Here is a 71,303-nt window from a genome sequence, read left to right on the forward strand (position 1 = left end):
CAATTCACGTGCCACGCTAAATAAATAAATTGTTGTGCTAGGAGTTGAGATAAAATATGCCTGATTTACGAACCCATGCTAAAATTAAACATGGCAACCCTTTCCAAGGATAATAAAATAAAAACATGCCAAGCGACATACCATGCCAAGCATGAAATCGTTATTTCGCACACAACCACACTACAAACCTAAGTGGGCCCAAGCCACTCAAACGCACGGGGCTTGCTTGAGTGGGTTGTGGTATGGATGGTAATTAATCAACATGAGGCCCATTGATGGGCCGAGAAATGGAAGGTCTCGGGTTGCTTGGGAGCCTCGAGACTCAGGCCCATTTCTTAGGCCCAAACATGTGGGTGAGAACAAGAGAGAAAAAAATAGCCCAATAGCCCAAGCAAAATAGCCTATTGACACAACCAAAAAAGCCTAATGTTTAACAAAAATAACCCACTTGCTTAAGGAGCCACCTTGGCCCATACAAAACCCCAAAATAAGCCACAAAAAACCTCAGCCCTTTGCTGAAAAATAGAAGCTATGTAGAGAAAGTCTGCAGGATCATTGAACAAAGCTGCTGGGAGGTTCCAACACATGGGAGGAGCAAGTTCCAAGCAAGAAACATTCAAGGAACCAAAGAATATTAGCCTGCGAGCTGCCAGAAGCACCCTTCGAACCAGCATATATATCCTAACTCATTTTCTCATCAGACTTAGCCATGAAAAAAAGGGAAGAAATCGATAAAAGAGATGGCTGGGAATGGAAGTCTCCCATAGAGACAGCTACGGGAAAAGGAGGCCTTGAGCTCCAAACTCTGATCTGGTGCAAATAGGCAGAAGGGATTTCATCAAGAGGGGAAAAGTCAAGGAAGGAGATGAGAAAGGAAGGGAAAAGCTTGGCCAAGATGGGTAGAAGCCATTAGGATTTCTTGGGAAGTGATGGTTTCCAACGGCTATAAAATGAAGTCTCTTCCACCCAACAAAACTCAACTCAAACCCACGCCTAGAGAGCAAGCTTTCTCTCTAACTTGCAAAAATCCAGCAATCTCGTGCACTGTTCACCCTCTTCTCCATTCTTCTCTTCTGGTAGACAGAGTATCTGTCAAGCTGGCAGAAGAGCACTGTTCTTCATTTCTCTTTTCCTAATCAAATCTCCTACAAATCCCTCCTTTCTCACCTTAACACTTCCCTTTTTTCCCCTAAGAAAGCCTAAATTTCCCCTAAGTGCTAAACCCATGTTGATTTTGCTTCCATGCCATATGCCACTCACGCTGAGCTTAAAAGTTTATCTGTAAGCATGAAGAAATTATCTATAAGCTGTCATTATTTTGGTTGGTGAAGGTAGCCAAAATACTTCCTAAGGCTCTGCTGCCCTTTCGAAGTGTTTTCGGGGCTTAATTTTCGAATTCAGACAAGGGGGATAATTCCATCAGTCTGCCCTTTACGGCAGCCCAGCCCATTTACAGATGCCGGAAGAAAAAGCCCTTACATAAATTGGCGACTCTGCTAAGGATTAAGCCATTATCTTCATCAATGCCTCCAAAGAAGAAGACCAGAAGCAACAACATGACCTCCTAAGATGGGCCAAGCCATGCTGACTCAGAATCAAGGCAACATGCCTCATCTAGAGAAGAAGAACGTGCAAGTGAGGGAATTTTCACCCTCACAGACCTTGTTGCAGCCATCCGTGCAATGGGAGAAACTCAAAGGGAGATAGCAAAAACAATCAAGGAGCTGAAAAACTCTGCTGCTAAGCCAAGCGAAGAAAACGAGAGACACCCACAAGAGGAATCTGCTGCTGGTGGAAAGGGGTCTGAACAAAAGGGACCATCTTTTGTCACCCAAGATGAAGTAGTTGCCATACTGGAAAAAGAACTGAGTCGAAGTCAGGAGGATTGGAAGTACCTTCCTTAGCCACCGTACCCATCAAGCTTGCTTCAATAGCCGTATCCTAAAGGCTACGAGGCACCAACCTTTGTCCTCTTTGACAGAAGGAAGGGGAGCCCGAAGGAGCACGTCAATCGCTTCATTGATGCCTTGGGACCGCATGCCGATGATTATAATCTCCGACTTAGAGAATTTTCAAAAAGCCTTACCGATCGTGCTTACACATGGTATACGACGTTGGCACCGGGCTCTATTCACTCTTGGGAAAACTTGGCAAGCAGGTTTTGTAAGAAGTATTTCCAGCATGAAGAACGAGTCACCACTACTTAACTTAACAACACTCGTCAAAAACATGGTGAGGATCCCGTGGACTTTGTGTACAGGTTCCGGGACCTGGCATTGGACTGCTACGATGAGAAAGATGAGAAGGCGCTTGTCGAAATTTGCATTAGCAATATTGTGGCAGATTATAGGGTTTATTTGGAGAATATTGGCATCAGTCAAGTTTCAAGGCTACTGGAAGTAGTAAGGAGGACGAGCATGTCTGTCAAGCCAATGGGACAAAGGACTTGGAAGAACGAGAAGAAGGAGACGCACCAAACATTGGCCATAAACAACAAGCCATCCAACAATTACAACTCGCACAAACGGAAGGATAGGGAGACATATCCGCCACTACCATGCAAAGATGAGGAATTTCATGTTATCCTTGACACGATGATTGCTGATGGTGCAATCAGGCCTGTTAGACCCCACAAAATTCCTACCCAAGAAGAAAAGAATGATCCTAGGTACTGCCGTTATCATCAATTTGTGGGGCATCCAACTACTGCGTGTCAGAGTCTAAGGAGGATTTTACATGCCAAAATACATGAGGGAGTCCTTGAGCTTCCCTCAAGGAGGCAAACAATTGATGAAGACCCATTGCCAAAATGAAGGGGAAAAGAGGTAGCTGATGTCGTTACATGTTCTGATGATGTGCTCGAGGATGATGAATTGTGCCACCTATGGAGGAATGACCCAAAGCCACCAGAAGCTATGTGGGAACGTTGGGGAAACATGGAGAAGGCATATTGGTGTAAATATTCGAAGCCTTCAAGTTACAACGCTCCATGGCCACTCGCTGGTGGGTGGGGTGACGACTTGGGCAACGAAGTGTTCGTGTTAGACATGCCGGAAGAACGCTACTCGGGGCCTTCATCGGGGCAGTAGGAAACAACAACCGTGACGTTTCATAACCTTACAGAGGCTGAAACAGGTGTGATGGAACTATATTTAAGTTTGAAGCAGGGGCCCACAGCTTCGCAGGTCCTCCAGAGAAACCTGAAGTTCAAGTCACTCTTTGACCAACTCGGCTTTGGGCCTCAAGACAGAGAAGTAGCTGCTGTAGCTTTCATGAACATCTCTGCAGAGTCGAATCCCCATTGCTTCACCGCTCAACTACAAAGGTCATTTTTGGGAAATGACAATGCTATCGTCTTCACGGACGAAGACATGGAAGTGCCACATTCGGATCATAGAAGGCCACTTTACTTGGAAGGACAAATCAACGATGTGTTTATAAGAAGAGCTTTGGTGGACACGGGTTCCTCTGTCAATATACTACCTCTATTTATGCTTACGGCAACTGGTATCCATTATCCAAAATCGTGCAATCTCAAACAAGCATCAGCGGTTTCAGGAATAAGAGTGAAGTCACAGTCGGGCATATGCAAGTAAATTTGAAGGTTGGGCCAATTCGGTCGCTTACCAAATTCTATGTCGTAGACGTGGATGTGGCATACCATGCTTTGCTTGGAAGGCCATGGCTCAACAAGCATAAGCTCGTGGTCTTTACTTATCATCAATGCGTGAAGGGAAGGATTGGGCTGAGACCATTACGCATACCTAGGAATCAAGCACCATTCAATAAAAATGAAGTTCGCTACTCCGAGGCAGAATTTTACACCGAATGCACAGGTGCTGGAAGTAACCCATCCAAGGATTTCGGGACCTATCTTCCTTCATGGACTGAAATTCGTGATCTAAGCAATGAGGAGCTCATCACCATTGTCGATCGGGAAAGAAAGAAGCACTCGGAGGTCAATAATCATGCTTACGATCATCCCCAATGCTCGAAAGTGACACTGCCAAATGGACTCACAGTGTATCGCTTATGACGGGATTGGGGGCTTAACCGTGTTCTACGGGAAAGCCCCGAGTATGGAGGAGAATCAATGCCAACGAACAACCATGAGGATCCAGATGACAAGGCACCCACGCCTTGTGTTTTCCAAGAACGAATGACGGCATCTAGACACATGCAAGATGGATCAACAGCGGTAGCTGAGCAGCTGGAAACAATTGATTTGAGTGGAGATCCATCTGCCTCAAGGCCCATCTCCATCAGCATTCATTTAACAAGTAAAGAGAAGGAGGCCTTGGTATCTTTGCTAAAGGAATTCCGAGATGTGTTCACTTGGAGCTATGAGGAACTGCCCGGCTTAAATCTAAGCTTAGTAAGTCATACTTTGAATATCGAGCTTGGTATAAAACCTGTTGTGCAGCCAAGGAGGAATTTTTCATCTTGAAATTTAAAAGCAAATCAAGGTGGAAATTGAAAAGTTGTTAGCTGTTGGATTCATCAAGCCGATCAAGCATCCAACTTGGCTAGCAAATATTGTTCCCATGAAAAAGAAGACTGGTGTAATTAGAATATGCACAGACTACCGAGACCTCAACCGAGCTTGCCCAAAGGATGAATTTCGCTGCCCAACATAGATATCTTGATCGATTCAACCTCGGGTCAAGGCTTGCTGTCATTCATGGATGGGTTTAGTGGTTACAATCAGATCAAGATGTCACCCAAAGATGCCGAAAAGACAGCCTTTCGAACGCCATATGGGAATTTTTATTACACGGTCATGCCATTTGGTCTCAAGAATGCTGGCGCCACCTACCAAAGGGCCATAACGGTAGTATTTCATGACATGATGGGAAAAGAAGTGGAAGACTATGTGGACGATCTCGTAGTGAAGTCCAAAACTAGAGAAATCCATCAAGAAGTTTTGAGAAGGGTGTTGGAAAGGTGCCGGCTATACGAGCTAAAGATGACCCAAAGAAGTGCGCATTTGGAGTTTCATCCGGTAAATTCTTGGGGTTTCAAGCACACCAGCGTGGCATAGATGTGGATCCCGAAAAGACTAGAGCCTTAAATTCTCTTGCGCCACCTAGAAACCCAGAGGAATTGAAAAGTTTCATCGGAAGATTATCGTATATTCGACGGTTCATCTTAGGTCTCGCTGCCACTATGAGTGTTTTTACTCCCTTACTCAAGAAGGGCAAGCCGTACGAATGGAGTAAGGAATGTCAAGAAGCCTATGGGCAAGTGCAACAAATAATCACCAAGCTGCCCACTATGAGAGCACCCATTCCGGGGCTTCCTCTCAAGCTTTATTTGGCTGCAACAAATACAGCTGTTGGAGCTTTACTTGCTCAAGATGACCACGGTGGAGAAGAAAGTCCTATTTATTATGTGAGTAGGCAGCTAAGGGGAGCTGAAACGAGATACCCAAGAACCGAACTCTTGTGTCTTGCCCTTGTTTATACTGCACAACGCTTGCGACATTACTTCCTTGCTCACAAGTTGCAGCTCATAGTAAGGTCTGACCCCGTAAGATACTTGCTCACAAGGCCGGTGTTATCTGGACGTCTTGCATGTTAGTTGCTACAGCTGTCTGAATTTGATATCACATGCATCACTCCGAAAGCCATCAAAGGACAAGCCGTGATCGACATGCTGGCTCTATTTCCTGAAGTTGAAGAATCAATGCTTTCTAAGGAAGTTCTGGGGGAGGTGCCGGAAATAGTTGCTGTTGTTACAGAAGAGGAACCATGGACCCTCTACTTTGATGGGTCTTATACATCGAAAGGTGGAGGAGCAGGTGTAGTGCTTGTCCCGAGGGGCAGGCCGCGGCCCTCTCATTCAAGCTAAATTTTCCATGCACAAATAATACGGCGGAATACGAGGCCTTCATCATGGGGATGTCTACAACAAGGGAGATGGGTGTAGAAAGAATTAAAATTATAGGGGACTCAAACTTGGTGCTGAGTCAATTGCAAGGGAATTTTGCTATGAAGGAGTCAACATTGGCGCCATATCGCACAGCCGCTGAAAGGCTTGTTCAGTCTTTCAAACAAGTTGTCTTGGAACATATTCCTGGGGTTACTAATAGATATGATGATGCGTTGGATACTTTGGGATCGAAGCTTTCATTTGTTGAAGAACAACCCAACATTGCCGTAATCAAGAAGGACATGCCGGTGATCGAAGCAATGGCCCAAGAGGAGCAGCTGGAATAGGACGACTGGAGGAAACCTGTGAAAGAAAAAATAAACAAGGGAAGCGACATCAAAGAATTGAAGGATTATGCGATCATCTTCGGGGAGCTGTACAGACGCCTTCCAGGAGGTATTTTGACCCGCTACATAGGGACAACAGAAGCACGAGTGAAGCTCCAAGAAGTACATGAGGTCACTTGCAATTTGGAGCCAATAATCAGCTTGTATCGACGTTTGCAACGCAAGGGTTATTACTGGCCAGAGATGAAGAAACAAGCAGCCGAAATGCAAGCCAATTGTCCCAAGTGTGCAACGATACCCTCCACCGAGGAATCATTCACCATCTCGTTTGCGGAGGACTGGAGGGCTCTGTACTTGGCATCCTTCATCAATGGAGTTTTGCCAACCAATCCCAAACATGCTCGCAAGCTCAAAAAGACAATGAAAAGGTATTTCATAGATGGGTGGACTCTTTACCGCAAAGGGTTCAATTGTGAGCCATTAAAATGCTTGGGAGAGTCAGAAGCACAGCAGGTCATGCAAGAAATTCATGCTGGAGAATGTGGTGAGCACTAAGGGATGAAGAGGCTTTACCGACAGCTGCTGAGTGTTGGGTATTATTGGCCTACTATGACGAACGATGCGTACAACTTTGTGAAAAAGTGCCACACATGCCAAGTCCACGCCAATTTAAGTCACAAGCCTCCCACCCTGCTGCAAGATATGCGCACTCCTTGGCCTTTTCACACTTGGGGGCTTGACTTCATCGGGACTATCCATCCACCATCCGAAGGCTATATATGGATCCTCACAGCCACTGAATATTTCACAAAGTGGGTTGAGGCGGTTCCTCTTCGGAAGGCCACGAGGGCTGCTATTGCAAACTTCATTCGTGAATATATTGTATGCAGATTTGGAATCTCGTATAAGATTGTCACCAACAATGGCACCCCGTTTGTCAATAAGCAAGTAGGCTCGACGCTTAGTGGCTATGGTATCAAGCATCGCCACTCCACGCCTTATTACCCACAAGGAAATGGTCAAGCAGAGGCCATAAACAAAACCTTATTGAGGATCCTAAGCAAAATGGTCTATGAGTATGAAGGAGGTTGGAGTGTTCACCTGCCGGATGCCTTATGGGCTTACTGCACCTCTCCAAAAAGTGCCACAGGTTTCTCGCCTTATTTGCTTGTGTATGGGTCTAATGCCATTTCACCAGTAGAGATTACCATCCCCACTGCCAGAGTATCAGCCGTTAACGACCTCGAATGGGAGACAAAGTCATGCTCGGATTGGCGCCTTCTGGACCTCGAAGCTTTGGATGAAAAAAGAGCGGAAGCCGAGAGGAGGATAGCGTTGTACCATAAAAATGTTGCCCAAGCCTATAACAAGACAGTCAAGCCTTGATCCTTCAAGCAAGGAGACCTCGTGCTAAAAGTCGTGGAGCATGTAAGAAGACAAGTGTCGGGACCTTCCAAGTTTGCCCCGCAATGGGAAGGCCCATTCACAGTCAAGGAGGTTTACAGCAGCGGCTATTATCGCTTGGTCTCTGTCAAAGAAGGCATGCTGACGGATCCCATCAATGGGAAGTGGCTCAAGCCCTATTACTGCTAAGTTAATTTTATGCCTTATACTTTTATTATCGTATTTTCCCTATGTTTTAAAATGAACTCCTTCTCTCTTATTTTCATATTTTGAAAAAGAAACTTTTGTATGATGCATCATCATGGTAGCAAGGGCTTTGCAATGAGAATGAAGGAATATTTTGAAAAATATATATATTGTGTCTCTAAAGTTTTACTGTTTGCATATTTCAAATATCCTTTACAAAAAAAAAAAAAGAAGAAGCAAAAACGTGCCGCTTAGCAGTAAGGCATGCCAAGCAAAGTCACTTGGATGGGGTCCCAAACCATCAACAAGCATCATGCTTAAGAAAAAAAGAATAGTATAAGGCATGAAAAGTCAATCTATTATAAAAAACACTCAATTTCGAGGTGCTCGAATAACATGATGCGCACAACACCTGGGAGTTTTATAAAGCCTGGGTAAAAATCATTCACATACTAGCTTGGCCTTTTAGGCAAGGCTAGAAGCTATTTTTCAAGCCTAAAGTCTAAATAAACCATGCAAAAGAAACTTCAGAAAAATTCTGGTCCTGTCAAAATTTTGGCAGCATATACCTTGTTTTTAAGGGTATCCAACCTGTCAGAAAATCTCAAGCAGTTCACAAGGACAAGATTTGCCAACTAAGCAGTACATATATATATATATATATAAGACATGCGAATTACAATATGCCTCAAGCATTCAGAAATTAATATAAGCTTCACTGGTTTAATACCAAATTACAAAGTCATGATGACGTAGCAGCTAGAATGTCGAAAAAAAAAAAACTACAGGCAAAGCAAGATAAAACTACACATGCTAAAAGTTCATGTGTCCAGTAGTCTCAAAAAAAAAAAAAAAAAAAACAGAACCATGGGCCAAGCTAATTGGTTACCAAGCCAAGGAGGGATGACTTGAAAAAAAAAAAAAAAGTATGTGTCAAGACTAGCTGATGCCGGAAGGAGTAGCATGATAAAAATAAAAACAAATAAGGAATGAGCTAAATACCTTGAGGCTACGGAGAACGCCCGAAGAGGACAGAGGAGGCCCTGGGAGATGCTCTGGTTGCTACTCCTGCCACGCATTCAGCATTGTCAGCAGAAATGCCTTTAGCAAGAAGGAGGGCATGTAATTCCCGACGTTTGTCCTCTAATTCTCGCTGTTTAATATTCAAGGAGTTGGTGGCAGCTCTTATCTCATCAGGACCGTGTGATAATGTCATACTACGAATGGCCCGTGCTCCGAAGACAGCGCGTGCTAGGTCCTTCACAAGGTTGAAAAGGAAGTCCACATGAAAGCCTAGGGTTATGGCCTCACATATCGCGTCCCGCCAACAAAATAGTTTGTGATCAGTGATATCAAGAAGCTGCATGGTGTTTATCCTGTGAAACACTAAGCCAAGGGCTCGAAAGGCAGTACACCTTGAGAAAGAAGTGGTGATGTCGGTAGCTTCCATGAAATTGCCGTAGTTATCCATGAATTTCTCAAGACCGCAACTGTCTCTGGATACACAAGTGCGCCTTGGAATGCCACATAACCGTTGAATTTGTGGCAAAGCGAAAGAAGCTCGTCGACGGACCGAAGAATTATGACACCCCCATCGAAAAAGGCTTTGAATGCCATGAAGGAATTTTCCCAATCCTGCCAAGACATGCTTTTCCCGGATGAATGCCTGCCGGAGGTACCTGCGATAAAGGCATCACCATCCTTATGGCTATTGTCAATGATCTCAGTAGGAGGAAGCACTGCCGGAAGTGGTGGAGAGGCGTCGACAGCCATATCGGATGTGCCCAAGATAAGAGGAGTCAGAGGTGGCACTGCCGGAAGTGGTGGAGAGGCGTCGACAGCCATATCGGATGTGCCCAAGATAAGAGGAGTCGGAGGTGGCATTGCTGGAAGTGGTGGAGAGGTGTCGGCAGCCGCGTCAGATGTGCCTAGGACAGGAGGAGCAGGAGGCCGCGCTGCTGGAAGACCCAAGATGGCGTCAGCAACAGTAGCAGGAAAGTCAAGGCCGGCCTCCGATGAGTAACCTGTAGTGGGCACAACCTGCGGGAGAAGAACGAGGTATGAATTGCAAGTCACAACAGGCAGCATGCAATGTAAATATATCAAGTAGAACAAGCAAGAAGGTCATTCGATACCAATGTAATGTCAACACGCTGCCCATGGTCACTAGCAAACTCAGGAGGCATGTCTGAGGCACCTGGCTCCTCCAAGGGAATGTCGAAATCCAAACATGTGTCTTCATCATGGCTATAGTATTGGCCTTCATCAGGGTCCTCATCCATGCCACTTGTGCCATGAGTGCTCTCTTGCCTGTGGGTGCTAATCTCAGCCTCTGCAGCACCACTTTCGTCACTGCTATCATCATCATCATCGATTGTTACAATTACCTCAGGTCCAGAGCCTTCACCCTTGTCTTTGCGGGTACTAGCAAATCTTGTTCGAAGTATGCGCGTACTTCGGCGCTTTGGAACCATATGGGTTACTTTGCCTTTGCTCTTGGTTTTGGATGAACCTGTAAATCAAAAGAAGGGGGAGAGATGGCGAAACAAGCTGAAAACGAAGTAAAAATAAATAAATAAATAAATAAAGACAAAAGCCAAAACTTACTGTGGGGAGACGAAGCTTCCGGCACCTTGTCAATCCCCTTGCTGCTGCCAAAACCCACGGGTTGCTGCTGTGGTAAAGGTTCTGAGAGAGTATCCCTTTTGGGGCTGGGGGGACCACTTGCTGCCACCTTGGGGATAAATTTTTTAGGTCCCTTTACAGCTTGTCTTTTCTCATCAACGTTGTGGCCCTCCTCCCGCTTTCGTTTTCCATGTGCAACATTTTTCCCGACACTATGAGAGCCTGATTTCTCTAACTTCCGCTTTAGCTTCAAAAAATCACCAACAATCTCTCCGCTTTTGGAAGTGAAAGGCAGATTCCGCTTCTCACTTAAGGCGATGACCTTCTCTTCTGACACTAAGCGAGCATGACGAACTATGGTGGGAAGCAATCGATCGCAATGGGCAGCATGGAATCGATTAAATGTAGCAAAGCAGCGATTCCAGTAGTTTTGGTAGGCTTTCGAGAGACCGCCAACACGCCCTTTGTTAGCCAAAGCAAGGGCAAAAGGCCTGCCATCTCCCGACACTTGGTCCTCAGTCCAAAAGACTTTATGCAGTGAAGAGGGCTCTCCGTGGATAGGACTGAAAGGCACACCCTGATTGAACCCAAGCTGTCATCTGATTCGGTAAGGCGAATAATGCACGAAAATTTTCAAGTGGTCATCACCCAGTGTAGGCAAAGAAAGGCACGCAGCGCTTAGCAACGCTTCCCTTCGCAATTGACGGCCTTGTGCTGTCATTATTGGGGCCCCAACTAGATCACCAAAATCAGCATAGAAGGGTATACATTTAAATCCCTCCGTTAAAGCACAGTAAGGGCGAAAGATAAATCTCTCAACATCGTCCAGCAGCTCTAGGAAATTCTGGCCCTTCCTTTGCATCAGTCGTGACCATCTGCAAATCAAAGGGAGACTCTCTGGTACGTAGGAACTCGCATTAGAACCAGCGAGTGTCTTAGCCTTCGAGTAGGGAACTGGGGATACCTCTATCCCTCGGAAGCGCTCCCATAAAAAGACTTGCAGGAAGCTGGAATTCAGGAAAGTTTCCACAGCCATGGTTCCTGCCGCTCCTTTCTCAAGATTTTGAACCTGGTCAAGCAAGCGGTATAGGTGCCCCAAGAACATAGGGGCTAGAGGAAGCATGCTGCCATGTGCTATCACCAATGCCAAAGAAAATACCCGCTCGTGCAGACAGTCTTGAGAAAAATCACAGAAAGTGAATCTTCCAAGCCATAATGATATAAACGCTGCAAGGCGACATGGTTCATTCCTACTAACATCCCCGAAAAATTGTATCCAGTTGCTAAACCGCAAAGAAGTGCTAGGAGAAGTCGGGGCGCTCTTTCGTAAAGCCTCAAGCTTTAGTTTATCTTCTGGAGTCAACGCAATGTGAAAGAGGTCTTGGCTGCCGCAAAGTGGGAGGTGGAAGATGTTAGCTACATCCTCAAGTGTGGGAGCAAACTCTCCCCACGAACAGGTAAAGGTGTGCGTCTTGGTACTCCATAGCCTAACCACATGCCGGAGCATCTTGGCTTCAATATGAATGTTGCAAGCTTTAGAAATAAAAATCGCATCCAACACTCGTGCCCGACTTAGAATGTCACAAGTGGAAGGGTCTCTCAATTCACGGTCAACCCACTCTGACCAACCCTTGCTGGTGCCACACGGATATTGAAAGAATAAAGGGACTACCGGAAATAGGCCCCTCTCTATGCAGCATCTCGATATGGATGCGGGATCAACCACTGGAGTTGTTTCCGACGCTGGCTCCTCTTCAATGATTATATCTTCATCAGTGCTCTTAAGCAAAGGCGGCGGCCTCCCTATTTTCAATCTGTCATCTGTGGAGTAGAGATGATCCCTAAGGATGGATGACGGATTAATCGATGTCATGGTATCATGGTACCTCTTGGCGAAATGATAAATACCTGCACATAGAAATGTGGAAAGAAGCAAAATAGAATTAGCACACGTAAGATACGTGTCAAGCACGGCTAGTTGAACTCATCCAAGCAAACATGCAATTTAAAATTCAAGCTCATGACAAATAAAAGTCTCACTCTGTGGTCAACAAGCATGACAAGCAAGTCCCTTCTCAAAATAAAAAAAAAATTTCAACCAGGCAGTACAAACATGCACTCTGTCAGTTTCTATTCTGCACAAGCAACAGACACAAAATCCATGATTGATTAGGCATGTGTTCTCAAGGAAAGAAAGCCTAGGCCAAGCACCAATCTACACCTATTCTAAAGTACCCAAAGTTGGCAGAGTCATTTACCAAAAGGCTAAGACAGAAGCACCAAAAATCCAAGTTAGAAGACTGAAGGATTTGAAGGTTCCAGCAGTAGAAGCGTCAAGGGTTTCTAGCACTTACACCACCTATGCCTGAGACGTATATACCTGTACAGAAATAAACAAAAAGAGAAAGCACATCATGCCAAGATTAGCCTTTTCACATACAAAGAGGGAGCCCATGCAAGATAAAAGTGAAGAAAATGGAAAAAGGGAGAGGGAAAACAAGAGAAAATGCATACCTCGTTGAATCTCCCAAGGGATGGCCTTGAATGTAACAAGAAGAGAAAAAAAATCGAGGATTTGAGGAAGAAATCTGCACCAAAGCAAACCCTTCCAGCAGCAGCGAACGGGCTTCTTTTGAACGAAGACGGGGTCGAGTCTGACCGGGGGCTTCCTTCCCAGCGGCTGGAGTTTTGTAATTTCTGTCTGATTGCACTCTCTCACTTGGTTCGAATTCGTGGAGGAGCAAAGGAGAACGAAGGGAGGAGAGCTGAAAAGAAGTTTTGGTCTGGTGCGTGAAAGAGAAAGAAATTGGAAGAAGTTAGTGTCTGGTGCAAGAAAAGAGAAAAAGAAAGGAAGAGAAAGAAGAAAATAATAATAATAAAAAGGGAAGAAGAAGGCGGTTGGTGTTGGGAAACTGCAAATAACTGCTGGGACTAATCATGACACGCCGTCATTTTGCACCCGGGAAGAAGAGAAGTTTCTTGCAAATACAAATCTGATTTTTTGGGTTGGGTTTAATTACTCAACCCATTCCAGCACCTGCTCATGGCCCATATAATTAAGGGGGCTAATGTTGAGACCCAAAAAATTCACGGTTGGGCCCGAATAAATTATTGGCTCAAAGCGACGCTCTATTAAGAAAAGACGTAAAGAGAAGTGCACAAAAATCCACCACATGCGAGTTACAGTTCACGTGCCACACTAAAATTAAACATTGCAACCCTTCCCAAGGATGATAAAATGAAAACATGCCAAGCGACATGTCGTGCCAAGCATGAAATCATTATTTCGCACACAACCACACTACAAACCTAAGTGGGCCTAAGCCACTCAAACGCACGGGGCTTGCTTGAGTGGGTTGTGGTATGGATGGTAATGAATCAACATGAAGCCCATTGATGGGCCGAGAAATGGAAGGTCTCGGGTTGTTTGGGAGCCTCGAGACTCAGGTCCATTTCTTAGGCCCAAACATCTGGGTGAGCACAAGAGAGAAAAAAATAGCCCAATAGCCCAAGCAAAATAGCCTATTGACACAACCAAAAAAGCCTAATGTTTAACAAAAATAACCCACTTGCTTAAAGAGTCACCTTGGCCCATACAAAACCCCAAAATAAGCCACAAAAAACCTCAGCCCTTTGCTGCAAAATAGAAGCCACGTAGAGAAAGTTTGCAGGATCATTGAATAAAGCTGCTGGGAAGTTCCAGCACATGGGGGGAGCAAGTTCCAAGCAAGAAACATTCAAGGAACCAAACAATATTAGCCTACGAGCTGCTAGAAGCACCCTTTGAACCAGCATATATATCCTAACTCCTTTGCTCATCAGACTTAGCCATGGCAAAAAGGGAAGAAAGCGATAAAAGAGATGGCTGGGAATGGAAGTCTCCCATAGAGACAGCTGCGGGAAAAGGAGGCCTTGAGCTCCAAACTCTGATCTGGTGCAAATAGGCAGAAGGGATTTCATCAAGAAGGGAAAAGTCAAGGAAGAAGATGAGAAAGGAAGGGAAAAGCTTGGCCAAGATGGGTAGAAGCCATTAGGATTTCTTGGGAAGTGATGGTTTCCAGCGGCTATAAAATGAAGTCTCTTCCACCCAACAAAACTCAACTCAAACCCACGCCTAGAGAGCAAGCTTTCTCTCTAACTTGCAAAAACCCAGCAATCTCGTGCACTGTTCACCCTCTTCTCCATTCTTCTCTTCTGACAGACAGAGTATCTGTCAAGCTGCCGAAAGAGCACTGTTCTTCATTTCTCTCTTCCTAGTCAAATCTCCTACAAATGCCTCATTTCTCACCTTAACACTTGTTTTTTCCCCCTAAGAAAGCCTAAATTTCCCCTCAGTGCTAAACCGATGTTAAATTTCCCCTAAGAAAGCCTGAATTTCCATGCCACATGCCACTCACGCTGAGCTTAAAAGTTTATCTGTAAGCATGAAGAAATTACTTCCTAAGGCTCTGTTGACAGGACCCGACCCAATTTCCGCTTTGGAATCCGAGCCGAATCCTGTGCGTGTCCGACACCTGGCGAATGCCGGGCACGAATGACCTTTTTACCCTTTTCTTAAACAAATTTCTTAAAATTTACTTTCGACTTCTGCCGAAAATCCGGCAGAGTCTACCCTGTATTTTGACCAACACAAAGTCTTCCACCTGTCAAACAGTCTCAAAAATCCTACCAGTTCCTTATGTTCAACAAGATCTCAGAGCATTTCTATACAAATTTACAGGATTTACAAAAGAGTTACAACGAACTCCTACACTTTGGTGGTGGGTCGGAAGCTAGGATGATGGCCCGAGTGGTTTCCTTTGTTCTTCTACGGCCTGGGGGGCGCAAAACATTAAAAGTGTGAGTGGACCAAAATAGAGTTCTCAAACAGTGTATGAACATAATAACCCCCACTGTAAAAACAATGATAATCATAAACCTGAATATGTAAACTGCACTGAATTAGGGTAAATTCAAGCATTCACATAAATATATACATGTATATATATATCCAGATGTAGGATATGCTCAACCAAGGAAATATTGAGTAAAATCAATGAAATCAATATTTGCATAAAAGCACTGAAATTTCTTTAAAACTACCACCTAGGTGTACCCCTGTAAAACTGTCAAATCCTCTGTAAATCTGTCAATTCCCCTGGCAGGTCTCGGTGACACATAGTGTATCCGAGCCGCAAACTGGCAGGATTCAGGAGACCGTAGTCAGCCTGATCCGCAATCCTGGCACTCACGGTCCGGGCGTCCCCAAAACTCGTGAGGCAAATGTCAATTGCACTGACGTAACTGAAAGTAAACTGGATGTCTGTAGACATCATCATATCCGAAGGCAACATAAACCGAAGGCAATCTGGATGTCCGTAGACATCGTCTTATTTGACGGCAACCTGTTTCTGTAACCGGGTACCCACAGTGGTTTAAGGAAATATTAACTGCTGAGAAAATATCAAATATAAATATCATAATATTTCTGAAAGATCTGATGAATAACTGAATCTTTATTCAATCTATAACTGTGCTGCCCTTTCTATCTGATAGAAAACTCGAACTCTGCTTTCTATAATTCATGGTGGTCTAAAATAATTATCTTGGATAAAATCTGACATCCTCTGTATTCTGATAAAATCTGAGCTAGATATTTCTGAATCATAAATCTCAAAGTCTGTTGTCCAAATAACTTTAGCAAAATCAGCTAAGCAATGTATAGAAGGAATCTTTAAATTCATAGGAATAAATCACACTGAATAAAACTGATTCAGAAAATCATTTAAAAAAAGAAAGGTCCACTCACTGCTGGTCCGAGCTAGCTGGACCTCTTGAAGGTCCCTCCTGTGGTTCAGTTTGGCCTCTGATGCCTGTTTAACTATGAATATTCAATTACTAAACTGCTCAATAAAAACATTAAATTAAATACCCTGACCCCCGGCTCCTAGAAATGCGTTCTCTCATTGTAAAGTCAACTCTATGCCCACTGTAGCATTTCAGATAATTAGAATGGCCTTAAAAGACCGGAAACCTTACCAAGCGATAAACTGTTAGACCGGCCGATCCGGAACCCCGTGGGGTCCACGATCTCCGATGGCCGATCTGGGATTCTCTAGAGGTTCCTCACTGTGTAAAACCCATGTCCTGCGAGTTTGGTCCGAAATGGACGGTCGGATTGGCCAAAATCGCGCTATCGCTTAAAACCCTAACCCTAGCCCTAGGGTTCGCGATTCCGGAGTATCCGGGACTCCGATTCGAAATCCGTTGAATCCTACACGATCCTGAAACAATGTAGGACAACATATCCGAAATGGGGTGCGATCCAACGGCTAGACGACACTGCACCCGGAAATCGCATATTATGGAAAAATCCGTTCGGGGCTCAAACGGACTCCGAATTGAGTTCCGCGAAATCCTACGCGCTCGTGATGGCACGAGGGTCTCAAAACTGGCCAGAGCCGTGCCACCACCCTGGCCCACGCGCCGCCACACGCGCGGACCGATCGGGTGTCCAAAGCGATCGGGTGTGCAGGAAAAATCTTGGAACCGAGACTCCAAACTCCTACCCTAGGTAAAACACCCCATTTGGAGTCACTTTTGTTCTTGGACAACCCCCAAAAAGTGGCCGGAAAGGGCCGATTCCGGCGGCCGAAGTTCGGCCAATTTCAAATCGAAAATTAAGCAACCTAAAGGTGAAATCGATCTAAACCCAGCCAACCATCAGTTAGAGCACGAAAAATAGCTAGAAATCGATACCTCACACGACTGATTTGGTGTCCGGATGAGGGAGAAACTGAGGTTGGAAAATCGGCCAAAACTGCTGCGTTTTCCAGCAGTTTCCAGCGGCTCCAGCAGGGGCGGCGGACGGGCTGAGGTTGCTGGCGGGAGCTGGCCGGTGCTGCTGGGTCCGTTCCGGAGGGTCGGGGTGGCTTGGAAGGTGGCTGCCCTTCTGGTTTTTCTGAACTCTCGGGAGGGAGAGAGAGAGGGAGAGAGAGAGAGAGAGAGAGAGAGAGAATGAGAGAGTGAGAGAAGAAAACAGATTTAAAAAAATGATCTCCCAAAATTTCCATTTTGCCCTCGTGAGTATTTTGACCGTAACTTCTTCATTACAACTCCGGTTCGGGTCTACTCCATGTCTACGAACTCGTTTCGCCGTGCTCTACGCAACGGCATAAGCGGAATTGCCAAATTCTTTTCCGATCAAAAAGTCAAATTTTCCCCTTTTAAAATATGCGAGGGCAAAATCGTCTTTTGGCTCTCAAATTTTAGATATTTTGGCTTGGGTTCTTACATCTGTTGCCCTTTCAAAGTGTTTTCGGGGCTTTATTTTCGAATTCAGACAAGGGGGATAATTCCATCAGTCTGCCCTTTACGGCAGCCCAGCCCATTTACAGCTGCCGGGAGAAAAAGCCCCCTACACTTGCTATACAGAAGCCTCGCCAAAAAAATCAAGTCATCCGCAAAGAATAGGTGCGAAATTAAATGACCAAACCGCAATGCCCTAACAGCGTTCCACTCATTCTTTAACACCCTAACAGCAATGATGTGACTAAGCTTTTCCATACATAAAACAAAAAGGTAAGGGGAAAGAGGGTTACCTTGTCTAACACCTCTTTGAGGTTTGAAACTCTCAGTAAGCTCCCCATTCTAGATAATTTTGTAAGAGACATTCTTGACACAGCTCATAATAAGTTGAAGAGAAGTTTCCCCAATACCAATTTCTGCAAGAGTTTGCTCAATAAAAGACCATTTCAATCTGTCATAAGCCTTAGAGAGGTCAATTTTCCAAGCTATATATTCGGTTTTACCTCTTGCTTTATGGAATCTATGCAAAACCTCTTGAGCAATGAAAATATTATCTGAAATTTGTCGTCCATGAACAAAGCTAACCCGATTGGGGCTAACAAGCTTACACATAAGAGGTCTGAGCCTTCCAACAATGATCTTAGAAACAACTTTGTATAAAGTGTTACATAGACTAATTGGACGAAACTGCAGCATGCTCTGAGGATTAGTGATTTTAGGAACTAGAGTAACAAGAGTACTGTTCAGAAACTCTTGAACGGAACCAGTAGAAAAACACTTAAACACCAAAACTTCAATATCTTTCTTAGAAAGAGACCAACAATTATGGGGGAAAAAAAAAACCAGAATAGCCATCGGGACCAGGAGCCTTGTAGGGACCAATAGCAAAGAGAGCATCCTGCACCTCCTTTCAGTCACCTCTTTATTGATAGTAGCCAAATCAGCCTCAGGAGTATGAAGAAAAAGAGAAGGCAAAGGACTATGAATGATATCAACAGCATCATCCAAAAAAAGCCCATGAAAATACTCAACAGCAAGCGCTTTCAAACCTTCTTTACTAGAGATCCAATCCCCATTATTATCTTTAAGCCTTTCAATCCTATTCCTTCTTCTTCTTCTGACAAGAGTAGTAATGTGAAAGAACTTGGTATTTCTATCCCCACCCTGCAGCCAAGAAACTCTAGATTTTTGTTTCCAAAACACATTCTCTTGATCCAATAAATCCTCAAACTCCTGTTGTAGATGCTTCTCTAGATTGCTAAAAAAAATGGGAGAAACCCTTACAAAGAGGCCTTTGAATACCTTGAAGCCTAGCAAGAATTCTCTTTTTCTTTTGAAAAATTTTACCAAAGATTTGAGTATTCGACTCCCGAAGCAGGGGAATCAACATGTCCAATTTATTAGAAACTGAACCTTCCAAATTCTTCCACTTAACTTTAATGAACTCAGGAAATAAACAATGTTTAAGTCACATTGCCTCAAATCTAAAAGGTTTAAGCTCAGCTGAAGGACTCTTATCAGAAATAAGACTAATCAAAAGAGGACTATGATCAGAACATCTTCTAGGCAGATGCCTCACGAAAGCTTCAGGAAATAAAACCCTCCACTCCTTTTTACAAATAACCCTATCCAATCTCTTCATCACAAAATCATCACCAACTTTCTTATTAACCCAAGTAAACTTGGGTCCCAAAAATCCCCAATCAATGAGCCCATGCTGATCAAACTAGTCCTTGAAACCTCTACTTTTACTAGATAATTTTCCAAATTTTTCATCCTCAAACAAGATATCATTAAAATCCCCACAGACAACCCAAGGAAAGATTCCAGGAAGCAGCAATAATAGATCAGTTTTGTCAGAGATAAGATCTCCTAGCTGGGCAAGGGTACCCATACATAGCAGTAAATATCAAAGAAATACCTCAGAAGTCTCAACACAAACAGAAACAGCTTGATCCATGTAATTAATGACGCTCAAGTTGAATTTAGCATCATCCCACAACAACTAAGTACCACCATAGAAGCCTACAACATCAGAAATTTCAGCTTTAGGGAAGCCAAGTTGAGAAATGACTTTCCGAGCTTTACTGGAGCTAATTCTAGGCTCCAAAATAACCAACATATCCAACTTATGTCTATACTTAAGATCTTGCATAGCAAGCAAGGATCTCTTATTACCTGCCCCTCTAATATTCCAACAACCAATCATTATGATGGAAGGCAAAGAGAAACGGTCAAAAAAGACCTAATCAGAATTGGCAGACAAAGGCCCCATACACTTGAGACCTTGAGCCTTGCCATCCTTTGCACAACAAGCAGACACACCAATGATTAAAGCTTCACAAACTTTAGAATCTAACTGCACACTCTCAGAATCCTTCAAATCTTGAATTTCCATATCCTGATCAACAACTCTGTAAACCACATAAATAATATTTCGAGCTTGAGGCTTAGAAATGGAATAATAATCATTTCTACGAGCATTAACCTCCCCAATTTCCAAACCACCATTATCAAAGCTAGTCACAGGCCTCCTAAGATTACCCAAAGCTTGGTCCAACTCAGACATAGAAGTTATAGTGGAATCATGAGGCAAATTCTTAGAACTAGGCCTCAAGACAATAGCAAGCCTAGAAGAAGATTTATTTGAAATATCAGACAAAACTTTTCTCAGCCTACCGACCTTTTTCTTGCCCTTATTAGGAGGAATTAGATCATTCCAACCATCATCATCTTTACTTTGAATAGCCTTCCCATTAATTGACAGAAGATTCTCCAAAGTCCCAAAAACATGTTCTTGCTCACTATCAAAACAATCGTTCTCCAAGATATTAAATCTAGAACCAAATGCATCATAAATCCCAGCCTCAGAATTAAACTTTTGAACAACTTCCTTTTTATCTTTCTGAGGCAAAGCATTGCTGGAATGAAAAACTTTCTCCTGTCTCTTGTGGACGACCTCAGGGCTAACACCCTTTCCTTTATCTTCACTAGCAGTAGTCCCATTTTTAAAATTCTTCTTCCAAGCTTTTCTAGTCGAAACAACATTCCATATACCAAAACCTGCCTTATCCCCAGTAGGGTCAATTGGGCCTTTTTGATTATCATCAAGCCTCATCTTACGTAACTTCTCCACTTGATGAGAACGCATCTCTTCTTGAATATCCCCAGTCATATCCATATCAGTCTCATTGTTCTTATGGATAGGGTTAGCAAAAGGACAATACTCTTTATTGTGCCCAACTCTGCAGCAATTAAAACAAATCACAGGGAGATTTTCGTATTCCACTCTAACAGGCCTACCTTCAACAACTAGGTTAGGGATGAGAGGCTTATTCAAATCAATTTCAACACAGACCCTTGCAAACTTACCTATCATTTGACCTACAGTATGAACATCCACCTTATATGATGAGCCAATCAAATCCCCAATACACTTAATAGTCTCAGAATTGAAAAATTCAACTCCCATACCAGATAATCTCACCCAAACAGTAATGCGGGAGACATGCTCCTCAGCTGCACAAAAATTAGGTCTCCATTTTTGGACAGCAACATACTGTCATGCACTACCCAAGGACCCCCAGTTAACATATACAACAAGTCCTCCTCAAGAACAAAACAAACAATGAAGAACCCATTGTTTAAATCAACCAATTGCATTGGTCCCTTAAGTCTCCAACGCTGCTTCAACCGTGCAAGGACAAAATTATAGGTATGAGTCTTCCCTACAAACTGGATAATCACAGAATTTTTCCACGGTCTATAGATCTTATTTTTAAGATGTTCAGAAAAACGAATCGAAGGACCACAAGGAGAATCCTTAACTTCATAATCACCAGATTCAATAAAGAACCCATCCTTCTCCATTCCTTCGGTATATTCAAAACAAGAAGAGCTTAGTAACTTATCTTTGAAATTGACCTCTGGCATGGGAGGGATTTGATCGGACTAATCCATGCCACCATCATCGCTTCCAGGAGGCGCAAAATCCTCTGAACGGAATTGTTTGGATGAACCATCCTTCATGACAACAGGACTCTCCGTAGGCCGGTGAGCCGAAAACTTGAAACCAGGAGACGCAGATGCCTTCGAGCCGATTGGATCTGAAAGAGTTGGGCAAGAGAACGCAGAAGGAAAGGGAGCCTGTGGAGCGCGTTCGAACACACTCATAGTGACGACCTCATTTTATCTTTTCGGCACCTTTCCTTTTCCTTATAAAAGTTTATTTTCAAAACGAACCCAACACTTTCTTCTTTCTGCAACCTTTCTTCGCTGTAAAAAATATAAATATGAGAAGCAAGAAGAGAGGAGGCTGAATTCAAGGGATCTTCTGCTAAGGCAATGGATGATTTTCTTGAAACCATTCTATCAACAAGACAAGAACATAAATCTATTATTGGTTAGGCCATCTCCAATCCATGAGGCTAAACCCAAAATATCCCAAAGTATAGCCTAAAATGTCTCCCAACCTAAGAAAATGAAAGGGCCAAAATTTGGAAAAAGTCAAACTTGGGCCCAAATAGCAGTACAAGTATTGCCTGGACCTAAAACTATTCGGTGGAGCCCACCTGCATCTGAAGCAGCCACCATGTGCAAAGAGTCTGATGTGGGCCCCAACTCATGCTGTGCTGCTGATGGTTGGGTTCGTTGTGATCAATTTTGAAGTTTTGAAGCTTAATTTAGGATCTAAGTTTTGACCCGTTTTTGGCTTGATTTTCTGGCAAGCTCCGGCCATTTTTTGGCCATGGCCCAAGACCAAAAGTTGCTCCCTTAATTGTCACAAACATGTAGGTATAGGTATTGTCAGGTGTTTCGAGAATTTTTCGGTCGCTGAAATTTTCTCAAGACACCCACACACAATCGGCTCATGGGCCATGGTGTGGTGGCCCATTTCGCTTTTAAAACGTTCCCCATGTCATCCTAAGCACGAGGTATGCTCGGATTCGAATTTGGTTATCGTTTGACAGTCGAACGGATTTACGCATATTAGGCGATATCTGGGTTCGACATGTTTGAACTGTTGGATCAGCTTCATTTCCAAATATGTTATTCTCTGTACCTCTAGGATCGTGTAGGAACTCACAGATTGAGAATCGGAGTTCCAGATATGCCGAATCAATGATTCAAAAATTATGTTAAACGTTGACCATTTGATCGTGTGATCGAGAGCGATCTGATCGCTCGATTGAGACCAAACTTGCAGAATGGGTTTTGCAGGCTTTGTTGAACTCATAAGAACTTTTAGATCGGAAATCGGAGGTCGTGGGCCCCGCAAGCACAGTTGACCAAGTTTAGGAAGTTTGACCAATCAGTTGATAGAGAGTCTTCCAAGGTTATTTCACCTTTCGAAACACGTAGTTGGACCTTAGAAACTCTCTGTTCATCGTACGCACACTTGAGTCCCGAGAAAACTAGGAGTTTATTCTTAAAGTTCTCATTCGTAGTATTTTATTTAATCTAGTCCTCATATTCTTTAATTGGTACTCTGGCTTAGCGTACCCAGCAAGCAAGACCTTCTTAGGGTCACGCAGCGTCGGACTTTCTGTGAGTGGACTTTTTTTGAAGAAGCATTATTTTCAATGATTAAATTACCATGCATTTAAAATGGATTATGTTGACTATCGAGTTTATATATATATCGTTTAATTATGGAATTTGCGGTTGTTGATGCTCAAAATGGCCCGGCCAATATTGAGTCCAACTTAGTGATTAGGTATGCGGGGTCTTTAGGAGGGAAGAGAGCTGAGGCCCTTGGTAAAATATAGGTTGATGGGAAACCTGCAGAAGACAAAGTGGGAGAAGCAGTCGTTAAGCTTCGGACACCAGTGTGGTGCCGGCCGAAGGCTCTCCGATGCCTAAGTCAGTTACAAGTAGTAATTCTGGCACAGTAACAGTAAAAGTGGGAGAATAGTTCTTGCTTTTACCTGGGTACTGTTCCCTATTTATAGGGAGGTGAAAGTAGGAGGTTTGCACAAAGTTTCGATGTGGGACTTTGTGCAAGTCGTCGTGGTGGCGACACGTGTCCTGGAGATTAGGTTTGGCAGCTGGGGGCTTCGGTAGGTGTCTGGCACCTCGGAAGTGTGTCTTCCTTCGGCACAGGAGAAGGCGTGGCTGCCTTGGTGCTAGTCACTTTGGTGCTGGGTATGCTCGGTTCATTATGGTGTAAACAGTAGTCCCCCAAGTTCGCGGTCGAGAAGTAACTTCTGGGTTGGGAACTTGTGAGTTTTTGTAATTGTAACCGAGCATTCCAGCTTCGTTGGGAGTCGTAGGGCACTCCCTAGTCCCCCAAGTTGGCAAGCTAGGAGTTGCGTGAACATATGGTAGCTGGGTACCTGGGTACTTGGGCATGTTGCAGATGAGATGTGAGCTGGGTCCGTAGGGGAGCCAGGCCTTCAAAGGAGCCGGGTCGAGTGAAATTTTTGGACTCCCCACAATTTGTCCATGGCCCTTGCCGTTCGGCAAGGGTCTAGCCAAATATTTCCCTCGTTTTTTTTTTTTGGTGTGCTCGGGAGCTAGGCCATCGAGGGAGCCGGGCCATTTGAAAATTTTCGACTCTCCAAAATGTCTCCATGGCCCTTGCCGTTCTGCAAGGGTCTAGCTTTTTTTTTTTTTTTTTTTTTTTTTTTTTTGTTTGAATGGCCGGGAGCTAGGCCTTTTTGGGAGCCGGGTCGTTTTTGAAAATTTTGCTCTCCAAAATTTCGACATGGCCCTTGCCGTTCGGCAAAGGTCTAGCTATTTTTTGGTTGCTCGGGAGCTAGGCCTTTTTGGATTGGGTCTTCGGCAAGGGGCTGGGGTTGGGTTCAAAGTGGGCTTCGGCATGTGAGAAAGGCTAGGGTTTTGAGAAGGTTGGACCCGAGATGGGCCTTGGCCAAAAGATAAAAGGATAGGACCTTGATATAGCCTGCCGTTCGGCAGGGTGGATAGAGATTTTTTTTTTTTTTTTTTGTTTTTTGGGGCTGTTCACATAAATTCGGTAGGCAAGGAGATTGTGACCGGAGAAGAGAGCCTGCGCCGTCGTCCGTAGCCGAGCATATTGCGGGCCATTCGGGAAGCAAATTTGTGGACTCAGGTCTGCGCTGGCCTCGGCCAAGTCTGGTTCCGGAGGAGATCAAGGGTAAGAGAAGATCGAAGTGTGGGCTGGTCCTTCGGCAGGGCGGCGCAACAACTGGTTCGGTGAGCCTTCGGTGTAGCAGCTGCTGTCGGAGTGGTGCTTCGGCAAGGCGACACAGCTGGAGTAGCTTGGTTGTGCTTGCCGATCGGCAGGTCTTGGCCACGGCTGGCCTTGTTGTTGATCGAAGCTTCGTCAAAGCATCGGGGTTGTCCTTCGGCAGGTTCTGTCCGAGGAGGTGCTGGCTGCGCGGCAGCTGGGTTGTCGTGGTGTCCAGCAAAGGGAGAGCTGCCCAACGTTCTTGCCGTTCGGCAAGAGACGTGGCGACGGCTGGGGTGTCCTGCGGCAGGCGGTGTTGCTGGGCAGATTCTGCAGGCCGTGGCTGGGGTTGTTTCGGCAGGCGTCGTAGCTGGAGCACGGGGCTAGGGCCTTCGGCAGGTGCTGCGCAGGGTCGTTGAGGTATTTGCTGAATCCTTCCGATCGGCAAGGGTGGTGTGGAGAGTATTTTGACCGAAAAGGTGAGTCCCCCATTTGTTGTTTCCCGGGCCTTGCCGTTCGGCAAGCCCATTTATATTATGTGGTGGAATTGGCTTGGGTGTCTTGATCAAATTTGGGCCGAGCCTTGTAGTAGGTTTGGGCTTATGGAGTAGGCTAGCAAACTTGAAATTTTGGGACTCCATTTTGTGTTTGCACGGGCCTTGCCGTTCGGCAAGGCCCCTATGTTTCCCTCAATTTTTTTGTTTTTGGTTGTTTGTGTATTTTGGAAATTGAATTTCAAATTGTGTGTAGGTACAAGGGATTTAGGAGGGAATATGAAAAGGTGCTAGGGTTTGCTCGTGAATCGAGGCGTGGTACCCTTAGTTGGCTATAAAAAGGAACTTGGGGTGGGGAAGGCACCACACTTGAGTTGAGTTGAGAAAATTTGTGAGAAATTGAAGAAGAGGAGAGGCGATTTCCGGCGATTAGTTTGTGGTGGTGCTTGTGGCTGAGGTGATTTCCGGTGAACCATTCGTGGTGCTACGAACAAGGTTAGACCTTATTTCGCTAGAACCTTTGAATTGAAATGTCTTGTTTTGCATGAACATGTTGAAGGTTAGGAAGAACACATTGAACATGAGCATGAATATGATGAACATGTTGAACATATGTATGAACATGTAGAATTCTTGCCTGGCATGAAGATTTGGCAAATTTTTGTTGTTGTGGTTCGATCCTCTCTGCATGTGCATTTAGTTCCTTTTTATTGTTTTTCCATATTTGTAGATGTCTGAAAGTTCTGATAGGGAAAGTCTTGACCCCCCTGCCTTTGGTGGGGATGATACTGAGAGTGAAGAGCCCAGCCAGTATATATGTTCTGAAGAGGAGAGTTCAGAGACAGAGGGTCTGGTAGAAGGCACTATAGAAAGTAGGATGATAGGGCGTGGGGCTGAGGGGGGTGAGCCATCAGTAGACTCTGGGTCGGCTGCATATAGGGAGATGCAGAGGAATTACGTAGAGTTAGAGGCTATAGCTAACCGGGTTCTAGCCTTGCCTCAAACGCAAGAAGTGGGTTCGAGCAACCAGGCATCACCATCAGGGTCTGTGGGTATAGCCGTGGCTTCGGTGTCAGAGGGATTAGACATCCGGGTTGGTGTCCCGTTGCCGAGGCGGAATACACTTACAGAAGCGAAATTGGCCCAGCTACGAACAGATTTTTGTGTGCCAACCTATGTGGGCTTGAGGTTACCCACTGAGGCCGATGTAGTCAGATATCCCTCGGATGGCTCCGTGATGATTTTTACAGATATGTATCGGCACGGCTTCAGACTACCGTTTCATCCGTGGGTTCAGATGATGTTGGCCAAGTTGGGGTATGCACCGGGGCAGTATAATCCCAACTTTTGGATTCTTCTTCATGGGGTGTATATTGCCTGGTGGTTGGCTGGGTTAGGGGAGCCAACGTTTGAGCAATTCATGTACCTGTACTCCATTTCGAAGCAGCAGGGGAATTTTGGCTGGGTACAGGCGAATTGCCGAAAGGCGAAGGAGAGAGGCTATTTTATTGGACACAAGCCCACAACGCAAAAGTCCTGGAGGAACAGGTGGTGTATGGCCTACGGGGACTGGGAGAGTCCTCCAGGGAAGAGCGTTGTCCAGCACATTCCTACCCACTTCCAGTCTATAGGTCCTTGGCCCCATCCCTTAAGATTGTCCAATGCCTGATTGTGTTGTCTTGGCTCCTATTTTTGGTTCTGTATTTTGTTTGTGCCAGTGTAAATGGCTAAGTAGTTTCTAACTCTCGGTGCAGGTTCAGTGAAGTGGGGCCCTATCTCCAAGGAGCAAGAAGACGAGGTTGAGTGGGTGAGGGCGCAGCTATCAGAGACTGAGCGTGAGTGCGGGAACCTAGTCACGTAGAAGAATTAGTTTGAGTCCGGACTGCTGCAAGGAAGTAAGTACCTGGGTCATCTTTTTGTTGTGTGCTGAGCCTTTGTGAGTTTGAGTAATAGAATTGCTTTGTTTGTTTTGACAGTGGCTGGCATCATAAGGGGGAGCACGAAGGTGGCCGTAGACATTGATGAGGCCGAGATGCAGAAGCGACTGAGGGAGTCTCGGGCCAAGAAAGCTGAGAAGAGTGCTGGAAAACGACCCAGGGATGATGATGAGGGTCGGGTTGCGGACGTGCTGGGGAAAAGGAAAGCCTTGGAGGAGGCTCATCAGCATGTGATGGGGTCAGGGACGAGACTTCCGCCCTTTGATCTGCAGGCACCGCCGAAGCTACCCTTCGGCATGGAGGACGTGTTCGCTGAAGGGGTAGAGAAGGTAGACTTCGGCAGGCTACGCCAGCAGAAGAAGGAGGTCAACCTGGCTATGCACCGGCAGGAGGTGCCTTTAGTGAACGTCTTCCTGGAAGGCGTGAAAAGCGACCCTGAGGCTCTGGCGAGGACTCCAGCCGCTTCCTTCATTGACCGGGCCCAAAAGACGATCCTCACCTCTGCCTATGTAAGTGTTTAGGCCCTTTCTGAATGTATTTGTGTTGGTTTATTTTTGTATGGATTGACTAACATGGTTTTTGTTTTGCAGGCCTTTGGCGAGATGTACGTCAGCATGGCCAAGGCTGACAAGGAGATCCAGAGGCTGAAGAGGCGGGATGAGCTAGCCAAGAGCAAGATGGCGGAGGCGCAGGAGGTCATCCGAGAGAAGAACGCCTTGCTGGTTCAAAAGGCGGCCTTGGCCAAGGAGGTGGAGGAGCTGAAGAGATCGAAGGCCGAGGAGGTGGCTGCTGCCCGAGTCGAGGCGATTGAGTCCTTCCGATCCTCAGAGGAGCTGAAGAGCTATATCATGGATCGACTGGTTGATGAGCAGCTTCGCTGGGAAGATAGGTTGGTTAGGTTCAACCCCTCGGTGGAGATTAACTTTGACACCAGTGGCGAGCCCCCTGCACAGACCCCTCCTGCGGATGCTAGCGCCCCGACACCAGAGGCTGAGCCGGCCACTGAGGATGCCCCGTCGACCGAGTCTTGAAGGCGTTGCCTTCGTTATGTGTTATAGTGATTTTGTACTTTAGTGATTGTGTTGGAACACTTTATTTTGTTTATGTATGAACACTTGTCCTTGCCTGGAGCAAGGGTGTTTTTATTTATGATATGAGACTTGGTTTGATATCAAGTGTGCTAGTAAAGTAATTGCCATGTGAATGCATGAAAATGAGCCGGAGTCGGGCGTTTTATTTAAATAGGTGCCGAAAGGCAGAAGGTACAAGTGGTCTAGGGTCTAGATACCTTACTTCTACCTTACAGTAAATAATCAAGACCAAAGTATTGTCCTAGGGTCTAGATATGTTTACTTGTAATAGTACTTGAGGTGGTCAGCATTCCACGGGTGAGGCAACGTCTTGCCTGTGGAATCACGAAGCTGATAAGTGCCGGGGCGGCAGATTTTGATAATCTCATAAGGACCTTCCCATGTAGGGCCGAGGGTACCTTCGTTGGGATTTTTGGTAGCCAAGGAAACTTTGCGCATGACCCAGTCCCCCATTTTGAAAGCACGGGGCTTGACTCGGGAGTCGTAATATTTGGCGATCCGTTGTTTGTATGCGACATTACGCATGCTCGATTGGTCCCGGAGCTCGTCAATGAAGTCGAGGTTGAGGGCCAACTGCTCGTCATTGGCCGTGGCATCGTAAGTGGAGGTTCGGTATGTGGGCTGGCCAATCTCTACCGGGGCCACGGCCTCGGTTCCAAATGATAGGGAGAACGGCGTTTCACCCGTGGATGTGCGGAAGGTGGTGCGGTAGGACCAGAGTACTTCTGGGAGTAGTTCTGGCCAGCAGCCCTTGGCTTTGTCAAGTTTTGTCTTGAGGGTCTTCTTGATAATTTTGTTCACGGCTTCGACCTGGCCATTGGGCTGAGGATGGGCTGGGGAGGCGAAACACAGACGAATCTTGAGGTTGGAACAAAATTGTTTGAATTTGGCGTTGTCAAATTGCCGGCCATTGTCGGTGACGATGGAGTTGGGGATGCCGAAGCGACAAACAATGTTTTGCCATACAAAGGATTCGATGCGAGCTGCAGTGATGGTGGCCAAGGCCTCCGCCTCAGCCCACTTGGTGAAGTAGTCGACGGCAACAACTGCATATTTGACTTGGCCCTTGCCCTCTGGCATAGGTCCAATGAGATCCAGTCCCCATTGGGCAAATGGCCAAGGGCTGACAATGGCAGTTAACAGTTCAGCCGGGAGTTGTGGAATGTTGGCAAATCGCTGACACTTGTCGCATTTCTGGGTGAATTCCTGGGCGTCAGTGTGGAGCGATGGCCAGAAGTATCCTTGGCGGATTGCCTTATGGGCCCGCGAGCGGGCGCCCGAGTGGTTACCGCATATGCCTTCATGGATTTCTCGGAGGACATAGTGACCCTCCTCTGGAGTCAGGCATCGGAGGTAAGGAAGGCTGAAACCCCGCTTGTATAAGGAGCCGTTAATGATCAGGTAACGGGCAGAGCGATGGCGAACGCGTCGTGCTTCTGCCGGATTAGCCGGTAGTGTTTGGTTCTGTAAGAACTGGAGGATGGGGTCCATCCATGTAGGGCTGTGATCAATAGTGCAGATGAGTGGGGCTTGTGTGCTGGGCTGGGCTAAAAACTCGATGTGGATGTGGCGACCCATTCTTTGCTCCAAGGCTGATGCCAACCTGGCTAGTGCATCGGCATGGCTATTCTCGGAGCGCGGCACTTGCTTGATAGAGTGGGCGTGGAAGGTCGCCAGCAAGTGCCGAGCGTGCTGGAGGTAGGCCGTCATAGAGGCATCCTTAGCCGTGAAGTCCTGGTTGACCTGGTGGACCACGAGTTGTGAATCGCTGAATATCAGAATTTGTCTGGCGTCCATCTCTTTGGCTAAACGAAGACCAGCTAAGAGTGCTTCATATTCGGCCTCATTGTTGGAGGCTTGGAATTTGAAGCGAAGGGCGTACTCGAGGGCAACCTTGTCTGGGGAGATGAGAACGAGGCCGGCCCCACAGCCCTGGGCATTAGAAGAGCCGTCTACGAATAAGGTCCACAGGGGCTGGGTTAGGTCGAGATTGCCTTCGGTGGGGGTTTGGTCCTGGCTGGGAGGGGGATTGGGTTCGGTTATGAGTTGGGTAGCTGCGGAAGCTTGGGGATCCGTGAATTCGGATAGGAAGTCAGCAACGGCCTGGCCCCTCATAGCCGGGCGGGGTTTGTAATGAATATCAAACTCGCCCAGTTCAATGGCCCATTTGACCAGCCTCCCAGAAGTTTCTGGGTTCTGCAACACCTGTCGGAGTGGTTGGTTGGTTAAGACATGGATGGTGTGAGCTTGGAAATATGGTCGGAGGCGTCTTGCCGAGACGACCAGGGCGAACGCCAATTTTTCGATGTCTGGGTACCGAACTTCGGCATCTTGCAATGCTTTACTAACATAATGCACTGGGTGTTCCGCGTTATCCTTTGATCGGATGAGCACATAGCTAACAGCCGAAGCTGAGATGGAGAGATAAATCACAAGGATGTCTCCGTGCTCAGGGGTTGACAATAAAGGGGCCCGGCCCATATACTCCTTGAGCTCGCTGAAAGCTGTGTCGCATTCAGCGGTCCAGGTGATGTTTCTTTTGGTGCCTTTAAGGGCCTTGAAGAATGGGGCGCAGCGGTCAGTGGCTTTGGAGATAAATCTAGTCAGGGCTGCGACACGCCCTGTAAGGCTTTGGATATCTTTGACCGTCTTAGGTACCGTCATGTCTAAGATGGCCTGGATCTTTTCTGGATTGGCCTCAATACCCCTCTGGCTGATTATGAAGCCCAGGAATTTGCCGGAAGCCACCCCGAATGCACATTTGGTGGGGTTAAGCCTCATTTTGTACTGCTTCAGGATGGTGAACATGGCAGAGAGGTTGGGGATGTGTTGGTCAGCCGTGCGACTCTTGACAAGCATGTCATCGACATAGACCTCCATGGTATTGCCAATCAGGGGGGCAAAGAGCTGATTCACCAGACGCTGATAAGTAGCCCCGGCGTTTTTGAGGCCGAAGGGCATCACCTTATAGCAGTAGAGGCCGCGGCCCGTAATGAAAGAGGTGTGGGCCTGATCTTCGGGGTGCATGAAGATCTGGTTGTAACCTGAATAAGCATCTATGAAGCTAAGGAGGGCGTGGCCGGCTGTGGCGTCGACTAGCTGGTCAATGCGGGGTAGCGGGAAGCTGTCCTTTGGGCAAGCCCGATTAAGGTTGGTGTAGTCGACACACATGCGCCAGCCCTTTCTTGGCTTGCGGACCATCACGACATTAGCCAGCCATGTAGGATAGTTAACCTCCCTGATGAATCCGATGCTACTCAATCGTTCCACCTCCGCCCTCATGGCCTCATAGCGCTCGGGATCATAAGCGCGGCGCTTCTGTCTGACTGGTCTGACGGCAGGATTGACGCTAAGCCTATGGGATATGATGTCTGGTGATATGCCAGGCATGTCATTGTAGGACCATGCGAAGACTTCGGAGTTGAGGCGGAGGAAGGCGACCAGGTCAGAGCGAAGCTCTGGCGAGATGGAGGTGCCGATCCGGTCAGTCCTGTGGGTCTTTGTCAAGCGTCCCTGCTCGGTGCTGAAGACCTGGTGCGCATAGGTGGAGCGGACATAATGTTTGATGGAGTTGTTGGAGGTGCCAGCCAGGGTAGGACCTCCGCTGATGGTGGAGATCATGTTGATTTGTCGTTGGTGAGGGTTAGGCGGGGCTGGTATGTTGCGTACATAGTTGTCCAGCTTTCCCTCGCGGATGAGCCCTTCAATTATGTTGCGCAAGGCAACACAAGATTCGGTGTCATGGCCGCTGAATTGATGAAAGCGGCAGAAGACACCCGTGTTTGGCATGGGCTTGCTGGATGGTCTCTGGGGGGGTGGCTTGGGGATGATAGGAGCTTCACGCACCAGGACATTTTCATAGGTGGTGTTGAGGGTGGTAAATACCTCGAACCTGGGCCTGGGTGTGAATGGAAGTGGGGCCCGATCAGCAGGCCTAGGAGGGTTGCCTCCGCTAGAGTGGTGGTGGTTGCCATGTCTGCCACGTTTGTTATTACCGAAGGGATGCTGGTAGCTATCCTTCCGCTTATGTTGTTGGTTGTCCTGAGTACTCGGGGCAGGGGTAGAATGCTGAGGTGGGGCTGGGGCGGGTGCTGAAGCAGGTGGAGGATCAGCGAAAGCGTTGCGCATCAGGTTAGCTAGGCCACGCTTGGAATTGAAGTATTCGGCCTTAGCATGGACCGCTGCCTGCATATGTGTTCCAACTGTTGCTATGAACTAGGTAGCGGAAGTTGGACTCGCGGAGGCCGCTCTTAAAAGCGCCGAAGGCAGCGCGATCGTCAGTGTCTGGGCAGCGGGAGTACTCATGACTGAAACGAGCTGCATATTCCCGAAGGGGTTCGTCCTCAGCCTGCCTAAGCATATACAAGTCGTCGGCAGAGTATAGGCGATCAGTCTGGATCATAAAATGGTCCAGGAACGTCTGCTTGAGACTATCGAAGGAGTTGATGGTGCGGGGGTGGAGCCTGTAGAACCAATTCAGGGCCGCGCCGCTGAGGGTGGAAGGGAAAAGGAGGCACATGCCTTCATCGGTGAGGCCTTTGCACCCAAGGGCAGACTGGAAGGAGTGGATGTGGGTGAGAGGGTCCTCCGTGCCAGTGTAGAAAGCGATGCGGAGTGGCTGGATATCTTTCTCCTAGTGGTAGTGGAGGATGCGTTCGGTAAAGGGCCCTGGTCGTGGTTTTGCCCAGAGGGGTTGATGGCTGCGATGTTGTTCGCTTTCCAGGCGCCGGACCTTTTCAAAGAGAAGCCTCATGGCCGAGTCGGCATGAGGGAGAGTTTCAGGTGCCAAAGGCCTGGGGGCGGGGCAGACAGGGACTGGGGATTGTTCCCAATTTTCCAGCGCCCCGGTGTGGTAATTGGCCGGGTCTCTGAATTATAAAAGTCCCAAGTATCCGAGTCCCCGACACCTTCCTCGTCGGGTATGCGGACGGGGGCTGGCGAGGGGCCCAGGTGTGTCACCCGTGGGTCTTCGAGGTTGACAGGGATAGGGATCGGCCTTGGCTGACGGTCCGAGAGGCGATCCCTGCAATCTTGGTAGATCCTGACTGGTTCATGGGGCCGGTCCCTCGGTGGGGGAACGCAAAGGGGTCGTGACTGGGTTATCTCCGGATGAAGGTGGTCTTTACCCTTGCGGAGCCTAGCTTGGGCCGAGGCACTGTGGCTGGAATGTACTGGCTGGTTCGGCTGAGTAAGCCCAACGTTCTAGGTGAGGTCATGCTGGGCATCCTGGGTGTGATTCCTTTCCCAGTTTCGCTTTAAAACACGGTAGTCATGTTCTAGCTCAACATTCCTGCAATGAAGGTGCTCGTATTTTTCTGAGATTTTAGTGACACTGTCGCGGAGGCGCTCCACTTCTGCCTGGAGAGTGGCATCTTCCGAAGATTTCCTTCTAGAAGTACCATCGCGGGGGGTATGATGCTGGGTATCGTGGCTATCCTCGGTCAGCATAGCAGAATGTGGGGTGAAGAAGAGGCGACGGGGCCTGAGGGGTGAAGGAGCCAGCTGGGCTGATAGAGAAAGAGGGGATTCAAGTGTCGAATTCCCACAGACGGCGCCAAACTGTTGATGCTCAAAATGGCCCGGCCAATATTGAGTCCAACTTAGTGATTAGGTATGCGGGGTCTTCAGCAGAGAAGAGAGCTGAGGCCCTTGGTAAAATATAGGTTGATGGGAAACCTGCAGAAGACAAAGTGGGAGAAGCAGTCGTTAAGCTTCGGACATCGGTGTGGTGCCGGCCGAAGGCTCTCCGATGCCTAAGTCAGTTACAAGTAGTAATTCTGGCAGAGTAACAGTAAAAGTGGGAGAATAGTTCTTGCTTTTACCTGGGTACTGTTCCTTATTTATAGGGAGGTGAAAGTAGGAGGTTTGCACAAAGTTCCGATGTGGGACTTTGTGCAAGTCGTCGTGGTGGCGACACGTATCCTGGAGATTAGGTTTGGCAGCTGGGGGCTTCGGTAGGTGTCTGACACCTCGGAAGTGTGTCTTCCTTCGGCACAGGAGAAGGCGTGGCTGCCTTGGTGCTAGTCACTTTGGTGCTGGGTATGCTCGGTTCATTATGGTGTAAACAGCGGTTATTTTGATATTTGAAGTTCATGACTATTTTGGATATGGATTACATGTTTAGAAGTTGTTATTTATTTTATGATTAAATAACTAGGCAAGTGGTTTATGAGAGTTGGGTACTTCGTTGATTATTGTGTGAGTATGTATTTGCACCATGCTAAGTACCCTCCCCTAGTTACTGTACCAATACGTGGCATTGGATTTTTCAGCATATGGGCTCAATTGGTTATGTTAGTACTTTATCACACGTGGCGTTGGATTTTTCAGTATGTGGGCTCAATTGGTTATGTTAGTACTTTATCACACATGGCGTTGGATTTTCCTGCGTGTGATAAAGCAATCTGTGCGCGTAGGACATAGTTGATTTGGTTTGGCCACAGGCGGCGTTGGATTTTCAGGCAAGTGTGCTGTAGAGTGGTAGTCCCCCGATTGGACAGCTCATCCCTAGATGGAGGGTAGAAAGTTGAAACCTTGAGGGTTATTCAAACAATTCCCACGTTGGATTGTTTTTCTCGGTACTCGTGTTAGTGTGAGATTATCGTATATAAATATTATATGTATACTTTTGAATTCTGGGGCGTATATCTATACCGTCATGAGAATTTTCGTGGTCTATATGTATATAACTATATATATATATATGTGTGTGTGTGTGTGTGTGTGTGTATGCTTAACTACTTTAAAAGTTTTTCCTTACCTACTACGTTTTGTAAATCTATATCTTGGGAAGGGGTTTGGTTAGAGTCAAAAGAAATCAAACTTGGTTAGAACTATACTATATTGGGAGTATGAGAGTACCTCAGTTTCAAATTGATTACATATGATTAGTTTCAATTGCATGTTTTTAGCATCATTTTTTAAACGGTGGGGTTAGTATGTTATTTTTCATTTAATATCAAACTTTGTTTTTGTCCACTCACAAGTTTTCTATTTTGCGCCCCCCAGATAGTAGCTTAATTTGAGCCGAGTGGCTGAGCCGAAACTTGAATTCTTGAGCCTTGAACTTATGTATGTAGGACAACCTTTAATTGTTTCTACTTCCGTTGAACTTTGTTTTCAGTTGTAAATTGATTTCCTCTAGAATTGCTCTGTTATCGCCCATGTTAAGGTTGGATGTAAGGCTGGGGGCCTATTATGGAAATTGTGTGTTATTGTATTGTGCATGCTACTGGTTGGGAATTTTTATTGTGTTTTGATAGGTTAAATTTTTTGGGGAAAAGTCCGTTTCAGGGGAGACTCTGCTGAAATTTCGACAGAAAGTCTCAAGCCTTTTTTTTTTTTGTTCAAAAAGGAGGATATTGTTAGTAATTGGGCCCGACATCAGTTTGATGTCGGAAAAACCACAAGGTTCTTCCCGGATTCCGAGAAATTCAGGGTGGGTCCTGTCATTAAATCAACGACCTAGATTAAATTTAAGCTATTTTAACAGTAAAAAAAAAGATCCAACAGCTGAAATTTAAATCCAACGGTCAAAATAATATTTTTAATTAATCTAGATCAGATTGAACCCCAAAACTCACTCTAAAATCTATAAATACCCATCCATTTCTCAAATAATCTACCTAAAATATTTTATCTATTTCTCAATTTATTTTTCCTTTGTCAATCTCATCAATCTCATCAATGTCCTTTCATTCTTGTTGATGATGTCCACAAAATCTTAAAGAGGTGTGAATTGGAGGCCCAAAGAAGATGAAGCATTGTGCAAACGGTGGGTTTCTATAAGTGAAGATGGGGCTATTGGCATGAATCAAGCAAGCGACACATTTTGGAAGCGTGTATATCAAAAGTTTCTGGAAAATGATCCAGGCATTAGTGGACCAGAGTGATGAACATATCAAGCCATTGCTTCTCGGTTCAAGACTATCAACCAACAGTGTTCTCTTTGGAAGGCATGCTTGACTAAGACCAATACGAACCCACAAAGTGGCTCAAATTTACATGATGTGGTAAGTAACCATTCTTATTAAAGCTTTAAATTTATATTTTTCATCTTATTCAACTCCAAACTTAAATTTATTTTTCATGCGTAGGACTGTATACGAAAACGAACTTCCTTAATGATAAGAAGCCTCCAAATAGGCCTTTCTAGTTGTACCATGCTTGGGAAATCTTAAAAGATTGCCCAAAGTGGAACGATAAAAATGAGCCTCCCACACAACGTTCTTCTGGAGCTAGTGCAAGTATGGTGAATTTGGATAACGACGTAGACGATATCACCATGCCTAGTCCAAGGCCTGAGGGGTGAGCGGAACAAAAGGCTACAAAAAAAAAGGGGAAAATGGCTGACCCTTCTCAACAAACAAGGGATAAGTACTTCGAATCATTGGTTGAGCAAGGTATTGCTGTAACGACCCGGTCCTAAATAAATTAGTGAATATTAATTTATTGAGTGAAAATATCATTTTACCCCTAAAATATTCTATTAGGATTAAAGTTGACTTTTTGACCGGGAAGGAATTTGAAAATTTCGATTGTACCGTTGCGTAGAGCACAGCGAGATGAGTCTGTAGACACCTGGTGGGCTCAAATCGGAGTTGTAATGAGAAAGGTACGATCAAAATACCCTCAGTGGCATAACTGTAATTTCGCCGACTCCAATCTCCCTCCTCCGCCCTCCATTGTTGGCGATCAAGGTATGGTTTTGCACCTAGTTTTCATGCTCTAGCTGCTTGTTAGGTAGAATTTGATCAATTCCTAGCATAGGTAATTCGATTTACGATTGAAATTCGGCCAATTTTGGAATTGCGATTCCGGCCACTTCCGGTCTGTTTTTGGGGTAGGTCCAAGAACAAAAGTGGTTCCAAATAGGGTGTTATACATAGGGTAGAAGTTTGGAGCCGTGGTTTTGAGATTTTCCGGCGATGCGTAATTGCTTTGGGCACCCATGCGCTGCCGACGTGTGGGCACTGTAGAAAAAGGGCACTATGTCCCGATGTAATCTCCTGGTTCTCATGAGTGCGTTGGTGTGCTCAGATTTCAATTTGGATTTCAATTAGGAACTTTCGGATTGGAATTTGGAGGTCGTGGGCCCTGTGGGCCCGTTTGACCAAGTTTGGGTAGTTTGACCCTTGGTTGACCGTGAGTCTTCCGACGTAGAGAATTATAATGACCCTAGTGAAAGGTCTTGAGCATTGTTGAGTTGTGTTGACTATGTTGAGATTTTAGAGTGTTTATTATTATTATAGGAAACTTTTAGATATTATTTTAATAATGGAAATTATGAAATTTATGTTTATGTGAATGATCGTTGGTCTAGAAATAATATTATTTTTCTGATTAAATTACGTTGCAGTCTACTATAGACTGGTATCATTAAAATGGAAATAGCTCTAGTATTAGTTTAGATAAGTGAAAGTATGTCAGTTTGAAGTGATATACGCACTACCCTAAGTACCACCCTGTGATTGTTATGTCCCACGTGGCGTAGGTTATCCCGGCGTGCGGACATGCCCCATACGTGGTGTTGGTAGTTCCGGCGTATGGGGAGATATTGTGATATCATGTTGAGGTCGCACGTGGCGTAGGTTATCCGGCGTGTTGACAGGCCCCATGCGTGGCGTTGGAATTTTTGGCGTATGGGGAGATTATGTGATTGTCAGGTCACCCGTGGCGTAGGATTTTCCGGCTAGATGACAAACCCCATATGTGGCGTTGGAATTTCTGGCATATGAGGAGATTATGTGATTGTTAGGTCCCACGTGGTGTAGGTTATCCGGCGTGAGGACATACCCCATACGTGGCGTTGGAATTTCTGGCATATGGGGAGATTGTGATTGTTAGGTCTCGCGTGGCGTAAGATTTTCCGGCGTTGAGACAGACTCCATACGTGGCGTTGGAATTTCCGGCGTATTAGGAAATGATATGATTGTTAGGTCACACGTGGCATAGGTTATTTAGCGTGATGATAAACCCCATATGTGGCATTGGAATTTCCGGCATATGGGGAGATTAAGTGATTGTCAGGTCACCCGTGGCGTAGGATTTTCCGGCGGGATGACAGACCTCATATGTGGCGTTGGAATTTCTGGCATATGGGGAGGTGATATGATTGTTAGGTCACACGTGGCGTAGGATTTTCCGGTGTGATGACAGACCCCATACGTGGCGTTGGAATTTCCGACGTATGGGGAGATTATGTGATTAACAGAGAGATGTATAAAGGTATTGTATGTGTTTGGAATCAAGATTTAGTTGAAAGAACTACGTGTGACTTGGTCCCTCAGTAAGGGTATGTAGTGTCACGAGTCGCACATAGACAAGTGCTACTATGACTCCGTTGGGATATCTATGCGTTTATGAGGTAGTCTAAGTGTGGACGGGCGAGAGCTTAAGAGCTAGAATGGTTGGTGTTGGCCAGGTTGCACTTGTGAAGGGTATTTTGGGAATTTCCGAAGGTTATAGGAGGAACCTGAGGGAACCAAGAATACCAAAATGTTCGTGATGTCGAGACGCAGGAAACGCAACTGACGGTTCTCCATTCGAATTTCGTATGAAGGAGTTATGCCCAATTATGACTCCTCGTGCATAGGTGATGTTCCCTCCAGACAGAAGGCTAAATGCATAAAATGCTATATAGAGGGTGACATGGTGTCATGCTCTCCACCACCCCTGGTGCTTACACCCTTGTGGCACTAAGCGAGCATCCTTATGACATTGGACGTAGTCATAAGGGCAAGCATAAGATTGTTGAAGGATAATATGTGTCTCCGAAGGAAAGGAATTCCCAAGGACAGTACGAACACGCAGGGCCGTTCGTATTGCGCATCGTTGGAAAGAGTGAGGTCAACATATGGCATTCGCTATGCCATCGGCAAGCGAGACATTTGACAATACTCGATGAACTTAGCTTGGGTTCGGCCTTGTCTAATATTGAAGGAAGATATTCGGATGCCGGTATAGGTTGCGACCCCATGCAATGCATAGATAGTTATGTGGGACATTCGGAATACATATGTCGCCAGGGCTTGGGCGACATGCAAGTGTAACAGCTTGCATGTATAGCTTGAGGATGTGGGCTATCGTGGACGCTAAAAGAATGACCAATAGAAGTGTGGGTAAACCAATGGTGTGTTGGATCGCTATGTCTTGACTTGGACATGAGCGAGACATGAGTAAAGCATACGACATGGTCAATGCACTTGACGTGTCTTATGCAATGCTTGATGTATGGGCGCCGAGGGTTCATTGCCGGATGCGGTGTGATTGTATTGTTACAAGGTAGTGTGACTCGTTGTCTAGTGGGAGACGACACTTGAAGGTGAACCTCTCGTGGAGTTGTGAGAGTCATGAATATCATGAAGTGTGAGAAGGCTGACTGGGATTCGAAGGGATCTTGGGCCACACGGGTGTGCTTTGAGTGGCGAAATGTGTGTTTCGATTTCGCCGCACCGCGCCACTCGCTCATCCCGTGACAAGGCAGCCTATGGTAGTGCCTAGGTGCAGCCGCGAGCTAAACTTTACTTGAGTATTATTGGGTATGATGCGGACCTTGTCGTTGGTCCTGCTATTTGGGTGAGAATGAAGTGTGTTTGTGTTAGGAGGTTAAAACCTCGTATGTTGGCTGTTGAGGAAATTAAATGTAGTGGATTGCTTTGATATTCTTAAGTGTAATTGAATTTATTGTTTGCCTTGTTTAAGGTAGGAATTGATTTGATAGCTTGCTTAGTGGTTTGTTGCAAATTATCGGAAGGTCGAAGGCCGATTAGGTGAACTGCATGAAATTATCTTGTGCATGCTGCCAGTTGGGGATATAAATTGTGTTTTATGCAGGTTGAAATTTTGTAAAATGTTCAATTTATAGGGGAGACTCTGCCGAAATTCCGGCAGAAAGTCTCGCGCGCTTATTCTTTTTTGGGAAAAAGGATATAGTTTTAGAAGTGGGTCCGACATCGGGGTGATGTCGGGAATTTTCACAGGAATCGTCTCGGATTTCGAGAAATTCCGGGCTGATCCTGTCAATTGCTTTCGAGATGGATAGGAGACAAAAGCTCAACATATTGGCTAAGATCAAGCTGATGCTTATGCGTATCAGAAGGAACAAGATAAGGAAGCCCAAGAACAAAAAATAATGTCCATGGAAGTGTCCAAATTTACTCCAAGAAAGAAGAAGTATTGGGGGGATAAACAAGATGAAATTATATAAGAACATGCATAGGGTCAACAGTATACCGTTAATCCTGAAGACAACTCATGGGACTATTATCCAAGCCCCCACGATGGTGGTTATTAGTTTATTTCTATTGGGTTTCATATATGTATGGTGAATTTGAAATATTGTGTGTTTTCTTTTAGAATTATGTTGTGTGTTTCCTTTTGAAATAAAATTACATTTGTGGAATTTCAATTTTTTTAGGTGAAATTGTTCAAAAAATTTAATTATGAAGTTATTTAAAAAGATTGAATGAAGAAAGTTATTCAATTAAAAAAAAAATTAGACTTAAACCATTCTTAAACAATTTAATAAAGTTGTGAACTTAAAATTTAAGTCCGGAAGGTTGGGAGAAAAAAAGATTTGAGTCCGGGCAAAACCCAAATAATTTTTTTTTTGTAGTAGTGTTATCAACATGGTTTTAATTTTCAACCTAATCTCCAATTTTAGGGAGTTGAGTATTTAGAACTTTATAGATCTTGTGTGCTTTAGACATGCAACATCATAGGCCGCTTTTCTGAAAACATGAGGAGTAAACTTCATCACACCATACTCTCCCTCCCTCAATAGGCATTGATATTCATGTTCCCCAAGAGCATGTCCATGAGGGTAAAATCAGCCAAATCCCCCACCTAACTCTCCCTCCCTCCCTCCTTGAGCATGGGAAACAAATTACTAATCTTCCAAAAAATGCGCCTCCTTTTACTTAACCTATTTTTCTTTGGACACTCCTTTTTCCAATTTTTTTTTTCACTTTTCTATCCTCCAATTGAAATTTAGAAGAAAAGTACAAGTAAGAGCTTATCTTCGTGTTGCAATTTTCACCCACTGTCCTATTTTTCTAGCCACCTTATTTTCAAAATTTTAAAAATAAATTTACCCATTTGTAAAATGACTTATAAGGACTTAAGGAAAAAACCTCAACTCACATACCGTTTGACAAAAAGAAAAAAAAAAGAAAGAAAGAAGAAAGCGTACAACTCATCAGTTGCTCACAACTTCTCAGTTGATCTTATGACTCCTCAGTGTTCAGAACTAAATTCTCAAATAATTTTCTTCTCTCTTCTGTTCATTCAATCAAATTGTTTCTAAAGAAGAAAAAATCAAGAGAATGGATGACAAAGAGAACAACTCCATCGAAAAGGTATAAGGAAATCGTAGTGAATAAAAAAAATATATATCTAGAATATTTTCAGAAGCTACAAGCAAGAGAATAAAAAACTAAAAGATCCAAAAAATCAAATATTTAGACTAAAACATTTATCCAATGCGTCAATCACAATTTGATCCTCTACATTCACTACTAATGATTAGCAAAGAGAATTTGAGCAATTAATAATTAAAGGGTATTTTAGGAATAATGGTAAGTGTAAAGATAGGATTGTGTTTTTTCAAATTTACATGGTGAATGGGAAGATAAGGTGTGTGGAAAAATAAGACATGGAGTGGAAATAGCAGCACTCATCTTCATTTATGATGAATATTATGAGGGCAAAAATGTAAAATACTTGTATGTGTTTGGATAATTTCATTTGGATTTGTGGCATGGAAAATTTATGAGTTTCCAGCACTACGAACTAGATCGTCACAAGTCATAAATATGAGATTGGTGTTGGCCGCACAACGATGTGTGGTTTCCTGTAATCGTTGATTTATGAGGTGTGCTAGCGTGGTTCACTCCACATTTCCTGAATACATAAATTTTCAAATTCAAAAATATACAAAAATCTTACTTTTTAAAGTTATCAGAGTAAGTGACTTGTTCATACATTATACTCTTCTACATAATTTAGGTAGAAAATAATGGACGTCGTTTATTTTTTATTTTTCTATAAATAATAATAATAATATACGATTATTTTGATGAAAATAATGTACTAAACTTGGGAAAATAAAAGCTCGTCCTTTTATAAAAAAAAAAGTAATAAAATGTGGATGGTGCTTGGAAGCCAGGGACCACGGAGGGTGGCGTTGGTGTGGTTGTGAGAGACTCCACGGGCAAATTTGTGGCGGGTTGTGCAACTAAATTGACTAATGTTTTCTCTACGCCACAAGTAGAGGCCTTGGCTGCAAGAACAGGTACAATATTGGCGATGGAAAGGGGTTATCAAAATGTTGTCTTTGAAAGTGATGCTCTCCAGATCTTTACAGCACTTCGAAATCACTCCATAGATAGGTCCGTCATAGGACCTGTGGTGGAGGATACCAAGAGCTTGCTGACACAGATCACTGGGGAAGGTTTTACCCATATTCGTCGTACTGCTAATGGTGTGGCTCATCGTTTAGCTCGTTTTGCCTTGCATATTGGGGGTTCTTTCTACTGGTTAGAGGAACCTCCTGATTTTATTTCTGATATATTGTACGAAGATTGTAATTCGTGACCAAGGAATTTCTTTTGCCCTTGATACGAGTTCAAACTTCTTGTATTACCTTTTTTACATCAATAATATTCTATCGCTTATCATCAAAAAAAAAAAAAGTAATAAAAAAAAACCTTGACAGTTTGCTATGATTTACTCACAGGTCGCATAACTGTTAGGTACAACTAAGTTTACGTTCCAAATAGCAATATATGTTCTTGCTCACCATTGGTAGCATGCAGTCGTCAAACCATTTAAACCTTAAACTATAGCCTGATCCAAATTAACAAAATAAACCTCAAATCGGAGATGGCATTTGATCGTGAGCATATTGTGATGCTTCCCATGATAGCTAAGGGTCATCTCATACCATTCTTGGCACTAGCAAAGCAAATCCAACAAAAAACAGGGTTCACCATCACCATTGCCACAACCCCACTCAACATTCAATACCTGCAAGCTACCATTTCCTCAACTTCATCATCATCAAACACTCAATCACACTCCAACAATTTTGACATCAACTTGGCTGAGCTTCCATTCTGCAGCTCAGACTTTGGCTTGCCCCAAGACACTGAGAGCACAGAGAATTTGTCTCTGAAACAAATTGGAGATCTTTGTGCTGCAACAGTGAATCTTGAAGTTCCTGCTCGCCGCCTAATCTTGGATATCATCGAAAAAGAAGGCCGCCCGCCACTTTGTATTATCTCAGATATGTTCTTTGGGTGGGCTACTAATCTTGCAAAGAGCTCAGGCACTGTGAACGTGACTTTCACAACATCCGGTGCTTATGGCAGTGCAGCCTTCATGTCCATTTGGCTTAACCTCCCACACCGATCCACAGCTTTATGCGATGGCTACTTCACTCTGCCCGGGTTTCCAGATCAGTCTCGTTTTCATATCTCTCAGCTGCATCACTATATAAAAGCAGCAAATGGGACAGATTCTTGGTCAAAATTTTACCAGTCCCAGTTTTCACTTTCTACCAAATCTTTGGGTTGGTTGTGTAATACTGCTGAGGAAATTGAGCCACTTGGATTGGAGATTTTGAGGCATTACTTTAGGCTTCCTGTTTGGTCCATTGGACCTCTTATTCCCAAAGATGCTCTCAAGAACTCATCCACTTCGGATTTAAGAGTTTCAAGGCAACCTGCTGAAAAATGCATGGAGTGGCTGGACTCATATGGTTCAGATTCCGTTGTTTATATTTCCTTTGGTTCTCAGAACACAATCAGTGAAACACAGATGATGGAATTGGCTATTGGGTTAGAAGAAAGTGGAAGGGCTTTTATTTGGGTCATTAGGCCTCCAGTTGGGTATGATATGAAGGGAGAATTCAGAGCTGAATGGTTGCCTCGAGGGTTCGAAGATCGAATGTGCAAAAGCAAGAAAGGCTTGTTGGTGCACAACTGGGCACCACAGTTGGAGATTTTGTCACACAAATCCACAGGGGCATTTGTAAGTCATTGTGGGTGGAATTCAGTGCTGGAGAGCCTAAGCCAAGGAGTTCCGATTATAGGGTGGCCCTTGGCAGCCGAGCAGGCGTTTAACTCAAAGATGCTGGTGGAGGAGATGGGTGTGAGTGTGGAGCTGACAAGGGGAGTGGAGAGTGTTATTGTTGGTAAGGAGGTGAAGAGATTGATAGATTTGGTTATGGACAAAAGTGGCGAAGGAGGAGAAATGAGGGAAAAAGCTGGTGCAATTAAGGCGCAGATAAGAGCAGCAATAAGAGAGGAAGCTGAATTCAAGGGATCTTCTGCGAAGAAAATGGATGATTTTCTTGAAACCATTCTATCAGCAAGACAAGAACATAAATCTATTATTGGTTAGATATCTTTACTAAAATTTTCTTTTCCCTTACTTCAAGCCTCTTGTTCAACTAATTGTGTTGTATTATCTTGTTATAAGGTTGAAGATGAACAACCCATCAATTTTCATGTGCAGCCGACGTGAAAGGAAAAGAAAGCGCGCCCTACACTGCAGACTAATGTTGATCCCCCCTCTCTCCGCGTGACAAGTGGCATGGTCAAATGAACGAGGCGTTGAAATCCAACGGCTCCATTTTCAAAGCTTCTGATCGTTTAAAAAAAATTAATAATTCCAACAGCTATTCCAAAGAAGTTGCTGTTTCTTTTTTCTTTTCTTTTTTTAAATTCAAACATCTATGTATAATCAATGGCCACGATGATTTTTAGGCAATCTCAATTTTATTTTTCTTTAAGTTTAATCATATATTTTGTTTTTCTAGGTCTCAAATTATGTTTTTTTAATCATAATTTGAAGTACATATGTATGGATATGATATGATATGATATCATGTATGTATGGATATGATAATAAATTGATTTTCTTCATATATCCCATTCGATAATAACAGTCCTGATCTCTTGGACCACAGGAGTCCAAGAAATTTGTGGTCACTCACCGTTGGATGTAAATTCAACGGTTCACTCACTCTTGCACTCATTTTAAAAAACTTTTTTCAACCATTGGATTAATATCCAACGGTGGGTGACCACAATCTCTTGGACTCCTGTGGTCCAAGAGATCGGGACTGTCGATAATAATTTCAATTTTAGTTTTTAGTTTTCAGTTTTTTTTAGTGCTAGAGTACAAAGAAAAATGAGGGTAAAAATATGAGTGAGGATGAGAAGGGAAGAGTAACAAAGGTGAAAATAATTTCATATAGATTTTAGTTTTTAATTTTTATTTTCACTTTTATTACTCCTTCCTTTCATTTTCACTCTCATTCTCATTTTTATTTTCCCTTTTTTTTTTCTTTATACTCTAGCATAAAAATTATAAACTAAAAACTAAAATTAAAATAATTATCAAACATGCCTTTAATTTCTCTAGTTTTCAAATTATGTATCTAAGACTGCTATAAAGTCAACAGGTTTCGTAATGAGGCTAAACTACAACCACTTTGCCAGTTGTCATTACAAACACAAAAGGAAGCTTGACTGCAAGACCCATGCACCTTTTGAAAAACTCCAACGACCTTCAAAATCTGAGTTTAATCCATAACTGTTGTAAAAGAATTATAGTGGAGCCCACCTCCATTTAGGAGATGTTTGCTTATAAAGGTTCCACCATTCTTTGTAAACATGGAACAATCTGAATACACAATGAGAAGATAAAATCATTCTCTTCTCTCTCTCAATTTCCTCTCCAATTTTCTCCCTAAGATTTACAACACGTTATCAGCACGAATTCGCTCTAACAATACCAGCTGAATTCTCTGATGAAACCCAGATATCTTTTCTCTTTCTCTCTCTGCAAACGGAGCACCTTTACCATAAGCTTCTCTGCAAAATATAGCAGAAAACCCAAATTATATTGGTCATTGCCGTCACTGATTTCTGACCACAATTGTTAAATTGCGCGGCCTTAGCCTCACCCAAAAACACCATCCCAGACCATTTTAGTGCCCGACCAAAACCCCTTCATCTTCCACCTCACGAACTGCAACAACTTCAGCCTCGGACTCAGAGGCCCAAACCTCCACCTTCTGGTCGCACAAACCTCAATTTCCTGCCTCAAAATTTGAGTGTTGCTGAGGATGAATTTGAAATTGGGTTGTCTGTTGCAATCTGCTGACTCGCCCATTCCAAGTTGTGGTGAGTTGGGTCATGTGGTCCATGCGAAGGCCTGGGCTGCGTGTCTCTTAGAGCGGAGGGTACAGCGTGAGGCTGGTTTCACAGAGCAGCCAAATCAGCCTTCCTCTACTCTCAGATTCGTTGTTTGGTCAGACAGCTTAAAATTCAACCATGAGTAAAACTTCAGAGTGATACCCTCAGAGAGGGTATTTCCACCATCATGGCTGCGTCCAAGAAAAAAAAAAAAAAAAACCGCAAGTTCACTGAGACCATCGAACTTCAGATTGGGCTGAAAAATTATGATCCCCAAAAAGACAAACGTTTCAGTGGTTCTGTTAGGTTGCCACACATCCCTCGTCCAAAGATGAAGGTTTGCATGCTTGGAGATGCTCAGCATGTTGAAGAGGCTGAGAAGATAGGGTTGGATTATATGGATGTTGAAGGGCTGAAGAAGCTAAACAAGAACAAGAAATTGGTTAAGAAACTGGCCAAGAAATACCATGCCTTTTTGGCATCAGAAGCTGTTATTAAGCAGATTCCCCGTTTTTTTGGGTGGTTTGTCTCAACTTTTCTAATTACATATATTAATGTCATAATATTATATTGTTTCCTATTTCCTCTAGTTTTGACAGGAATTACACCAAAAGAGGAGCCTTCAATCAATCTCAAGTTGCTCTTCAGGTTCATGTTCATCAATCATGGAGCAGACAAACGCTTTCACGAGCACTATGGTTTGTCTCAACTTTTCTAATTACATATATTAATGTCATAATATTATATTGTTTCCTATTTCCTCTAGTTTTGACAGGAATTACACCAAAAAAAAAAAAAAAAAAAAAAAAGTGAAGGTAATTACAGTTGACAGTATATATATTATTTGATCGTGGTGTTAATAAGAACCCACTAATAATTGTCTTTACTTTACCGCACATTTATTTTATTTACGGTATGGTGTAGGTTTATTACCCATACTGCAATATTTATTTAAAAGGGTGGTGCGGGTTTATCGTCCACGCCTTTGCTTTTATTTAAATGTATGGAGCAGAATTAATGCCCATACAAGCACCTTTACTTTATGAAATTTACTTTATCGCAAATTTACTTTTTCTTAAAGTATGATGAGGAATTGACCCTCATACTTTATGAAATTAACTTTATGAATTTAAATTACCGCACAGTTACATTTATTTAAAAGGGTGGTGCGGGTTTATCGTCCATGCCTTTACTTTTATTTAAATGTATGGAGCAGAATTAGTGCTCATACAAGCACGTTTAATTTACTGCAAATTTACTTTACCGCACATTTATTTTATTTACTGTATGGTGTAGGATTATTACCCATACAACAGTATTTATTTAAAAGGGTGGTGCGGGTTTATCGTCCACGCCTTTACTTTCATTTAAATGTATGGTGCAGAATTAGTGCCCATACACGCACGTTTAATTTATGAATTTAAATTACAGCACAGTTACATTTATTTAAAAGGGTGGTGCGGGTTTATCGTCCACGCCTTTACTTTTATTTAAATGTATGGTGCGGGTTTATCGCCCATACCAGTAATTTATTTACCAGCAATTTATTATATGGATTAAAAGTGCTGTATGATGAGTTTTTACAGTAAGCAGATCAGGACCAGAAGTTCCTTGATCCTCATCATACAATTACATCAGGACTGGCAGATCCTTGATGATGATGTTAATATGAGAGCTGGCAGTCTCTCCGGTACTATATTTGTAAACATGTGATCGGACTTGAGGGTCCTTGATCCCTGACATGTAAATAAGGACCTGGAGTTCCTTAATGATGTAACAGTACCGTATTGGTTCATAATGCCGTACACATGGATGATAACTGTACTGGCAAATGTACTGGAACCTGCAGTTCCTTAAACTCATGGATGAGCAATTAAATGAGATGCCAGAAGTTCCTCAAAATATGGACAATTATGTAAGGGCTTGAAATCCAGAAATATGTACTGAAAATTATAAAAATGTCCATACCATGAGAATATGTGATTTTGGCCCGAAGTTCAAAATCTAAGGGGATTGAATGTCCATACCATGAGAATATGTGATTTTGGCCAGAAGTTCAAAATCTAACAGTGTTGAGAACCTGAAGTTCCAACAATTAAATGGACAACCCTCGAGGTATTATTGCAAATTGTGGTACGCCACATATCTCTTTGGCATAAGAGAATAATGAACTGAGGCTCCCCACATATTTTGTTATATCTGGGCCGGAAACTCATGAACCCAAATATGAGATATTAGCATGGCTTTTACTCAATTCATATTTCATGTCCATTTTGAAAAGGGCAAATAAATTCTGAGTTTGTGTTTAGCCCAGGCCAAAAGTTCCGGGCTCCCATACGTTGAAATATGAAATTTGGGAGGGTCAATGTGGTTATTTGAACCTATAGGGCACAAGGTTCCAAACCGTCATTTTGAAAAGACGTAAAAACCACAGGTGCAAATTTTAAGAACGTGCGCAATTATTATAGCAGGAACATACAACAGATAGATTTTTCCTGCAATGAAGGTGCAGGTCCTGTAAAATCTATAAACATACATTATGTTCCGGAAGCCTCTGAAGGAAGAGGACGACGCCTCTTAAGCTTAGCCATGAGCCTCTCATGGTCTCCCAAAATTCTTTCATTGGAGACCTGCAGCATGTCTAGCCTTCTCAATGTATCAACAGAATACGAACTCACCAGTTTCAACAAGGCATTATTCTCTCCTTTAAGTTTCTCAACCTCCTGTTGAGACTCATGAAGCATTCTTTGGAGAGACGAATTTTCAGTTGTTAAATTCTCAACCTCGTTTGCTCTGGCACGCAAACGATCAGCCATGTTAGAAACGAAAACAGCACTCTGAATGCTAAAAGCCATTGAGTCATCAATAGCCTTTTCCTCTGATCTCCCTGTCAACAACATTTCATCCATTGGAGTAATGCAATTCCTAACTACTATGACAGCAGTAGCATCATTCATCATCACAGAATCATTAACTGTGAGATGACGATTTTTGGATACAAAGGATGGACGCCAAACTTGGGTGTCACTGGTTGTTGTGGGAGTATCATTTAAATTGAAATAATTTGGGCAGGAAGAAGAGGAGGCCATTTTTAAGAAGGTTTCAAAGAAAGCCTTAAGAAAACTAAAGTTTCAGAAAATGAAGGAAGTTAAGATGAAACGCAGTTGCTCCAATCAAGTTTTGCAAAGGCAATATCTATAGGAGGGAATATGGCTACAGTCTTTTCAGAATCCCAATATCTTTTCGGATCCCCATATTTTCTTTCCCAGATTCCAAAACTTCACGTGGCCTCCATTAATGTTTGTCGGCACTTTCGGCGTTTTCAAAGTATTATTTTCGTCAAAAGCCGATCTTGCTTTGCGGATTTCACGGAGCTACTTTTTCAAAAGTATCCCGAGAATCTCGCAATTTTCCTATGGTTAATTTGAAATTCACCGGTTTTACCTATTCATCTTATTTGTGTATAAATGTGTTACTAACGAAATTTTCTTTGCAGAAGACATCCAGTTTTCTCCATACCTAGTGATGCGATATCTACTTGTTTTTCTTATCAGTGAGCACTTAATATGCCCGAGAAGCAAGACTATCTCTGATTATCCATTCAGGAAGCGAGACTATCCCTGATCACGTTTCCGCTACATTAGGAAACTGTGAAGGCGATCTTATGCTCTAATCTCCGGAAGTCCTTTTAGACTAGGAGATATGAGAGCTTATTGTCTGCTCCCACCAGCTTCCTTCCCTGATTGCTTACCTTCTCTTTTTGCATTTTTTCTCTTTCTGTAACTCTCTGAGGATTATTTATTTTTGACAGAGAAAAGAGTTTGTGATTTTACTCTTGCAGGATATAACTAGATCATCAAGCGCTACATTTACTGGGCCGATACAAGCTTGAATGATACTTGAGAAAAGTTTCTCCCACCTAAGGATGTAAGCAATACTTGTGTTATTTTTTTGCTTATATACTTATTTGATATTTTATCTTGAAAGGTAACCAAATGGGAAGATAAGTCCGTTCCAAAAGAATGGCTTGTATGTATCCATGAATTATTAAATGCAAATTTTACAGATTGCAAGTTGGATACATTGATAATACACTGCCACAGATTAAAGTCCCATAAGAACAGAATATGGGTATAACAGTGATCAATATGATGCACGCCTGTTGCGTAGCAAATAATATGGATTGAAGTCCCGAAAGGACAATCCTTTAACATGTCAATATTGAGATTATGCACGCCTAATGCGTAGCAAATTATATGGGTTAAAGTCCCAGAAATTAATTGACATGTATGTATTAATCTGTGGCATACCTGCAGCATGATAGATATATGGGTGCACGCCTGTTGCGTAGCAAATGATATGGATTGAAGTCCCGAAAGGACAATCCTTTGACATGTCAATATTGATATTATGCACGCCTAATGCGTAGCAAATTATATGGGTTAAAGTCCCATAATATGAGTTAAAGTCCCAAAAATTAATTGACATGTATGTATTAATCTGTGGCATGTCTGCAGCATGACAGATATATGGGTTCTAAATGTTCCAACTCCCTAAATGGAGATTTTCCACGCCCTATGTAAAATAACGCTCCATTGGAGGTTATAATCCACATTCTCACATAATAAAAGCCCCCTGAAGTGGCTTGGGTACCCAAAAGCAAAGAAATGCTTATAATTGATGCATGCGCATGCACATGAGAATGGTGGGATCATGAATTGATGAATGAGAATTTTTGATCATGAATTGATGAACGACAATTTTTTTTGTTTTTGGAGTAGCTACTCAAATCATCAATGGGCTGTGTTGATTGGAACCACGTTCAATTATTAAGTGTCGACAATATCATTGGCCAAAATGGAACGAGGTAATTCCATTATAAATGAGAATGAACGTGAAAGAACAAACCCACAATACGAACCCCAAAATTTGTTAATACTGAATTTATACTTGGGTGTTCGGAATAAAAGGGAATATACCTACTTTGCATGACACACTGTTTCTGGCAGAAACAAGGAATGTTGGGCTTTCTCCATATTTACAGATTCAATTGTGCCCCCCCTTATTACACAATTACGGAGACCAACATATTATCTTTGAGGGTTATTAAATGCACAGAGCATATCGCCAGAAGCGATTCCCTAAAGATGTATAAATAGCTGGGTTAAAGCTATATAATGTGTCATAAAGTTTAATCCCCTTTTAGACAAAATCCGTTGAGAGGATTGACAATTGCATAAAGCAAGTCCTTAAAGGACATGTGCTTGAAGCACAAAATTTGTACTCAATATTAATATGCATAAATTACCTCAGTGAGTACATTGATGTGATTGCAACATATTAAAGATTCTGCAGAATTCATGAAATATTTGTCTCGATCGAGCATTATACCAACGAAATTCTTGCTTATACTAAGAAAGTATTGAAGCATTTTTAAGAGGATTATCCGTTGGACACTTTAATGATTTTTCGGAAGTATACTAGACCAAATAGAGCTCAGCTCACACTGTACTCTTTTTCCTTCGTCCAGGTTTTTATCCCATTGGGTTTTTCCTGGTAAGGTTTTAACGAGGCAGTGTAGCTCAAGGGTTTAGGGTATACTATGAAAAATTTTATGGTCGCTTACTGGACAAAAGCTAGTCCTAAATTTTTCAGGGGGAGATATTCATCAGGGGGAGCATGGTTTTAATAAAGACCTTTATACATTGTACTCTTTTTTCCTTCATCCAGGTTTTTATCCCATTGGGTTTTTCCTGGTAAGGTTTTAACGAGGCAGTGTCGCTCAAAATTGACTCACAGAAGCAGTGTGAACTACGATATTCAGAAAGGTGATCAACAGCATGACTTAAAGATATTTTGCCAAGCATCAGGGGGAGCATGCTATCAATACAGATCTTCAAACACTGTACTCTTTTTCCTTCGTCCAGGTTTTTATCCCACTGGGTTTTTCCTGACAAGGTTTTAACGAGGCAGTGTCGCACGCGCGTCAATATACTTAGAATTTTATGTTACACATGATTATGTACTCTTTTTCCCTTTGTCCAGTTTTTGTCCCACTGAGTTTTTACTGGCAAAGTTTTTAACGAGACATATTCTGTATCATTTGTGGTCTCCAAGGGGGAGTGTTGTAAAAGAATTATAGTGGAGCCCACCTCCATTTAGGAGATGTTTGCCTATAAAGGTTCCACCATTCTTTGTAAACATGGAACAATCTGAATACACAATGAGAAGATAAAATCATTCTCTTCTCTCTCTCAATTTCCTCTCCAATTTTCTCCCTAAGATTTACAACAATAACACAAATCTTTTTTCTTTTTAATTGTGAAAACAGGCTTTCTTTTTTCCTTTTTTTATTTTATTTTATAAATATGTATATATTTTTTTTTAAGTACAAGGAATTAGAAGAGGAGAGTTTACACAAATATTTATTGAATGTCTGGAAATTTCGAATATCTGTCTACATGGATGAAGATGCCAACTAAACTATACCTCACTAGCTCTAGCAAATACAAGTTTTCCATTTTACTTCAACGAAGATGCAATTATCTGCAAATTGTCTATCAAACCCCGCAAGCAGGTTTTGAAGGTTAATTAGTAAGTTCTTCTTTTTGTTGATTAATTTAATAAGAGTGGGTTTATAAGCAGTTGACATTTGACCTGCTAAACATATATGTGCGTGTGTGTGACATAATTAGCCATGAGCGAGCAGCCACACACAGATCCTACAGATTGTGATTGAAGCACAGTTGACAATTGAAATGTTGAATATATGCAGCTCTATATGCATTACGTGATATAGAATGCATCGAGAAAACACCACTTTTACTTAAAAAATTTCAACTTTGATGTCATTTATTGACATGGTTAATTGTTTTATGGTGAAAAAAAATTTGAGTAAAAACTGAAATATGAAGAAAGATTTTGAGGGACGATTTGAGTCGTATGGGACAAATAACATTTTAAGAAAATGATTCAAATCGTACCTCAAAGCCTTTCTATTTTAATGTTTACTCAACAAGTAATCCTCATTTAGAATTATGGTTGCTAGCCTCGGATTGGTTAATCGCTTCACTTTTAGGTTTTAAGTATTAGATTTTGAGAATAACCAACCTATCATTAAATGAAATCGAAGTTAAGGAAAAATGGGGTTATTATCTTGATTGTGGGAACTGAATTAAATCAGATCCTAGGTCAAATAATTCCTTTCATTTGGGGATTATTTGACCTAATTGGGAATTACTCAACTTAATTGGGAGTTACTCAATTTAATTGAAAATTACCTAATTAAATTGAGAATTGATTTGATTCCTACCCCAATTCCCAATTAAATGAGGAGTTACCTAATTAAATTAGGAATTGATTTGATACCCACCACAATTAGGGATTTGATTTACCATAATAAATCAAATCAATTCCAAATCGGGGAGGAATAATTCATTTCCGTCTACGAAATTATTCCTCTGAAGTCCTAGCCTCCGAGACTACTATAAAAGGATGGCCACACACAAAGATTAAGGTACGTCTAAATTCCTACTGAAACTCTACATAAATTATTTCTCAAAAACCTTGGCCACCTCCTCTCTTTCTCTCTTTCACACAAGGCTCCGGCCACCACACACGGCTCCGGCCACTCGGTTTTCCTTGAAACACCCTACCTAACTTAGGCATTGTAGGGCCTTTGGCCAACATCCCCCGGGTGTGGTCCTTTTACTTCGATCTGTTTTGCAGGGAGAAAGAGAGACGGAGAAGACGACGGAATCTTGGGCGAATATTCTCGTGGAAAAATTTGCTCCCACAAATTGGTGCTTTCATTGAGAGCGCAAAATAATACTCAAAGCATACTCCAAATCCATCTTCCACACATTTTTTCAAACAAACATGGTTGATACAAGACGTACGAAGAGCAACACCATCACAATGGGCCCGTCACATGGTTTCGTGGTGGAAACCTCAATGCAACCGCACGGAATCGCGGCCGCCAACAACTTGCAGACGTCTCCTAGTGCTTTGCAGTCGCTGCAGACAGCTGCTGAAATTGCAGAACATGATCCCGTGACCTCCACAGCCTTGCTGCCACAAGCGCCGATTGTCGGAGCTGCTCTGCAGCACCATCTTGTCGGAGCTGCTCTGCCTCGCTATCCTGCTGTCGGAGCACAACAGCAACCACACCACTCAGCTATCGGAACTGCTGGACAGTTCCATGGCTACTTCGACGTCCTAGCCTTGGAGCAGATCCATTCTCTCCCTCCTCTGCAGCCACACTTGACGTATGCACTTGCGTACGCATCTAATGGAACCTAGCCCATATGTCGTTGGGCCCGATGCACACCACTCTACTTGACCCGCTCAGTCAGGTGGACCTTAACTCAAGGATTGATCAACTCACACAGAGGGTCGAAAATCAAAATAATCTGATTAGCCAGCTACTCAGGCAGATCAACTTGAATCAAGGCCCTAACCTTGGACCCCATGACGAGGAGAGGGGGTGCATGAGCATGCGGGCGAGCAGTTCGAGAGGTCCTAAGCTGGTCAGACTTGGGCAAACAGGCAGGGGAGAGAGCAAGATCGTGCAGACGAGACGCAGACAGCCGCGAGCCGTACTTTAAGCCGTTCAAGGCTAGGACCAAGGACCAATGTGCTAGAAAAGCTGGGCCCACAAGGAACTCGAGTTTGTGAGCAGTCGCGTAATGAGCGCAACGATCAATGCCCACCAGCCCGCTCGAGGACCAACACACGGCGACAAGCTGTAGAGGAATCCTCACAAGCTCAATCTCCTAATTTGCCCCACGGGCAAGGCACCCAAGGGGATTGACCCTTGGGAACTGAGGAAGAAGTTAGCCAATCGCGCTCGAGGCACCGAAGATGTCGACCTAAGCGACCCTCCTTGCGGGCAGAAGGTGACGATCGACGCCCACCAGCCCGCTCAAGGACCAACACGCGGTGACAAACTATAGAGGAATCCTCACAAGCTCAATCTCCTAATCTGCCCCACGGTCAGAGCACCCAAGGGGATCGAACCTTGGGAACCGAGGAAGAAGTTAGCCAGTCGCGCTCGAGGCACCGAAGACGTCGGCCTGAGACTCCAGCCCTACGAGCAGAGGATGTCAAGAAGCTAGTAAATGACCGACTCTAAGGTCTCCAACTTAAAGGAAGCATGGAGGAGGCCCTGTGCAAGGAAATTGATCGAGTCGATTGCTCACCTTTTACTGACAAGGTAGAATGAGTACCTCCACCGAAGTGGTTCACAACGCCATTCATCACTCTATTCAAGAGGGGCTCTGACCCTGAGAGCCATTTGAGGCACTTCAAAAGCGCTATGATCCTGTACAAGGCAGACGATGCCCTAATGTGCAAAGTGTTCGCGATGACCCTGAGAGGAGCAGCTCAAGACTGGTTCCACACTTTACCGTCCGCGTCGATAGGATACTTCAAGGAGTTAGCCCTCATCTTCACAAAGGAGTACACCTCCTACAAGACGGTCAGAAAGCATGCGGACCATATGTTCAACCTGCGCAAAAAGCCAGACGAGTCTCTACGAGACTACCTGAGACGGTTTAAGGCTGAGAAGGCTAACATCATAGGATGTAATGACCAAGTTGCATCCTCAGCTTTCAAGAAGGGCTTGCTAACCGAGCATGAGCTATACCGGGAGCTAGCCATAACTCCAAGTCAAACCTTGGTAGAAGTGTTTGCGATAGCAGAGCCCTACGCACTTTGGGATGATGATCGTATCACCGCAAAGAAAGCCAGCAAGTAAGTTGACCACCCGACGAAGAAGGCAAGCCAAAAAAGCAACCAATTGGAGCAAAAAGCTCGGGATAAGTGCAGATCACGGCCCCAAGAGGGAGGCTCAGAAATAGGGACCTTCACTGAGTTCGCTATCCCAAGTCACCAGATTCTGGCTCAAGTGAAGGACAAGCAGTGGGTGAGGAGACCGCCACCCATGAGGGGAGACCCCTCTAAGAGGGACACCAGTAAATACTGTGCATTCCACGGGGAGCACGGTCATTACACCAACAACTGCAACGCTTGGAAAAGGCACCTTAAGGAGCTGGTCGGAGAAGGCCATTGCACAGAATTCGTCGCAAAGAAGGCTACCGAACAGATAGAGGATCGAGATGCAGTTGCCAAGGAACCTCCCCAAAAGGTCATTCAAATCAACAACATTCTAGCTGACTCCCAAGGCCGGGCTGACCACCAAGGAGCGCATGAGAAAGATCGCGCAGGCGACTTATGTTTCCCAAGTCACAACAGGAGTACCAGTGATTGTGGATACACCCATTATTGGCTTCCAAAAGAAGGACTTGATCGGGCTTGACCTGCCACATAATGACGCCCTAGTCATCTGCATCCAAATTAAACAAGTTGTGATTGAGCGAGTTCATGTGGATGAGGGATGCGCAGCCAACATCCTGCAATTATCTGTTATCCAACAGATGGGATTGGAGCCCAAGATTAGCAAACTTGCCAGATCCCTCATTGGCTTCAATGAGGCCACATCAGTCACGGTTGAAACGATCGACCTTGACGTCCAGTCACCCCCAGTGGTCTACTCGCAAACCTTGATGGGCCGACCGTGGATCAGCAAGATCGTGGCCATCATATCTGCTCAACAGCAGAAGATTCGCTACCCTATCCTTGGGGGCGGAATCGGGCAGATCAATAGTGACCAATCCATGGCAAGAAGATGCACAGCTCAAGGACTCAAGAAGAGCAAGCAGTTGCAGTTTACACCAGTAATGCAAGCTGCCAACAAGGCAGGAAGCGCTCCCAACAGACAAGCAAGCCCGAACGGGAAGAGAGCTGCTACCTCACAATAGCAATTAAGGAGCCAAGATCAAGGCGAGGGAATTAGCCCGGAAGACTCCCTTGAAAGGGTTGGAAGCCTGAGGATGACGTTGAGTTAGTACCCCTTGATCCTGGCCAGCTAGACAAACAAGAGCAGATCGGCTCGCGCCAGAATCCAAACAAGAAGGATCGAGATGAGGGAATCCACCCGGAAGGCTCCCTTGAAGAAGGTTGGAAGCCTGAGGAAGATGTTGAGTTAGTACCCCTCAATCCTGACCAGCCAGATAAGAAAGCACATATTGGCTCGCGCTTAAGCCCAGACGAGAAGGTGGAGGTTGACCACCTTCCTCAAGAACAACAAAGACATGTTCGCGTTGTCACCATCTGACATGCCCGGCATTGACCCAAATATCATCTGTCACCGGCTCCATGTCAACCCTGCCAGCAAGCCCGTGGTGTAGAAGAGACGCAACTTTGCTCCCGAGCGAGTCGTGATCATTGAAGTTAAGATCGACAAGCTTCTAGCAGCCAGATTCATTGAAGAGGTCTCTTACTCGGAATGGCTGGCCAACGTTGTTCTGGTGGCAAAACAAGAAAATGGCAAATGGAGAGTGTGCGTCGATTACACTGACGTCAACGAAGCATGCCCTAAAGACAACTTCCCGTTGCCGAGAATCGACCAGCTCATGGATTCAACTTCCGGCAACCAGCTGCTCAACTTCATGGATGTCTATTTCAACTATAATCAAATTATGATGTATGACGATGACAAGGCGAAGACCTCCTTCATCATCGAGAGAGGGTTCTACTGCTACAAAGTCATGCCCTTTGGGCTGAAGAATGCCGGAGCAACCTACCAAAGGCTCGTGAATAAGATTTTCAAGGAGCAGATCGGTAGAACCATGGAAGTCTACGTGGATGATATGCTGGTCAAAGCCCCCAAGCATGGAGGCCACCTCAAAAACCTCACTAAGGCATTCAGCCTACTCCGCCAATACCGCATGAAGTTAAATCCCTGTAAATGCACGTTCGGTGTATCATCTGGCCGATTCCTGGGGTACTTAGTCACACAACGAGGTATCGAGGCACACCCACGCCAAATCAAAGCCATTGTCGAGATGAAGTCACCTGCCACAGTGAAGGAAATACAAAGTCTAACGGGCAGAGTAGCAGCCCTCAACCGATTCCTCTCGAAGTCTACCGACAAGTGCAGACCATTCTTCAAAGCTTTGAAGAAGGGGCAAAAAGACAAGTGGGACGAGGAGTGCGAAGTAGCTTTCCAGAGTCTAAAGACCTACCTTACTTCACCTCCCCTGCTGTCGAAGCTAGTTCCTGGTGAAGACTTGTTCGTGTACCTGGCAATGTCCAACTCGGCCGTCAGCTTAGCTCTCATCCGAGAAGAACTTAGGACCCAACATCCGATATTCTACACGTCAAAAGCTCTCCTCGATGCAGACACTCACTACCCAAAATTGGAGAAGCTCATTTTGGCCCTTGTTGTTTCTGCGAGAAAGCTGCGACCTTATTACCAAGCTCACTGAGTCATTATTATGACTGACTTTCCTTTGAGATCAATCCTCCACAGCCTTGATGCTTCTCAGCGACTCATGAAGTGGGCAATAGAGCTAAGCCAATACGACCTCCTCTACCGGCCAAAGACTGCAATAAAAGCCCAGGCCTTAGCAGACTTTGTTGCAGAATTCACACCATCAGCCGAAGAAGAGAAGCTGGTCAGCAAAAAGAAGAAAAGTTCGAGAACAGACAAGACCTCTGCGGAACCTAACCAACCCAGAGACATGTGGCAGTTACGCGTAGATGGAGCGTCGAACCAGAAAGGAGCTGGAGCAGACGTCATCATCGTCACCCAGGATGGAACCCTGTTAGAGCAAGCTATCACACTTGGCTTCCCGACTTCAAATAATGAGGCAGAGTACGAGGCATTGCCCTCTGGCTTGTGCTTGGCAAAGGAGCTATCAATCAAGAAGATGACCATCTACTCAGATTCCCAGCTGATCACAAGTCAAGCCTCAGGAGAATACATGGCGAAGCACCCAAGGATAATCTTGTACCTTGATAAAGTCCAAGAGCTGTTGAAGGCATTTCCCACCTTCACCATCCAGAAGGTGCCCCGAGCAGAGAACGCGCATACAGATGCGTTGGCAAGCTTAGGATCAGCGCTGGATACCCAATTCAGATGCTCCATCCTGGTCGAGCACCTTGACTAGCGTAGCATAGAAGAGGCAGAACAACTGGACCTGATGTAGATCGGCAAGGATCCTAGCTGGCAAGACCTTATCATTAACTACCTAGTGAACGAAAACTTGCCCGAGGACAAGTCCGAGGCCAGAAAAATCAAGCAGAAGGCTACAAGATACTACATGAAAGGCGACATGCACATCCGCCGATCATACTCCGGGCCTCATCTCACTTGCATCAAGTACCCGCAAACGCTCGAGGTTCTCTGCGAAATACACGACGGCGAATGTGGAAATCAAGCTGGGGGTTCACTTGCTTAGAAGGCTCTCAACATTGGCTGTTTCTGGCCTACCATGCGCAAAGACTCCACAGAGTATGCTCGAAGATGTGATCGATGCCAACGCTAAAAGCTGGTCCTTGGCCTTCCAGCTGAGGAATACCATCCGTAGAACAGTCCATGGCCATTCATGTAGTAGGCTATTGACTTGGTGGGACCTATGTCGACAGCACCTACCGATAAGAAGATGATGATCGTTGCCACTGATTACTTCACCAAATGGATCGATGCCAAGGATTTATCTTCTACCAAGAAAGCTGACGTTGAACAGTTCATCTGGAAGAACATCGTTTGCAGATTCGATTGCCCGCAATCGATAGTCACCGACAATGGTACACAGTTCGTGGGCAGGTAGATCCTTGCATTCATTGCGAAGTATGGCATCAAACAACACCTGTCAACTCCCAGATACCCGCAAGGCAATGGCCAAGCGGAGGCATCCAACAAGATCGTGCTGGACTGCCTAAAGAAAAGACTGGAAGGCGCAGAAGGAAAATGGGTCGACGAGCTGCCAAGAGTCCTATAGGCTTATCACACAACCAAAAGGAAATCGACCGGAGAGACACCATTTTCCCTGGCCTATGGGACGGAAGCAATCATTCCCCCACACATCACAGTCCCTTCCATGAGTATTGAGGTGGGCAGTCTTGACCAAAACTACAAGCAGATGAGAGTCAACCTTGATTTGCTTGAAGAAGAAAGAGAAAAGGTCATTGTTCGAGTTGCCGCCTACCAGCAGCAGTTGATGTCCTACTACAATAAGAAGGCCAAGATCAGATAGTTTCGCCCTGGAGACCTTGTGCTCAGAAAAACTTTCACCACAGCACCGAGGCAAGGGTCAAAGAAGATGAAGCCAAATTGGGAAGGCCCCTATGTGATCAGCCGATCTGGGGGCAGAGGAAGTTACACCCTCGACACTCTAGAAGGGAAGGAAATTCCAAGACAATGGAATGCCCACCACCTTCGGATATACTATCCATGAAGCTCTTCGCTTACCAGCTCGAGTTCTAGCAGGCGACGAGCCTCTCGTACTTCTATTGAAGACAAACTGCTTTCGATGTTACCTATGTTGTTAATTTCCTTTATTCAATAAAGCGATGTATTCACACCAACATCAATACAAGAGCAAGCTTTTCAAAGAAGTACTTTTTCGAGCATTATGTCCTACAAACATATATATGCAGGCAATAAGCCTTATCTCCATTGCAGACAAGCTGCTCCTCGAAACACAAACTCAATGGAGTCTTTTTCAAGCATTATGTCCCCGACATACGCACGCAGGCGACAAGCCTCACCACCATTGCAGACAAGCTGCTCCTCGAAACACAAACTCAATGGAGTCTTTTTCGAGCATTATGTCCCCGACATACGCTCGCAGGCGACAAGCCTCATCTCCATTGCAGACAAGCTGCTCCTCGAAGCACAAACTCGATGGAGTCTTTTTCAAGCGTTATGTCCCCAACATATGCACGCAGGCGACAAGCCTCACCTCCGTTGTAGACAAGCTGCTCCTCGAAGCACAAACTCAATGGAATCTTTTTCGAGCATTATGTCCCCGACATACGCTCGCAGGCGAAAAGCCTCACCTCCATTGCAGACAAGCTGCTCCTCGAAGCACAAACTCAAGGGAGTCTTTTTCGAGCATTATGTCCCCGACATACTTTCTCAGGCGACAAGCCTCATCTCTATTGCAGACAAGCTGCTCCTCGAAGCACAAATTCGATGGAGTCTTTTTCAAGCGTTATGTCCCTGACATAAGCACGTAGGCGACAAGCCTCACCTCCATTGTAGACAAGCTGCTCCTCGAAGCATAAACTCAATGGAGTCTTTTTCAAGCATTATGTCTCTGACATACGCTCGCAGGCGACAAGCCTTATCTCCATTGCAGACAAGCTGCTCCTCGAAGCACAAACTCAATGGAGTCTTTTTCGAGCATTATGTCTCTGACATACGCTCGCAGGTGATAAGCCTTATCTCCATTGCAGACAAGCTGCTCCTCGAAGCACAAACTTGATGGAGTTTTTTTCAAGCATTATGTCCCCGACATACGCTCGCAGGCGACAAGCCTCACCTCCATTGCAGACAAGCTGCTCCTCGAAGCACAAACTCAATGGAGTCTTTTTCAAGCGTTATGTCCCCGACATACGCACATAGGCAAAAAGCCTTACCCTCAATTGTAGGCAAGCTACTTCACAAGTACAAACTCAATGAAGTCTCTTTCAAGTGCTATGTCTCTGGACACACATTTACAAGATACAACGAGATTTGAAGTTCGAAAGACAACTGAAAATTCCATAACAAAGCGGCCAATCAGCCAAGTTCAACAAGAAATAAGGTGGTCAACCAAAGACCACTTATTGAAAGAAAATTACAAAGTTCAAAAATAGCAAAAATGAACTACAACTACTAGGGGACTTTAGCAGGTAACCTTTAGCTGATCACATCCTCAACTGCGTTGGCAACAGCCTCATTCTGCCCAACCAGCACCACCTGCTCAACCGCCTCAGCTGTCTGCTCCTTCACATCCGCCTTAGCCTCATCAGCTGACCCACTTTGGGGTTTGTCTTCCTCCATTGGAGCTTCATTTGCTATCTGCTCTTCAACTGCTTCTGCATCCACAACATTGAGCTGCTCACTCTGACCGGCGCGGGGGGGGGGAGGGGGGGATAGGTCAAGACAGGACTGCTCACCATCATCATTTTTGAGACGGCAGCAAGGAAAAGCACCGTTCCTGCAGTCCAAGTATCCCAGCTTGTATGCATTAGCAGCAATTTCATGCTTGGACGCCTCCGTGGCTTCAACATGAGTACCAAAATTGACCAGCAAAGCTATCACCAACTCCCGGATCAGCAGTTCGTGTAACTGAAGGACATTTTGCTCGAGCAGATTACTTTTTAGCTCTTTTTGCTGCAACTTGCGACATTGAATCAGCTCCACGCTTAACTATTCGTGGCTTTGTAGATGAGTCATGGATAGAGGTATAGTCCTCTCAATTTGATCCTCGGATCAGCGCAGGCGACCCAAACCCTACTTCTCAACAACCTTCTTATAAGGCAGATAACGGGTTTTGGGCAGTTCGGGCAGAGACTTGAGCAGAATATCCCAGACCTCCTGCATGCTATTGACTTTCTTGTTGTTGACATTGACGATGCGCTTGATCTCGGCAGATGAAAAAGGAGCAACTCCCATGGGGATCTTCTCAGCACATTAGACCTCCCTTAAAGAAGACTTGCTCGTGGTAGAAGGAGGAAGTTCGGTCGAGGACTCCACATGCTCAGCTAGCAGATCATCTAGGCCTGAGCCATACAGCTTCCATCTTTCAACATCTCCGGCAGGGGGCAGACCACCAACCTCCTTTCAATGTTTGCTCAGCAACCAGCGCTATTCAAGGAACCTGATAGGGATGTTCAGAGCTTGCTGAACCTTGGTCATGTTCGGGCCGAGATCGAGTTTATTGCAGATGTCATTCTTTGTAAGCAGGAGATGAAAGTTAGTCAGATACACAACAAAGAATTCCTTGGCAACTGTAGCAGATCAAAGGGATGCAACTTATCATCATAATAAGTGAGAAGAACGAGCGGACCGTCGCCAACCTCCTCTTCCTATCTGCCGTTGACTTTCAACATGTTCGTGCTCTGCACATGATCGCCTTGACTCATACTAATCCTAGTTCATGGCACAAAAAGAAGAAGGAATTGAAGCCATTTGGATCAGCCACAAAAAAGACGACCCAAACTGCCACCTGCTCCAGCAACAGATTGCGCGCCTCCAGCCCAGTTATAGCTGGACAACCCGAGTAAAAAGCCTCCTCCATGCAGGAGCCCAAATCAAAGAAGGAAGCCTAGTTGTAGTTGGATGGCCCAACGGTTAATCCACATCTCCTACATGCCTCCACATGCCATGCAGAAGCTGGGGGGCATTTGTGGGAACCGAATTAAATCAGACCCTAGGTCAAATAATTCCTTCCATTTGGGGATTATTTGACCTAATTGGGAATTACTCAACCTAATTGGGAGTTACTCAATTTAATTCAAAATTACCTAATTAAATTGAGAATTGATTTGATTCCTACCCCAATTCCCAATTAAATGAGGAGTTACCTAATTAAATTAAGAATTGATTTGATACCTACCACAATTAGGGATTTGGTTTACCCTAATAAATCAAATCAATTCCAAATCGGGGAGGAATAATTCCTTTCCGTCTACGGAATTATTCCTCTGAAACCCTAGCCTCTAAGACCACTATAAAAGGATGGCCACACACAAAGGTTAAGGTACGTCTAAATTCCTACTGAAACTCTGCAGAAATTATTTCTCAAAAACCCTAGCCACCTCCTCTATTTCTCTCTCTCACACAAGGCTTCGGCCACCACACACGGCTCCGGTCACCACACACGACTCCGGCCACCCAGTTTTCCTTGAAACACCCTACCTAACTTAGGCATTGGAGGGCCTTTGGCCAATACCCCCAGGGTGTGGTCATTTTACTCCGATCTGTTTTGCAGGGAGAAAGAGAGGCGGAGAAGACAAAGGAATCTTAGGCGAATATTCTCGTGGGAAAATTTGCTCTCACATTGATCATGAGAGTTTCTTCTACAAATATGTGTCAAACAAAGTGGGTAGAATATTTTCAAATTGTATTTCATTCTCCAAAATGAGGTATTTATAATACAAAAGTACAAACCCTAGTAGGGTTATACTAGGAAACTAAGATAAAGTCCTAATTACATAACATCTATACAAATGGAAATAAATAGAATCATAATATATTAGAAAGTAAATCTCCTAATTACACTAGGATCTCACTAACACTCCCCCTCAAGTTAGAGCAAAGATGTTGCACATGCCCAACTTGTCAAGCGAGTTGAGGAAGTTACTGGTAGAAACAGCTTTTGTAAGGACATCGGCTAACTGATACTCAGAACTGATGAATGGGAAGGAAACAATCTTCACATCCAACTTCTCTTTAATGAAATTTCGATCAACCTTCATATGCTTTGTATGGTCATGTTGCACCAGGTTATGTGCAATTGCAATCACGGCCTTACTGTCACAATATAAATCCATAGGTTTCTTAGGTCCAAAGCCAAGATCTCTCAATAATCTCCTCAACCACAGTAACTCACATACGCCACGGGTCATCCCACGATACTCAGCCTCAGCACTAGATCGAGACACCACCTTTTGTTTCTTGCTCCTCCAAGTAACAAGCTTACCACCAACAAACGTAAAATACCCAGACGTAGAACGCCTATCAGTAGCTGAACCTACCCAATCAGCATCTATATATCCTTCCACATATGTATGACCATACTTGAAAAATATTAACCCCTTGCCAGGAGTTACTTTGAGATATCTCAAAATACGCGTCACAGCTCCCATATGGTCTTCACTAGTCGAGTGCATAAACTGACTCACTACACTCATTGCATATGTAATGTCAGGACTTATATGAGCTAAATAAATTAATTTCCCCATAAGCCGTTGATAGCACTCCTTGTCAGTAGGAATTTGATCAGGATATAACCCCAACTTGTGATTCTATTCACTAGGAGTATCAATTGGTTTACAATCCAACATTCTAGCTTCTGCAAGTAAATCCAAAATATACTTCATTTGAGACAAAAAAAATACCATGCTTAGATCTGGCAACTTCAATCCCGAGAAAATACTTCAAGTCACCTAATGATTTCATCTCAAACTCAGACTCCAGATATTTCTAGAGACTCTGTATTTCTGTCTGATCATCTCCAGTTACAATCATATCATCAACAAAAATTATAAAAGCTGTCAATTTACCTTTGCGGCGCTTCAGAAACAAAGTATGATCAGAATTACTTTGCACATACCCAAATTTCTTCATAGATGTAGCAAATCTTCCAAACCACGCTTTTGGAGATTCCTTCAATCCATACAAGGACTTCTGCAGTCTACATACAACACCCTCCTTAGAGGTCACATGAATACTAGGAGGAAGATCCATGTAAATCTCTTCCTGGAGGTCACCATGTAGAAATGCATTTTTGACATCAAACTGCAATAAGGGCCAATCGTGGTTAGCAGCAAGGGATAAAAGCACACGCACAGTATTGAGCTTTGCCACTGGAGTAAATGTCTCCAGATAATCCACTCCATATGTCTGAGTATACCCTTTGGCTACCAATCTAGCCATGTAACAATCAAAGGAACCATCAGCCTTATGCTTCAAAGTAAACATCCATCTGTACCCAACAGCTTTCTTCCCTTGTGGCAAAAGAACTAGATCCCACGTCTTATTCTTGTTTAAGGCATCCATTTCCACATTCATGGCATCCATCCATTTGGGGTTAGATAGAGCATCCTGCAATTTAATTGGCACACATACACTAGATAATTGACACAAATATGATGCTTATGACTTAGATAAATGATGAGTTGTGACATAATGGCTAATGGGATATTTCAATTTGGCATGTATATTAGGAGTGTACTTTGGGTTTCCCACGAGTAGTTCGTGGGGGTAATTGATAAGTAGACACAAACAAATCATCAGAAATTAACTCAGTTGACTCAGTATCACGATTGGACTGGGGCAATGGCATGGCAGAGGGGGGTATTGTATCAAACTCGTCTTCGCAGGAAACACACGGAATAGCATCAGTTGACCCAGGACACCGGTCACACCAATCTGGGCGACCGGTTGTTTCTAGCCAGAGTGTATCCGGATCAGCGTCACACTACCGGTCGCTATCTTCTGGACGACCGGTCGTTTCTAGGCAGAGTATATTATCGTCAAGAATCGGGTCACAAGACCAGTCATGCCCATTTGGGCGACCGGTCATTTCTAGGCAGAGTGCTTCCTTTTCTGCTCCAGACCTGTGCAACCAGTTTCTATCTACTAGGCGACCGGTCATTTTCTCTCAGAGATCATGATTTGTATCATCCTCACCCACATCTCTAAGTTCAAGATATTGCAATCCGATACTCTCCAATTTACTCCCCTTCTCCCCTTGAATTAGAGAGGAGGGAGAAACATAATACGGTACCTCTTCATGAAAAGTCACATCCAAAGTAACATGCACCTTCTGAGTATGAGGATGATAGCATTTATAACCTTTCTGAGTAGTAGAATAACCAATGAAGACATAGCGGAGAGCGCATGGATCCAGTTTACTCCGTTGATGAGAGTAGACATGAAAGTAGGCAACACACCCAAACACCTTCAGAGGCAACTCAGAGACAGAAACCGGAGAAGTATGGGCACACAATATATCGAGTGAAGTCTTAAAATCAAGAACTCGACTAGGAGTACGATTAATCATATAGGTTGCGGCCAAAACACCATGGCCTCAAAGATGATGGGAACAGACATGTCCAATAGAAGGGAGCGGGAAACTTCAAGTAGTGAATAGAGTGAATGGAGTAGTAGTTTGGTGGATAATGCCTTGATTATGAAAAAAATGGGTCAAGGAGTTATTCACATATTCACCTCCGTTATCAGTCCAAAACACTTTGACTCGATCATGAAACTGAGCAGACACCATGGCACAAAATTCAAGAAGAATAGAACCAACATCATGTTTATTCTTCATCAAATACACTCATGTTAGGCGAGTGCAGTCATCAATAAAAGTAACAAACCAACGAAAACCATTAAAAGTCACACGAGCAGGTCCCCGTACACCGAATGTACTAAATCAAAAGGTTTTGCAGCTTTACTGTCACTGAAAGGAAACACAGTGCGATGGCTCTTGGCCAAAATACATGTCTCACACTTAAAACTGGACTCATCACAAGAGCGGAATAAAGATGGAAACATACGCTTAAGGTAGCCGAACGACGGGTATCCCAAGCGGCAATGCCAAAACCAAATTTGTTGTTTGTCCTTAACACTGCAACTTTGAACAGTATGAATGACACGATCACGAACTGGTGTAGAAGGGAATGTCAAATAATATAACCCCCCTATCCGTTTATCATGCCCAATCGTCTCGCAAGTCTTGAGATCCTGAAAAGAGCAATGTGTAGGATAGAAAGTAGCAGAAGCATTAAGTGTATCAAGTAATCGGCCAACAGACAACAAGTGACAATGGATATTAGGAACGAGTAACGCACGAGACAAGGACAAAGTTGGAGTGAGAGAGATTGTGCCCTCGCCAGTAATTGGAGATGGCAAGCCATTAGCACTAGTTATGTATGGGTCACGGGTGTTACTGGACAACTCATCAAAAAAATGTAGCATTATAAATCATATGATCAGAAGCACCAGTCTCAATTATCCAAGTATTGGAGCCAGTACCTGGAATACAATCTGAACCACATAAATTTCCAGAATCAGCAGCAACAGCACCAACAAAGGAGTTATCACCCATGACTGCAGTAGAAATTCAATAGATCACGACAGAGTGTACAATGGAACACAATATAGGCAAAAATATAGCATATGCACAAAGACAAGCACGAACACAGTAGAGTTATGAACACAGCAAAGTGCACAGCGGAACACAGCAAAGGCGCAAATACTGCAGATGCACGAAGACAGGCACGAACACAGTAGAGTTATGAACACAGCAGAGTGCACAGCAGAACACAGTAAAGGCGCAAATACGGCAGATGCACGAAGACATGAATGGCATGAACACGACAACACAACTTACAAACCCAAAGGGGGGCACACACAGCACAGGTAGAGAAAAAATATAGGGCTAGAATACGGGTGGGCACAACACACAGGTCACTAGTTGATATTACATCCATTCATATTCTCTCATGTTTCTAAATTTCTCGATTTATGATTTAAAGTACACATTCCATAAAGTATCATGCATGCCTTGTGGCAAGCTGATATAGACACGTCTAGACCTTCTTGGAAGCACTTTGTGCATGATCTTTAAGTTACTCCAAAAATTATGCACGTACGTGTCCTGCTTCTTTCTATCTCAAAACAATGGCTTCAACTCCTTAGCCTTGTCTCTGTAAATCTTCCCCTCCTTCATCTCTATCACCAGCTTTAGCGACTCAGCCACCGAGTTGTTGGAAAACGACCCATCTTTCTCGTCCCTAGGAATCGAATACCCAATCTTCCTCTCCTTCAAAAGCCTTGCATTCAACCCTTGGTCATTGGACATGGTCAACAACACAAGAGGTCTCCTAAAGTCAATGCCTCCACCACCGAGCTCCAGCCTGAGTGACTCAGGAACACCCCAACCAAGTCATGACTCAAAATCTTCAACTGCGGATCCCAACTTTTGCAAACCACTCCCCGCCCTCCTTTCCTCTCTTCAAAACCCTCAGGTAACTTAATCAGTTTGGTTCTCAACACCCAAATAAACGGCAGCTCAGATTGCTCTAACCCTATGGCTCTTGTAGTAATTTCCTCTTGGCTCGGCATGGCCTCACTTCCGAAACCCATGTACATGACCAAACCTTTCGGTTGCCTGTCCAACCACTTGCTCATTGACCCTCATTGATCATTCTAGTCATTATTCGTAGTTGGGAGTTCACCAACTGGCAAAACCTTTTTCCAGTGGATATCTTGTAATAAACGCAGCCATTCATGCTCAAAATCTATGCAACTTCTTACTGCAATTGTGGGAGCAAATATTTTCGTCTCCAATCACAGCGTGCCATGTGGAAAAGAAGATTACCCCTTAAATTAATTAATTGAACCAATTATTTGACCAATTAATTAATTGGGATAGTATCTTAATTATAGGATATCATCTTATAATTAATAAAGATAATATCATTAATTCAGATATTATGCTAACAAGAGATGTAATCAAGTCCGACTCAACCTCTACGAATTTGGGTAAAGAATAAACTCATCTTAATAAGAGTTTATTCTCTACGAAATCCTAGGCCTGAAGCTCCTATAAATAGATGACTTCATTCATAATTCAAGGTACATCGAAAAACCTACATCTATACCTACTTCAAAAAACCTACTCCTAATACTTGAGAAAAATATGCGAAGCTCTCTCCCTCTCCACTCTCTACTCTCCATATTTTCTCCACATAACTCCGGCCGCTTGGTTCATACCATACATACAACTTCGTACCCTTTCGTTAGCTATTGTTTTCTTACAAACACTTGAACTAACTTAGGCATCGGAGGGCCTTTGGCCAACACCCCCCCTAGTGTGGTCTATTTACTCTGGTCTTTTTTACAGGAATTGGAAAAGAAAGAGAAGGAAGATCGACGGTTGAAGGATCTAGAAGCGAATATTCTATCGCGAGATTATTTGCACAAACATTTGGGCTTTCATTGAGAGCATGAGTTATACTCAACGCGTGCTCACGGAATCCGTTCCTTATATTTTCCAATCCACTGAAGCCTTCCAAACAACCATGGTTGGAAGCAAGCGCACTAGGAGCAAGACTGCCGTGGTGGCTCAATCCGCGACGGCCCAAAGCCACTCTTCCCACAATCCCGTGATATATATATATATATATGGTGGCACCACCACCTCTCGCCATCATGAACCCGTAGTAAACCTTTGCTGCCGGACCACAACAGCCATCTCGTGTGATTGGAACCATAGTGCCACCCACCGGACTTGCAGCTGGAACCACCGCATCGGCCTCTGCTGTTGTCGTACCATCTCAAGGCCCTATGGCCTGATCTAGCCACCTTCATAGCATTGCCGCCGAGCATGGTGGAACCTCCCATCAGGGTGGGCTCACTACCATCGCCGACTTTGGCCCAATCTTGGAACAACTTCAATCACTCCCTCTATTGCCTCGCGTACACCTCTAATGAAGCCCTAGCCGGTGTGCAATTGGGCTCCACACACGTTTTTCCTCTCGATCCACAAAGTCAAGTAGACCTCAATCTGAGAGTTGACCAACTAACTCAGAGAATGGACTACCAAAATAATTTGATGAGGCAGCTCCTCAACCAAATAAACTTGGCTCAAAACCTTGGCCTTGGACAATAGGGCGAAGAGAGAATGATGGACGAACACGCCAATAGACAGTTCGATGGGTACCAAGCTAGTCGAGTAGGAGTAAGTAGACAAGGAGATAGACAACCAGTTGATCAGCTTGCCGAGATATCCCAAGCACTTGCGAGCCACACTCAGAGCAGATGAAGTCACCCATTGAGATTGAGTTTAATGACCAACGTATGCGAAAGGCTGCACCTACAACTTTACTTTAGCGCCTACTTGGGTCCGCAGGGAAATGTTCAAGAAAGGCTAGGCTCCTAGGGAGGGCGATGTGACAACTATCACAATGAGGATCATGAAGAAAGGCTCTTCGCTACCCGCTCGCAGAGAAATATTCCCGAAAGGCTAGGCCCCGAGGCGGTCAACCTGATAACCCTCACAATGAGGACCGTGAAGAAAGGCGCTTCGCTGCTCGTTCTCGAAGACTCAATTCTCATCACCACGTTATAGAAAA

General features: G+C 44.2%; 5 protein-coding genes, 1 long non-coding RNA gene and 1 pseudogene across 7 annotated transcripts; 4 read left to right on the plus strand and 3 right to left on the minus strand.

Annotated features, from left to right (window-relative positions):
- Positions 6,828-7,604, plus strand: LOC109946499 (uncharacterized protein K02A2.6-like). Its single transcript, XM_020554568.1, has one exon. The coding sequence runs from the start codon at positions 6,828-6,830 to the stop codon at positions 7,602-7,604; it is 777 nt and encodes a 258-aa protein (XP_020410157.1).
- Positions 8,485-12,306, minus strand: LOC18793452. Its single transcript, XM_007227617.2, has 4 exons — positions 11,059-12,306; positions 10,416-11,010; positions 9,944-10,320; positions 8,485-9,848 (listed from the first exon to the last, which is right to left on the minus strand). Exons 1-4 carry the CDS (start codon positions 12,304-12,306, stop codon positions 9,195-9,197), a joined length of 2,874 nt encoding a protein of 957 aa, XP_007227679.2. The 3' UTR covers positions 8,485-9,194.
- Positions 15,878-17,431, minus strand: LOC109946554. Its single transcript, XR_002269683.1, has 2 exons — positions 17,172-17,431; positions 15,878-16,285 (listed from the first exon to the last, which is right to left on the minus strand). It is a non-coding gene; the product is annotated as an uncharacterized LOC109946554 (long non-coding RNA).
- Positions 42,990-45,322, plus strand: LOC18790499 (UDP-glycosyltransferase 92A1). Of its 2 annotated transcripts, none has more exons than XM_020554716.1 (2): positions 42,990-44,791; positions 44,875-45,322. In XM_020554716.1, the coding sequence occupies exons 1-2, from the start codon at positions 43,276-43,278 to the stop codon at positions 44,877-44,879; spliced, it is 1,521 nt and encodes a 506-aa protein (XP_020410305.1). In that variant the 5' UTR covers positions 42,990-43,275; the 3' UTR covers positions 44,880-45,322. The 2 variants fall into 2 exon arrangements, with proteins under 2 accessions (XP_020410305.1, XP_007227172.2); XM_007227110.2 differs by having other exon boundaries at positions 44,911-45,322.
- On the plus strand, positions 55,915-56,355 carry LOC109946501. Its single transcript, XM_020554580.1, has one exon. It carries the CDS (start codon positions 55,915-55,917, stop codon positions 56,353-56,355), a length of 441 nt encoding a protein of 146 aa, XP_020410169.1.
- On the plus strand, positions 56,807-58,927 carry LOC109946503. Its single transcript, XM_020554588.1, has 4 exons — positions 56,807-57,379; positions 57,526-57,753; positions 57,848-58,360; positions 58,712-58,927. Exons 1-4 carry the CDS (start codon positions 56,807-56,809, stop codon positions 58,925-58,927), a joined length of 1,530 nt encoding a protein of 509 aa, XP_020410177.1.
- Positions 67,877-70,572, minus strand: LOC109946507 (annotated as a pseudogene).

Source organism: Prunus persica, chromosome G1, assembly GCF_000346465.2.
Source record: "Prunus persica cultivar Lovell chromosome G1, Prunus_persica_NCBIv2, whole genome shotgun sequence".
Lineage (NCBI taxonomy): Eukaryota > Viridiplantae > Streptophyta > Magnoliopsida > Rosales > Rosaceae > Prunus > Prunus persica.

Bases quoted from the DNA above. Each gene is read 5' to 3' on its own strand.
- LOC18793452 (XM_007227617.2), bottom strand. From the start codon at position 12,306: ATGACATCGATTAATCCGTCATCCATCCTTAGGGATCATCTCTACTCC. The intron at 11,011-11,058 runs GTGCATTATTCG...GGGTTCAATCAG, and splicing joins ATGACCACTTGAAAATTTTC to GGTGTGCCTTTCAGTCCTAT. The intron at 9,849-9,943 runs GTATCGAATGAC...CTTCTCCCGCAG, and splicing joins AGCGTGTTGACATTACATTG to GTTGTGCCCACTACAGGTTA.
- LOC109946499 (XM_020554568.1), top strand. From the start codon at position 6,828: ATGACGAACGATGCGTACAACTTTGTGAAAAAGTGCCACACATGCCAA.
- LOC109946503 (XM_020554588.1), top strand. From the start codon at position 56,807: ATGAGAAAGATCGCGCAGGCGACTTATGTTTCCCAAGTCACAACAGGA. The intron at 57,380-57,525 runs GCAAGCCCGAAC...GATCCTGGCCAG, and splicing joins GAAGCGCTCCCAACAGACAA to CTAGACAAACAAGAGCAGAT. The intron at 57,754-57,847 runs GTTCGCGTTGTC...CCCGTGGTGTAG, and splicing joins CTCAAGAACAACAAAGACAT to AAGAGACGCAACTTTGCTCC.
- LOC109946501 (XM_020554580.1), top strand. From the start codon at position 55,915: ATGATCCTGTACAAGGCAGACGATGCCCTAATGTGCAAAGTGTTCGCG.
- LOC18790499 (XM_007227110.2), top strand. From the start codon at position 43,276: ATGGCATTTGATCGTGAGCATATTGTGATGCTTCCCATGATAGCTAAG. The intron at 44,792-44,910 runs GTTAGATATCTT...TTTCATGTGCAG, and splicing joins AGAACATAAATCTATTATTG to CCGACGTGAAAGGAAAAGAA.